Here is a 50,537-nt window from a genome sequence, read left to right as displayed (position 1 = left end):
GAAAAGAGCCACCACTACCGATGGTTTTATAGACTTCCACTTCAGATGATGGCTTGATGCCTTTGTGTCTCCTAGAATTGGGCTGTCAATCTAGAAAGCACTGTCCACCTTCCAAACACTATTTATCTCCATTTATCAGAGGATATTATCAGACACTGTGCTGCTGAGGTAGCAAATTAGGTAGAGCTTTTAGTTCTGCGTCTCTGATAAGGATTTGGGGAAATGTGTTCCGCAAGGGGAGGGCAGGTACACGGTCTCTCTATTCTTCTGGCCTGGTGACAGCTGCCAGCACTCTGCTGAGTGATCAATAACTGGCTGCCAGTCCAGTTACTCCTCCCTGGCTATTTTTAAACTGCCACAGAGACCCACCATGGGCTCATGAAGAAATATCCTGAAACAAGGAAGCCCATTCTTCCACCCTATACCAACTTTGACCTTGGTCGCAGTGTCCAGAGATGTACACAAATCCAAGTGTCCTTTCAGAGGGGTACCACTGAAAGCCATTTACAATGGGGCAGAAGACCAGCCATTCCCACGCACTTAGCCATCGATCATGGTGCTGTTCCACTGGCGCCTGGACTTTTGGCACTGTTGGTGAGAATGTGAGGTTCTAGTTCCTTCTGCCTTCTCGGGATTGTTTTTCATTTTGGTGGCCTCTTTCCCAAATAAAGATAAACGAAATCTCGCAAGAAGTCCAGCCTGTCCCTAAAGCATCTTAGCTAAGACTCTTCACTCTACTTACTTCTTGTTTTACATATGGAATCTCTGAGAAGAAATTAGGATGGGGGAGAGTTTTTGACCTAATAAAAACATTTGTGGACTTTTAAAATTTACTCTGTAATGTCTGATAAAATGGGTACTGTATACGTACTTCCATTCCCTATTCTGTCTTAAAGAAAAGATGTTATAGGGGCGCCTGGGTGGCTCAGTGGGTTAGGCCGCTGCCTTTGGCTCGGGTCATGATCTCAGGGTCCTGGGATCGAGTCCCGCATGGGGCTCTCTGCTCGGCGGGGAGCCTGCTTCCTCCTCTCACTCTCTCTCTGCCTGCCTCTCCAACTACTTGTGATTTCTCTCTGTCAAATAAATAAATAAAATCTTTAAAAAAAAAAAGAAAAAGAAAAGATGTTATAATCTCTCTCTCTCTGTCTTGAAGCCATGGGGCTTGAAATCACGAACCTGAGACCAAGATCAGAACTGAGAACAAGAGTTGGGACGCTTAACCGACTGAGCCTGATTTCTCCTCTCTCTCTGCCTGCCTCTCTGCCTAGGCGCTCCTGTTACAATCTCTTTTGTGGTAATGATGACTATTAAAAAATACTTAATATAGATTTTAGTTAACTTTATTTTTTTAAAAAGTGAGATACTTCAAAAATATGAAAAGATATGGAGAATAAAATTAACCCATATATCTATACCCAGCTGAGAAATAAACCATTATAAATGAAGTTGAACCTCTCCAGTAGTATTTTTTATTCCAAGCTTGACTCCTAGCCCCAAGGGAGGCACTACCCTGCTTTTAGTTTTTCTCATTCCCATGCATGTCTTCGTGCTATATGTTTATAATAACAGATAATAATAATATTTTGTGTGCTTTAAAATATTATATAAATGGCATCAAACCAAATCAGACTTTCTGGGCATGGGTTCACTGAAATCCTCAGTATATTTGTGAGATTTTTTTTCTCATTAGTACATGTAGTTTAAGTTGATTTTTAACACCAAACAATAGATTTTTCCAGGCCTGACTGGAGAGTCAAAAAGAGAAGGAAGGTTTGGGTATCTGGGTGACTCAGTCAGTTAAGCATCTGCCTTCGGCTCGGGTCATGATCTCGGAGTCCTGGGATCGAGTCCTCCCTGGGGCTCTCTGCTCAGCAGGGAGCCTGCTTCTCCTTTTGCCTCCCTCCACCCAGTCATGCTCGAGCGCTCTCCCTCTCTCTCTAATAAATGAATAAAATATTTTTTTTAAAGGGTAGGCTTCTCCAACCCCAACCCAGATCAGATATCCTCGTTAAGGATTCTCACCCCACCCTATAATATTTGATCACAGTGCTTTCAGTAGTCTTTGTTTAACGATGGAGTGATAAAGCACTCTGTATTTGTGTCATGTCTGTCTTCCCTGCTAGAGGGTAAGCTCTCTGAGGTCAGGGACTATGGATGTCTTACTGCTGTACCCATTGCACTTGGTTCCGTGCTGGCCACTGAGCAGGCAGATAAAGGGAGTTTGCTGGACGGCCTCCAGCATAAGACTCCACTTCCTTAGCCATCTAATGCTTTCAGTGATCTGGTTCCCACTCCAGCTTCTGGGTGAATTCCTGCCCTCCTGTGACCTGCACCCTACCTTTGGGCTCCACTAAAACACCTGCGGTCCCTGAACCCTCTTGGGCCTCTTGCTTTGGCACATGCTGTTCCCCTCAGTCTAGAGCATCCACCCACCTTTGTTTGCCTCTCTCACTGCTTTTCGAATCTTAAGACTCATCTGAGATGGCACCTCCTCTGGGAAGCCGTCGGCCACAACTTCAGGCAAGAACACTGAGCTCCTCTGTGTTCCCCCAGCACCATCCAGTTTCTGTATTCGTTTGTTCACTAATGTATTGAAAAGTATGGACCATGTTCCTACTGCAAGCCAGGACTTCTTCTGCATTCTAGAGTTACAGAACACACAAGATACCAGCTCTGTTTCTGACAAGTCAACAGGTTCTATGAAGGCACTGGGTGAGGCGATGAGACAGTCACTGGCAGTCTCCTGTAGGGAGGGCAGAGAGGAAGGCCTGTCTGCGGAGCTGATATTTGAGCTGAGACCTAAGAAGATGAAAACGAGTCAGTCCCTCAAAGGACCGTGGCAGTATTTTCCAGGTTAGGAACTGCCTATGATTTATCTGCTCCCCCAATGCCAGCGAATGACCATCAAAGTATTTAATGAATGAATGAATGAGCCAGATTATGTTGGCTCAGAATAAACCTCAGTTATCAAACTTGCAACAGCTTCACTTCACATGAAATATTCACACCAACCCAAATCAGGCCCTTCTCAGGTGCTAGTAGCTGTGGGAAGAAAGGAATTCCACTGACCGGACCGGGTGATACCCACGGGCAGAGAGAACGAAGTGTCCGTCAATTACGGCTTGCCCTATTTTGGAGTTCACGTGCATGAGTCAAGCTACCCCATGCAGATACTTACCAGCAGGGCCAAAAGCAGCCTTGCTCCATTGTCACTAACTTGTCATTAATATTTCCACAGCATTAGAGATAATTATCCCCTATGGAGTGGTTGGCATGTGCCAGGCATGGTCTCACTTAATCCTCATTTTGTTCCTATTATTATCTCTGAGAAAATGAAGACTCATCAAGGCCTTCCAGCTAGTAAAGGTGAAGTCAGAGCTCATACTGGAGTCAGCCTCACCTGGAAGCCTGTGTTCCTAACCCAGCCAACCCAGGGCTGGTTTGATGGCTCGGCGCTGAGAAGGGCCCTGTGCTTGGTTTAATGTTCTGTTGTTGCCATCTTGAAATTCTCTCTCTTTCTTTTTTTTAAAAAAATATTTATTTATTTATCCTGAGGGATGAGAGGGGTGGAGAGCGAGGGAGCGAGGATCTCAGACTGATTCCCCACCAGGCTTGGAGCCTGATGCAGGCTTGATCCCACGACCCTGATATCACGACCTGAGCTAAAATCAAGAGTTGGCCACTTAACGAACTGAGCCACCCAGGTGCCCCCTCTCATTTGGAAATTGTTAATAATTTTTGAGCAAGGGGATCTACATTTTCATTTTGCACCGGGCCCTACAAACTACATAACTGGTCTGCCTACCTCACACTATGTCCTGAAACAATACACTGGGTGTGGTAAGGCACCCCAATTTTTGGAAAACCCTATGTCAACCGCTATATTCTCTTGAAGTCCCAAACCGAAACTCCTTCCCTCACGATCTGTGTGGTCAAATCTGAGAACACCGGGGTCTTTTTTTTCCTGATTGTAAAAGTAATACAGACAAGTACTAGAAGTAGTAGCCAAGGGAACTACAGTATTATCTGTAGTGGAATAATTTTTTCGAAGGAGAAAGTTAATTAGGCTGGGTATATAAAGCTCTGCCTCCTCTACATAAACTTTTGTATCCTATTTATACATTTTCTTATCCTTAGAATGATTTTTAGACTGACTGTCAAATGGATACCTGAAGAGGAATTCTTTTTTTTTTTTTTTTAAGACTTTATTTATTTATTTGACAGAGAGAGAGGTCACAAGTTGGCAGAGAGATAGGCAGAGAGAGAGGGGGAAGCAGTCACCCGGCTGAGCAGAGAGCCCAATGCGGGGGCTCGATCCCAGGATCCCAGGTCACTGAGATCATGACCTGAGCTAAAGGCAGGGGCTCAACCCACTGAGTCACCCAGGAGCCCCCTGAAGAGGAATTCTAAGAATTTGTAGCACCGAGGGGAATTGTTGTTATATTTGCAGTCTACTATTGCTCAATTATATGCTAGAGAGACATCTTTGACTTTCAACTAAAATGTTGACTAGTATGTGTTGTGAAGTATTCTTAGTCCTGTTGGTAAATATCCCCCTCATTTGGTAAAGGGAACTTAGCTTATATCTTGTCCACTGCTCCAGCTGTCTAAATCGAGCTCTCTTCCCTTTGCCGAAGCTGAAACTAGTCCCACTGGGGCTTACCACTTGATCTCTGGTGCTGGTGATCCTTGGGCCCTTTCTTGCCATGAAAAGACTCATATTGTGGAAGTTGCAGTGTTGCAGGCTGGTCAGGTAACTTCTGTTACTTAGCAACTTTCTCCTGCTTTGTTAAGTTGGGCTGTTCAATCTCCTTAATGAATAAGAGCCTCAAGCCAGGTAATTGATGCCTGGACGTTTAGCTCATGAATAATTGACTGTCTGGGTAATCCTAGATACATTTCCTCGATCAGATTGTACAATGGAACAGTCATGTCATAGCCAGTGTCAAGTTTTGTGTATGGTTTTTTTTTTTTTGTCTTAATTGGCTTTATGATGTCAGAAATCTGCTTTATTGACCCAAAGGCTCAGATGAACAATGGAAGCAGTGATCCTCCCAAAGCTGGGACATGCTTCCTTTTTCCTCCACAAGAACTCAGCCTTTCCCCTTCAGTGTGGGCTTCGAAAAGTTTCAGCTCTTCTTGTATATCTTTTCAGTTATCTTTTCCCACATACATCGGGAAGGCAATGTGGTCTAAAGGGGAGGAGGGAACTGGGAATTGGGTTTCCTGGGCAATGCCAATCACTCACTCCGTAGCTCTTGGCCAACGTTAGTTTGTCTGACTTGTTTATTCATTTATGCATTCATTCAACATGCGTTTCGAGCACCGCCCTGTGTGCCGGGCACTGGAGGTTCCATGAAACGCAAGGTTGGCCAGGTCTGCTTTCATGGAGCTTATGTTCTAGCGAAAGCACGTGGGTCATAAACACATAAACAAGTCAAAGGAGAAGTAATTTTCAGATCGTGCTAAGTGTTAGGTTGAAAAGCAAGAATGGAATAATGGGGTAGAAAGCGACCATTTGGGGGGATGGGGTATATGGAGGTAATTTTTGATTGGGTAGTCAGGGAAGGGCAGGGAAGGCCTCTCTGATGAGGTAGCGTGTGAAGTGAATGACAAGGATGAGTTGGCCAGGGGAAGAAATGGGAGGGTAGGAGTCCAGGTAGAGAAACATGAAGACAAAGACTCTGAGATGGGAATGGGCTTAGCATGATGAGCAGGATCATGGGGAGCAAAGTCTGAGACGAGGTTGATACCCATGTTGGCTACTTACCTTTCATACCTTCCAAGATGACAAAATGACTCTGTGGTCCCCCTGAATGAGGGGACCCAAATAGATGGCTCACCAAGGGCACTGGTAGTGTCCTCGTTTTAAACCAGATGTTGTCAAAACTCAGCTCAGTTAGTTCACTGATTCCATGCAAATTTATTTAGCTCTACGCAGTGTTTGTGACACAAGGTAAGTAGAAATGACTAAAGCCAAGCCCCTGCCTCCATCAAAACTACATTCTATTAGCAAAATAAACAACAAACTAATAAGAACGTCAAATACGACTATGAAGTTTCTAAGATAACGAGTGCTATGGAGACAAAGCAGAGAAGGGCAGAAACAATGTGATAGGGGAGAGATAACTGAAATAGTAAATAGAAGGTTTGGGGAAGGCTTCACTGGGAAGATGACCTTTGAGTTGACATCTGAAGGACACGTGCAAGTGAGCCACATGATGTCTGTGGGAAGAGCATTCCAGAGAGAGGGAACAGCAAGAGTACCACTTTTTTTCTGGAAGACCTCCTTGCTGTGTGCCTGGTAGGTTGTGTTCCCTTTTAGGAGACTGTTATCAAAATGCTTATCACTCCCCTGCTTAAAACTTTCCACTGCTCTTGGAACAAAGCACCAGTTTCTTACCATGGCTCCTAAGGTCCTGGTTAATCCCTCCCCCTCTCCAAACTCATCCCTTTCCTTTCCCTTGTTCACTGGGCCCAGCAGAGCGACCTTCCTCCTGGAACACACAACCTCTTTCCCAGCCTGGGGTGCTGCACTTACTCTGCCTTTGTAAACTCTTGTCAGAGATTGTCACATGGCCAGTTCCTTCTCTTCATTCAGGTCTTAGCAACACAGAGGAAGTTTCCCTGACCTCCCCCTCCCCCTCCGACCTTTCCCTATCACACAGCCACTCCACACACTGATAGCAGTTATCAAACGCGTACGGCTTATTCAAAAAGGATGCTGTCCTGTCCTACTACACTGAAACTGGCTGGTTACGTGCGACACACTCTCTCTGGGAGAAAAGGAGGCTATAAACGTGAAGTGAAATCTGGCAGTACCACCTACCATATTGTGTTGTGTACTGCGCTTTGAATATGATGTTCACTTCCAGATCCTTGTAATTACCACCAGACCTGCTCTTGTTCGAATTCTGAAAGACTGACTTGCAAATTGCATGCAAAATCTTCCCCCTGTTCAGGAAGTAGGATGCTAGAGCCCAAGAAATAGATGAACTGTCATATTCACAGAGAGAAAAACATCTTGAGGAGAGAAGAGCTTCCAGGTTCTCTGTATTTCTTTTTTTTTTTTTAATTTTATTTATTTGATAGAGAGAGAGAAATCACAAGTAGGCAGAGTGGCAGGCAGGAGGGGGAGGGAGAAGCAGGCCCCCCCGCTGAGCAGAGAGCCTGCTGTGGGACTGATCCCAGGACCCAGGACCCTGGGGTCATGACCTGAGCGAAAGGCAAAGGCTTAACCCACTGAGCCACCCAGGCACTCCAAGATTCTCTGTATTTCTAATCTATTAGAACTTGGATTCTGAACCCAGAGATAGAGCCAGATCTTCATTGTCCTTTCTGTTATATTAGGAAAACAATGTTTGAGAAATATAATAAATTATGGTTAAATATACATGGGAAGAAATGGTTTGGGGCAGAGGATATTGATAGTATTTTGTTTGTAACTCGATGAATTTTAGTAAGGAGAAGCAATGATCCATAACACCCTTCTGGAACTGACATATTAAAATGTGTCAATGGCAAGATCATCATATGTCAAAAATAATGTTTCACCCCTGTTCATGCACATGCAGGACACGGGTCTTGGAAGACGGAGTCTCTCCCACCACAACTACACCACCACAAACAACACCAACAAACCCCCTTCCAACTCCCATTAAAGCATGAACCCACTAGATCAAAATATCTTGATGTGCCAGGATGGCAACTCTTTTGTAGTGTTGTTTAGAGCCACAGGACCAGCAGAAAAACACAGACACACATTCATCCTCTAGCTCAAACTTAATGGTGGAGTAAAGAGGTGAGTGGGTAAGTTTCTTTTAAATGCACTTTTGGGGGTACTTAATCAGAGCATAAGAAATTAAAGGACTTTAAAAAGGAAGATGGATGGGGGCACTTGGCTGGCTCAGTTGGAAGAACAGTTACATGGCTCTTGATCTCAGGGTTGTGAGTTCGAGTCCCGCAAGGGGTGTAGAGATTACTTAAATAAAAACCTTCAAAAAATAAAAATAAAATAAAAGGGGAGATGGATAGTTTCTTCTCTTTGAGGAATGCCTGCTCTTAGTCCCCCAAGAAAGCTAAAGGAGGGTGTTTAAATGGGGAGGATTCTTTCTGTGCTATGTCCTGACAGAAAATGGCTCAATATGGCCCAGCTGGGAGGAACCCAATGAAAGAAAAGGGCCAAGGTAGCTGCTATTTACCCCCAGACCATCCACCTTCAGCCCAGTACACAGGCACACCCTCTCCTCACCCAGAATGAGTCCTCACTGTTTCTTTCCAGTTTGGTAGATTTTTATTTTTCACATTCAGGAGGTCCATCAATTATGTAGGCTCAGTGATGATCTCAGGCAGTGACACCTCTGTAGGTCTGAATGGCGTTTCTGAAGGGAAACCATCTGGCCTACCTTAACTTGTTCATCCCTGGGCTTCTCTCCCAGCCTGTAAGGTGTGGCAGCCACAGAGAGAGCCAAAACCATCAATATTTCACAGCCTTAATTAAAGTAAGCCGAGAGCTGTCAGCCTCTCACAACTGGCTTCCTTTTCCAAAACAAAACAAGCACCTGGCATCTTGAGCAGGGGGCACAGAGAGAGAAATGGGACTTGGGCTAAAGTTGGGGTGTGGGAGTGAGGAAGCCCAGGACTTCACCTACCGAAGGCCTCCGGGAGTTACTGGCTGGCCGGAGCACGTAGCCAGCAAATTCCCTGGCGCTGGCTTGGGGGCGGGCAAGAGGGAAGGAGGGCCGCCACTAGAGCTCCCTAGCGACAAACTCGTGAAGGGGACTAGGAGTTGGGCAGCTGGGAACTGCAGCTCAACTTCCACTTTCAAACTGCATCCCCTACTCCGGGGTGAATTAGCTCTGGGGTCCCAGCAAAACCTTTCCCAAGGGCGGGGCTGGGTGGGAGGCGAGGATGGAGCGGGTCTCTCTCCGGCTGCCTCCCCCTTCCGAGGCCCACGTCCCCAAGTGCCAAGGTCCGCGCGCGCCGCCATCCAGCCTTGCCGGGCAGGGGAGCTCGGAGCCCTGCGATTTATACATCTATTAATTACCTCCAGCATGGAAGAACTGCCTATAAATACAGTAGCACTTTAGATAAAACTTTCATGCAGCTATTTAGATCCTTTAAAATATAAATGATTTCCTCTAAATTTTTTATCATAAATCAGGGCATGGAGCTAGGCGACAAGACGCCGATTTCCCCCCTGATGGGAGCAAAGCCTTTGCTTGTTTTCCCTTTTTCTTTTTCTTTGCTATGTTTCTTTCTCCTTCCCATTCTCCTCCTTCTTTTCCTCCTTCTACACCCTCCTCTTCATTCCCCCTACCCCTCCTCCTCACTTTCCTATCCTCCTCCTTTTTAATTTACAGACACTGGTTAATGGCTCTGCTTCTCTTTGTTTTATCCAGGGGACTGAAGCAGAAGTGAACAAGTTACAGGAAGTTTCAGCCCCTTTCCTGAAGGCTGCCTGGGTGACAGTTTAGGGCAGCCGACCTGAGTTCAGATCCTAATCCTGACGCTTATTCCCCCCGGGGCTTCAAGGAACACAATTTCTCTCTGAGCCCTTGGCAGGTCTCTCTGTGAAACAGACGTAGGAACAGTACCTACACCATAGCTAGTGTGGCTGTTAGGATTAACTCACATAATGCACACAGCCAGGACGACAGAGTAAAGATCTCAGGAAATAATGAGCTGTGCATTGGCAGACAAGTTCCTTTACCTCTCTGAGACTCAGTTCCCTCATCCATAAAGAAAAGGTGGAATAATAATTCACTTCTGGGGAGTTACTGTGAGGAATGAATAAGACAACAGCCAGACTCTAAGCTTTTAAAGCGGGGACCATGTAGCCCTTGTTTATCATTGTACCCCCAGCCCTAGCATGTGCCCAGCACAGAGGAAGTGCTTAGCAAGCACCTGATGGATACATGAAACAACAGAACTTCCTGGTTGGTTTGCAGAACACCCTGCAGAACCGTTAGAGCTTGGCTTCCATTTATGGTGATGGATTTGACCTGAGCCACCTTTCCAAGAGCCACACATAGAACTTTGACATCTCCATACTGAAAAGGCCAATCCTGTCTCACCAAGCCTCTTGCAGTCCTGAGTAACCAGAGGCCCGCAGCCCATGAGTGACATGTCCAGGATCTCACAGCAGGTTAGCTACATATCCATGTTTGAATATGTAGACCATCCAGACCTTTTCCCTTGAGGCCTCTTCACAACCAACCTGACTGGATAACAGAAGCAGCCTAATCCTTTGGTCCGGGAAGAGGTGACAACCAGCTTGGTGACCTGGGGGTTGACTTTATGACTTTGAGCTCAAAGAGGGCTATGAACTGGAGAAGAGAAAGGCAAAACCAGTCTTCATGGGCCAGGAGTAGGACTATGTGATTACGGTGTCTAGATTTTTTAGGACAAGCACAGAGCTGGCTGTGCTGCCAAGGACAGCGATATTCTCAAGTCTAGAGCTGGGGAAAAAGCCAAGGGCTAACTGTGAGAACTTATTAGGAAGTGTGTTCTGGGCAGTGGTGTGTTAGATCCAAACTACTGACTGGGTCTCTTTGGAATCATCATAGACTAAACCCAGAAAATTTGGGGCCTCACTCATCCGTTTTGGACCAAGGCAACCCTGTTCCTACACAGCTGCTGGAAGTAGACCTGGAAACCTCTGTCGGCTCTACAGGGGTAGGGGATAATGGGAGGGAGTGGGGGGCTGTCTTGTTTGTAGCTGAATTTCCTACCTGCTAACATCGCGGCTGCAGCACAGTAGATGCTCAATAATTGTGTTCAGTGAAAGAATGCATGATGGCGAAGGGCTCTAGGAGATCCCTGGCTTGGTCCCCTCAGTTTTCAGGTGCGGGAAAAGTGAGGCCCTAAGGAGTCAGGGACCTGCCTGGAGCCCTCCCGTGAGAGGGCCAGAGCTCGGTGGGCGGGTACGCCGGGCAAGGGGAGGGCTGGCGCGCGCGGACCCCTCAAGGGTGCTCGGCCTCGGGCTCCCCAGTCCCTCTGGGCGTCTCGGATCTTCGGAGCCCGTGCAGACAATGCGAGGCGAGCGGCCGACAGGCGAGGCCGGCAGCAGCTGCGCAGGCGGCGGCGGGTACATGTGAGAAGTTTGTGAAAAGAGAAGAGAGAAAGGGAGAGGAAGGCGAGGCGGGCGGCTGCGAACACCTGGCCCGGCAGCCCCGCCAGCTGCCTCCCCGCGATGGCATCTTGAGTTCGGGCGGTCCTATCGGGCCATCTCCCATCCCTCCCCTTCTTCCTCCTTCCCCACCCCCAACCCCGAGGTGGAGCTCCGCCAGGGATGGAGGTGGGACCAGGGAGCTGCTGCTTCTGCAGGTGGCCTCTGCAGGAAGCGTGCCTGGAGCTGGGCCAGCCTCTGTGCCTCGGGGTAGAGGCCGCCTCCCTTCTGGGAGAGAAGTAAACCCGACTAACCATCCCAGGCTCAGCCTCTGTGCTTGGAGGGTGGGGAAACTGGTACCAGCCCAGGACATTAGTTAAAACGCGGGCTCAGAAGTTAGAGAAACCTGGGGGACACCTGGGTGGCTCAGTGGGTTAAGCCTCTGCCTTTGGCTCGGGTCATGGTCTCAATGTCCTGGGATCGAGCCCCGCATCGGGCTCTCTGCTCAGCAGGGAGCCTGCTTCCCTTTCTCTCTCTCTGCCTGCCTCTCCATCTACTTATGATCTCTCTCTGTCAAATAAATAAATAAAATCTTAAAAAAAAAAAAAAGAAGAAGTTAGAGAAACCTGGGTTCTAATGCCTACCCTACCAGGCTTAAATGTCTCCAATGCCTTGGAGAATTCAGTCTCTTTGTGCCTCAGTTTTCTCATCTGCAAAATGGAGAAATAATACCAATCTCGAAGTCCTGATGTGGAGATCCAGCTGTAATTCTTGTCCAAAGCATATAGCCCAGAGCCTGTGTGTCCATAACTGTTTTTTCTTGCTGTCACCATCATCCTACTGCCGGAATCTTGGGAAGGATATTATTCATGCGTTCATTCATTCCATGCAAATTATTATATTAAGCTCCTATATGGTGCCTGGCCTGCTGGAGACACAGGGACAGATAAGACCCATTCCTTAAAGAAGTCCCAGAGTCCTTCAAGGAGTTGAGACAATAAAACATCATGTTCTTGAACAGATAACAGAGGAAGATGCAAAAGAGTCCAAGAAGAGAAACTATCTCTTTGAGTGTTAGCAAATCTTACATAATTAGGTCAGAGAGTAAAAAAAATAAATAATGTCAGGTAACAAGTTTCCAGAGCAAGGTTTTCAAGCTGAGGGTCCCAGGTCACCTGCGTGCAAATCATGAATGCTTATGAGGAAGTACCTTCAGCCTTTGTGGTAAGAATCTCTCTGTGTGGTCCTAGGATGCTGGATAGTAAGGGCTGCAGATGATTCCTGTTCCTGCTGAAGTTGAAAAGCACTGGTCCACAGGAAAATGCCTCTGCCCTAGCATCCCCCCAGGGCTAGTCCTTCAGGGCGACACAGTGCTTTGCCTTTCCATTTTAGAGTTACATGAGGCAATTTTTGGTTCCCACCAGCCGCAGAGCTCTTAAAGCAGGGTGCTCCATGCCTGCAGAAACTATCACAAGACCCAGCTGTCAGTAGGTATTCTGAAATGATTGCAGGGTGAAGAGAGTGCCCCTTTAGTGTCACTTTCATGAAGTTCGTGTGGTCCCTACTTGGACCCTCAGGCAGATTTTGCTATGTGGGGTTGTGCTGGGAGCATGTGCATGTGAATTTTAGTTGTAATGTAATACTGGGGTTGGGGGGAAGGATGGGGCATTTGCTCTCCAGTTTACCTGTGTCCCAGTCTTCCCCTTTACACACCCAACTAGTTTGCTTTCCTGGACTTGCTTTGGACAGAACTGGTTTACAAAGTAGAGAGTGTTCATCATTCTCCTTCTCATTCTTTCCTATGTGGTGTTTACCTCATCTCCTCTCTCTCCAGGGCCTTCTCAGAAAGTCCGGTCCCTAAGGATGGGTGTCGCCTTACTGCTGGTTGTATAGAGCTGTCTGTCAGTAGACCTTCTTGAAGGGAAGGATGAGAAAAACCCAGGGAACACAGGTTACCTGATGCAAGAGTGAGTTTTGATTTGTGATTCTAAAGCCTGGGGATGCCAGAACATGGGCTGGTGAGCTGAAGGTCAGCACTGGAAGCCCGAGGGGGCCAGTTAGTCTTGCTCTGGCTCTGACCCCTGCCTGACCTCGACAGTGGCAAGTCTCCCAGGCCCCTGAGGGGACAAAGCCCCAGAAGGTTGGATGCGGATGGGCTTGTCCTTCTGTTTCTGAGGGTTCAACTTCATAGACAACTAGAATATGATGAAGTGGGTGTGGGTCTTAGGGTACCACAGGGTTAGGCAAGTTACAAATTTTTCTCCCTGGAGGATCCACCATCGCCACCTTCCTTTCTCCTTTTGCCTTCCTGCACTGGGAAGAAAACAAGAATGAGTGATCCTAAATCCTGGTGAAATGATCAAATAATGCCACATTCAGCTTCTGGGAAGTTATGAGTCCTTGGAAAGAAGCTCTTGACGTAATCAACATGCGTTTCATTAAAAAAAAAAAGATTTATTTATTTTAGAGAGAGAGAGAACAGGAGGGGATGGAGGCACAGTGGCAGGGGGAGAGAGAATCCACAAGAGGACTCCTTGCTGAGCACAGATTCCAATGCATTGGGCAGGGCTCCATCCCAGGACCCCGAGATCAGGACCTGAGCCCAAACCAAGAGTCGACAGCTTAACCAACTGAGCCACCCAGGTGCCTCCAAATGTGTTTCATTTAAATTAACCAGAATGGTAGTATTTGGCTGGACCTGGAAGTACTTACCATCCAGTCCAGCCCTCTTCTTGTGGGTAAACTGAGGCCCAGCTATTGTCACGTAAGGCCCAATATTTAAAATGATCTCTAAGCCCTCCTAAGGCCCATAGTTCTGGTGTGCATTCTGTGTTTCAAGAATCCCACCAGCCTTGCTCTGTTTCTTGAATCTACATCACTGTCTCCACCATAGAGCGAGATTGCCGTCCATTTCCTGCAGTACATTTCAGACTGGTGACTCCGTGAGGGCAGGGGTGGAGTCTGATTCACATCTGTGTCCCAGTCCTCTGCACGGAATCTGGAACAAAGCAGGTGCTGAATATAAGAAGGACAAGAGAGAACAAATTTGCTCCTCCAGACTAACCATTCTCCAGGGAGATTACTCAGGCCACTCTGGCTTCCAAATGCTTTATCTATAAGGTCAAAGAGAAAGAGGGGAATGAAGATTTATTTCTGGATTTCAATGCACCAAACACTGTGCTGAATGCTTACCTCAGTGCATTGCTCGCAGCAGTCAGGAGAGAAGAAATGATTTCTCCGTTGAACACATATGGAGACTACAGTACAATAAGTTGAGGTGGCTGGTGGCCTTTTCTGCAAGAGGCAGAGATCATGCTGAATCTGAGGGCAAAACCCGCTCCCCAACGCCTCAGGTTGTGAGGTTTGCGGAGTGCTCAGTGCTTCCTTTCTCCTCTAGTTCACAACACCTTCACCAGAACCCGGAAGGCATACAGTAGCATAGATGCCATTTTACAGTCCAGGGAACCGAGGTTCGGTTTAGAGGGCAGCCCTTGGCCTTTGGCACCCCTGCTGAATCCTCTGCCCCGGTTAGAGGACAGAAGAGGATGGGAACCAAGCAAGGGAGTTGGCTGCGATGCGGAGAAGACGGATTGGCAGGGCCCGAGCGTGTAGGGAGCTCAGACCTAGGCAGGATTTCCTCTTAGGCCAAGGGCTGGCCCCTCCTCGCCCAACCACTACGTTCACGTCTGGGAAACCCGGCCCTCACACGCGGGCGCTCAGGCCTAGCCCGCAGGCTGGTGAGAACTCCGAAACCCAAAAGCCGCTCCTGAGCAGAGGCGGGGTGGGCGTCAGAGGCGAGGTGGGCTCAGCTGGGCGCGCAGGGCTCCGCTCCGAACCCCCGGAGGGCGGCGCTGCCCGGGTACCAAGACTCTCCATCCATTATTCAGGATGTTTACTATCGCGGGGAAAGGAGAGGGAAGGAGTGGGGATCAGAGCAGAGGGGAGGCGGGGGCGGGGCACTAACCCCGGGGGCACTCCGTTCCCTGAAACTTCGTGAGGAAGACAAAGTGCAGAATCGTGAAGAACCTGGGAAGTCAGACGTGGCGCCTCACACACAGTAGGCCATCAGTAAAACTTCGTGGAATGGATAACCGAAGAGTGAGTGAATGGCTCTGCTCCCAACCAGCTCCGTGATCTTGGGCGAATCACTTAACTCCTCTGACCCTCGTTCTCCTCAACCTTAAAACAGAGTCAGTACGAACTCCGTAGGGTGTGAGAATACCACGAGCTAAGTCTCTGAACAACCTAGCACGTAATAGGAGCTCAAAAATGGTAGCTATTGTTTTGGGGGAATGGGTCTCCTAAGCGTTGGCAGTCCAGCAGAAGTGTACTGACTGACATCTAAGGCGGATGGGCAGCCCCGAACTGTTACTAAACAGTACTCAGGAAGCTTCCTTTGACTGACGGGTTGGGGAAAGGGGGGGGGGGCAAGTTATCTTTCTCTAGCGAAGGCAAGAACTGCGAGAATGGGGAGGAAGCCTCAGGCCTCCAGGACCGGGCGGGCAGTTACTTCCCCCATCTCCACCCCGCTGGGCGATTGAGGTCACCTGGGGCTCATTCTGGCAGCCCCTCACCCTCCCTGGAGCCCGTCTGGGTGATTGGAGGCGCCTCTTCGCTGAGCGGCGGGGCCGGACTCTCGTGGACCGCTCGGGCGTGGGGCCAGGAGCGCCCTGGAAATGGGCAGTTTGGCGGCAGCCTGGCCGACAGGGTGTGTGTGTGTGTGTGTGTGTGTGTGTGTGTGTGTGTGTAGTAAGGTCAGCTTCCTGGCCGCGCACAGCCCGGGGCTGCCCTTCGATGGGGCAGTCTGAGTTGGGACAGGACAGAGAGGTTTGAGACTTTGGGGGAAACAAGTCCTCCAAGAAGAAGAAAGAATCCGGAAGGTCCGCCGCGCTGGAGCCAGGCGGGGCGGGGCGGGCCTGGAGAGGCCAGGCTGGGCCGGGGTATAAATGCTGTTGGCGGGGGCGGCCGTGGCGGGCGCACAGAGGCGCGCCTAGAGCTGCTGCCTGGCCTCGCCTCCCGGGCCGCCCCTGCGAGTCCCGGGCGCGTGAGCACGCCTGCGCGCGCCCGGTCCCTTCCTGGCAGGCTGCTTGTAAGATGAGTGAAGAAGCAGGTGGGGGAGAGGGGAGGCAGCGAGCGAGAGGGCTAGGGGAGCGCGGGCGCTGAGCGGCGCTCACTTGGAGCGCGGCGAGCGAGCGAGAAGAGCCTGATCCATGTCCCTCGCTGCCTCCCTGCCAGGCGCGCGAAGATGATGGCCATGAACGCCAAGCAGCCTTTCGGCATGCACCCGGTGCTTCAAGAACCCAAATTCTCCAGCCTGCACTCCGGTTCCGAGGCCATGCGCCGAGTCTGTCTCCCAGCCCCGCAGGTACGTAGTGGAGCATAATTACCGCTCTAAGGCACATTTTTGACAGGCACTAGCTTCATGTTTTTTTCATGTCGCCCAGAACAATCGCCGCTGTCTGAACCTCTCTCCTTGTCTCCCCTGCGCTCTCTCCCGGCGCGCTCCCTCTCTCATTCATGTCTCTCTGATCCACACGTCTGTTCCAGCAGAGCCTCTGTCTCCGTATTAATTTTTATGACCTGGGCTTTGAGGAGAGGCATCTCGGTTGCTTGAAAATGTGTTTTAATCCTGAGTTGACAGTATTCCCCACTGACCGTGCTGTGCGCCTTCTCGCTTGCAGCTGCAGGGTAATATATTTGGAAGCTTTGATGAGAGCCTGCTGGCACGCGCCGAAGCTCTGGCGGCGGTGGATATCGTCTCCCACGGCAAGAACCATCCGTTCAAGCCCGACGCCACCTACCATACCATGAGCAGCGTGCCCTGCACGTCCACTTCGTCCACCGTGCCCATATCCCACCCGGCCGCGCTCACCTCGCACCCGCATCACGCCGTGCACCAGGGCCTCGAGGGCGACCTGCTAGAGCACATCTCTCCCACGCTGAGCGTGAGCGGTTTGGGCGCCCCAGAGCATTCGGTGATGCCGGCGCAGATCCACCCGCACCACCTGGGCGCCATGGGCCACCTGCACCAGGCCATGGGCATGAGTCACCCACATGCCGTGGCGCCTCACAGCGCCATGCCCGCATGCCTCAGCGACGTGGAGTCGGACCCCCGAGAGCTCGAGGCCTTCGCCGAGCGCTTCAAGCAGCGGCGCATCAAGCTGGGGGTGACCCAGGCGGACGTGGGCGCGGCTCTGGCTAACCTCAAGATCCCCGGAGTAGGCTCGCTCAGCCAGAGCACCATTTGCAGGTTCGAGTCTCTCACTCTCTCACACAACAACATGATCGCGCTCAAGCCCGTGCTCCAGGCCTGGCTGGAGGAAGCCGAGGCCGCCTATCGAGAGAAAAACAGCAAGCCAGAGCTCTTCAACGGCAGCGAGCGGAAGCGCAAACGCACGTCCATCGCGGCGCCGGAGAAGCGTTCGCTGGAGGCCTATTTCGCCATCCAGCCGCGGCCCTCATCTGAGAAGATCGCGGCCATCGCCGAGAAACTGGACCTTAAAAAGAACGTGGTGAGGGTCTGGTTTTGCAACCAGAGACAGAAACAGAAACGAATGAAGTACTCGGCTGTCCACTGACTGCTGTGGGGCGCAGCGTCCTGGGCTGGGAGAGCTGAGTGTACACCACCCCCCGCGTGGGGGTTGGGGGGAATGGTTATGGGGGACCCCAAGACGTTTCCTGGCAGGTCAGGCTCTCTCCCCCGAAGCCACAGACTTTCCCCTTTATCCCACCTGGTTGCCTCCCGGCCTTCTCTTTCTCTTCTTTCCTTTCTGTTCCCAGCGGAAAATTATGGCGCTAAGAAAAAAATTTATGAAGGGCAGGCCTGGAGGGATTAGCTCTGTCCCTGGTGCTGAAAATAGCTTTCGCGCGCTGCGCTGCGCGACCTCAGGGCGGGAGCCCAAATGCAGGGATGGTGAATTGCCCTGACAGCACGACTTTGGGGGTGATGGCGCCACTTTGCTAAGCGCGGTTAGACAAAAGCTGAAAGGATGCGCAGGCAGTGATAAATAATAACACAAAGTCTAACTGGGGCACAAACATGTACTGGAGATTTATTTAGAGTATATAAAATACATGTATGTTTCCAAAGGATAGCCTTATACTCCTTTCCCCTCTTAAATTTTGTCCATCTCATCCTTAAGTTCTCTAAGGTAGCATGGACTAGGTTCAGGGAAAGTGTTCATGGAGTTTCGAGATCCCAGCTGCTCTCTGAGGTAAGTTGGGCTCCAGAAAAGATGCGCCCAATTCAGTGACTGAAAATGATATGATCGCATACCTTGTTGCAAACAACAACTGTCAACTGTTCGGGCTCATCCTCCCTGATCTGATGGTGTTTGAGTGGGTAATTTACTGCCTGCTGGAGAGCGAGGGGGATTGGTAGTGCTCTGGACCGATTGAGGACTCTCTGACCTCAGCTCGCTTCTCCAGCCAGATTTCCAGCGCAGTGTAGAGGCAGTTTTTCAAAAGTGTTTGTAACTTCTCTGAATCATATGCAACTCCTTCCAACATGTCTAACCTCGTTGTGATTTTATTATTGTTGTTAGCATTGTTATTTCCTATTATTTATTTAACTCTGCTTCTTTCCACCCCTCTTATTTGGGTGTCTCCCAGTGGAGGTTCACTTTGGATTTGGGTGGAAAAAGGAGCCAGACTGCTGGCCTGGACCCTTCTCACCCATGTCCCTCTGGCCCCATCACATTTTATCTTTCGTTACTTCATGTATTTTGCGTGTTGCTGTGTGACCTTTGGTTTTGTTCTCCAAATAGATACAAATAAAATATTAAGTTTTCTTCTCTCTTTACCCCTTGAATGAACTTCTAAAATAAATGCTTTATTTTTCAACCCGAATCACAGTGCTTTTCTTTCTCAGAGGATAAGAAGTACTAGTCTGGGAAAGGATTTAAAATCGAAAGCCCATACAGGCTGTGTTCTCACTTCCAGTATGCCTGTGTCTGGCCATCTCTCCCTTCTTCCATGCAGTCTCACCTTCTCACTCTGACCTCCTTTAGGGAGATCTGGCAGCTCTTCTCCAGACCTCAGAGTTACAAGGCACTCCCCAGCACCCCACGCTTCCCTGCATGCCCATCTATCAGCCTCTGTTTGCTCATTTTGATTCGGACCCATTACAAACTTTGACACCAGACTGATGGGAACAGGAGCATCCAATACTTCCATTCATTGGCTGAATAACCCTGAAGCCAGTTTCTTACCTTTTCTAAAAGCCTCGATTGCTTGTCTGTAGGATGAAGAGGCGAATATTTAGCTCACAAGTTTATTGTCAAGATTAAGTGAAGTTATTTATTTAAGGCATCTGGTAGTGTTTTGTGTTTGAGATGAAACATTTCAAAAGATTCAAATGTGTGGATAGGAAGTGAGCGGATAGATGCAAAGAGGGAGGAAAGTGTTCTTTGTTGGGACAGAGTCCGCTGGGGCCCCTTTGGGATCATTTTAGAAACTTATTTAAAACTGTCACACAAGAACTTACCCCAAGGTCTTTCTCCTCTTCTCTGTGGGAATCTAAATGATAGGTCTGCTGCAAAGATCCTAGCATGGTGCCTTGAGCACAGTAGGTGCTCAAGAGATGGCAGTTCCCTTCTTTCTCACTCCCTTCAAAAGGAGTAAGAAACCTTTTTATTTGTGAGCCGCAGAAACACCTTCAAGGCTTAAAAATTAATGTTCCAAGTCTAGGAGTGGTCAGCACATTTTCCCTCTGTGTCTTCAAAGAGAAGTGGGTCAACACCTCCGGACTGAAATTCGGAGCAGAGTCGGTCTCCCCTCCGCACGGTGCACCTCCTTTGCTGCACAAGTAAACCTGGGGATCGCCCCCAGCCCCTGGGCCTCAGCCCCTCTCCCCCGCCTAGCGCAACAGACCCAGTGATGCCTCCACCTCCTTCTCCATCGGGTGTCCTTTAATAATAAATGCCCTTATGCCATTACATTATATTGTGGGTTTTGAAAATTTAAAATACGGCTGATGCAATATTAATTGCCTATAGTGGTATAAAACACAGGGCCGGAGCCCAGCCGGGCTGCAGAGGAGGCGGCCGTGAGCGTCCCGCGCCGAAGTGAAGCGCTCCAGACAGACGCGCCTTTGCGGGCTGCAAGGTTTCCTGCAGGTAAGAGCCTTCAGCTTTTCTGGCCCGGGAAACATACCCGATATCCGCCTCCGTCTCCTTTCTGAAAAGTTCCCTGCTGTTATATATATAAATATAAATAAATAAATATATATACATTTAAATTAATAGCCTCAGAAGTTTGGAAGACTTTTTTTTTTTTTTTTTTCTCTCTAATGGCGAGGGAGAGATGAGCCGCCTGAAAGTTAAGATCTCTCCATAACTGGACTGGTTGGGTTATGAGTTGACCCGCGCCTCTGCGACTGGTTGGCTTCAGATGCCTGGGCTGCCTTAGCGCACTGGTATTTTGACCAGCTTCTACCTGCGGGGCGGGAGCTGCTGCTCAGTCCACGACGCGCCCCACCCTCTCCCACCCACTGAGTGCGACGGCTCGGCGCCGCTGCCTCTCTCCTTGGGCTCTCTCAGGAAGCCTCGGGAGCTGCGGTTTCTCCGGAATTGTGCAGTCGCCTCTGCGAGGCGGAGGCATAGACCTCTCAAGAGCGGAGGGTGGGTAGGTTCCAACCGGTTTGGGGTTCACATAGGCCTCTTTTGCATCCTGGTGGGCCATTTCCTAACCGTGTGACCTTGGGCAAGTCACATCACTTCTGTAAGCTTCTCTTGATGACTGAAAAACCTCACAAGAATAATTTTGAAGAGCAACTGGAAAACACTTCGGAGCAGATTTTCCGTTCCAAAATACCACCAACTTGAAACATTCACTGTCCGGGCCCAGCTGGGAGTTTCTTTAAAAGTCCAGAAGAGAAAGGGGGCTGGGAAGGGGCAGTGTTCAGGGCTGTTTGTATGGAAAGCTGCACTGGGCCTTTCAAGGTGGGATTTTGAGAATACTCTGTGGAGTAGGGAGAGGATTCTAGGCACTTGGCTGTCTGGAATTAGGGTCTGACCCGGAATGAGCCGTGCCATGCAGAGCCCCGCATGGCTGAAGTCATGGGTTCCTCTTGAATCCTGGGCTCCTGGACTCCTCTGCAGATCTCTGGCCAGGAGTTTACTGTCTATCTCTCTGTGCTTAAGATAGTATGTTTTGTTCACTTTTTTTTTTTTTAAAGATTGTATTTACTTATTTGACAGAGAGAAATCACAAGTAGACGGAGAGGCAGGCAGAGAGAGAGAGAGAGGGACGCAGGCTCCCTGCCGAGCAGAGAGCCTGATGCGGAACTCGATCCCAGGACCCTGAGATCATGACCTGAGCCAAAGGCAGCAGCTTAACCCACTGAGCCACCCAGGCGCCCCTGTTCACTGTTTTATAGCCAGTGCCCAACTCAGGGTCTGGACCAGAGTGGCAGACAATGGGTATCTGTGAAATGAATGAAGGAATGAAGGAATGAGGTTTTTGTTTTGTAAAATGAAAGGACCCTTTCCAGCCCTATCCTTCCTAGATTCTGGGCACCTTAGCGAAGAAGAGACACTATGGGTGTGGGGGCAGGGTCAAGGTGATGATCTGAAGCCCCAGCTTCCATTCAGAAGCAGCCAGTTTCCTTCCTGTTTAAATTAGAAGAAGCCTTGCCTCCCTCCGTGGTTATCATGGGTACAGAGGGGATGCTCTGTGATATGGGCCCTCAGAACTTAAAGGAGGAATCCGGGGAGAGGATCAAGGGGTGACCTCTGCCCTGCTGCATGTTCCTGAAACTCTCTTGGCCTTTGAGCCTGGGTTATTTTACTTTCTTACCGAGAAGGAAACAACTCTGGCACCAGAGTAGACAGCCCTGGGTGGAAAACCTACTCCATCTTTTAGATGAAGTGCCTTTAACTCTCTGAGCCTCGGTGGTCTCATATGTAAAGTAGGAAGAAAGACAATCTTTCAGGATTGCTGTGATGAGTATCGCACAGGCTAGGGCCTGACCCGTAATAGGCATTAGTGGATACTTAATCATTTAAAAACATTGCTTATGCTCAGAGAAGTGAGAGTTAGTGTCGCAAAATCAGGGCTTGGCCTCCGCTAGGATCAACATTTTCCCCTCTGGGAGCCACAGTGTTCATCTATAAAATGAGAGCAGCGGCACTGACTACCAGCTCTCCATGCGGTTGTCAGCGGTAAATCAGAAAGCGTACAAGTAATCTCTGTGCACACCGTGTGGCTCAGGAACCGAAGCGACCTTGTAATTCGCTCTCCTGGAGTCCACGGTGTGAATAAGTTCCCGCTGAGAAGCTGGACCCCAATGGCGGCTCCTCGAACTCACGCCTTCCTTCTTTGCGGAATCCCGGCAAGCAGCAACGTTATGATTGTTGGAAGACTCAGCGCAGCTCTCTTTCCCAAGGAGTGGTCTCCAGTGAGCAGAGGAAGCGGGGATGGAGTCTCTGATTCGGTCTCCCGGGTTCAGCTCCGCCTTTGGACTTGGTGTCCCCAAGCGTCAGCCTAGGTTGACACTCGCTGTCGAAAGCCCCTCTTCGACTGAAGGAGAGACTGAGGCCCGGAGAGGGGCGGAGGGTCTTAGGAGGCTCCTTCTACCCTAGATTCCTCTCTTCTCCAGTCCTGCTATCTTACTACCCTGTTGTATTTCTTTCTTAGTCCTAATCATTCCCTGACCGCACTCTGCTTATTTATTTAGCAGTAAATGTGCTCAGGGCCAGTACCGGTCGGCACAGTACCGGTCGGCACAGTACCGGGTCGGCACAGTACCCTTCCCCCACCCCCCTCCAGGAACCCAGCGCAGAGCCTCCTACAGAGGGGCGCTTCACAAACGTTTGTTGGATAAGCGAATAATAAAATCTAACATGTGTCAAGGGCTTCCTGGATGTCAGGTACTGTTCCAAGCTCTTTATATGCATTATTAATCCTTGAATAACACGAGTCGGTCCCATTTTAAACCCCATTTTACAGATGAGAACGTGGAGGCACAGAGTGTTTATGTAACTTGCCGGGGACAAGGTGTGACACAGCAATTTGGGGGAGATCTGGCAAAACACCCACTTCTTCGTCTCACCGGTCCCCAAGCGAGACCCAGCTCTGTCGGGGCAGGCGAGGGGCGGCCGCCCGGACTGCGGGCGGAGCAGACGTGTCGGATTTGGCTGAAGGTGCCGCGCAAGCGAAGGAAGTGGTGTAAACCGACGCCCCGTGTCCTCGCAGAGTTTCGGGGCCCTCCACTGGCGCTGCGGGTCTCTCCCTCGTGGTTTCGTGCCGCCTCCCCAGTCTCGGTCACTATCGGCGTGGGTGCGTTCGCTCGTCTCCCACCCAACCCGCCCTCAGCTCCCCTCCAACCTCGCAGGCGCAAAACTTGACCCCAGAGCGCAGGAGCGAGACGGGCCGCGAGCTCTGCGCGCGCAGAAAGCCCCCTTCCCCTTTTCCCTCTCTTCCGCCGAGCGGTGGGAGCCCCCTGCGGTCACCCCGCCCCGGCGAGAGGACGGAGGCAGCGAGGACCCCGGCCGACGAATTAGCCGCCCCTTCGATCGCTCGGTGCGGATCAGGTCAGGTTTCCCTCCGCCCCTGGACGGCGCTTCCGCAGTCGCCGGACTCCCAGGGCTCCCCCGCCGGGTCAGGGTTCGCCCGGCTCCTCCCCGTGCCTCCGGAGGGGGCTTCCTCTGTGCGCTGTTCTGGCTTGGGGAGCCCCCTGGACTGCGGGAGGTGGCGTTGCGAAGAGAGGGTTGCGCGGCCAGGCCCGGGCTTCTCCCGGGGTGTCCTCCCCATCCGTTGCTTTCCGTGTCCAGCGCGTGGAGGACTTGTCTCCAGAAAGCGTCAGTTCTCTCTGCCCTTTGCCTCAGCCCAGCACTGCCCAGCCTGGCGCTGGAGGCATACTGGAACCGAAGCAGCACTCTCTCTTGAGTTTTAGGATTCACACACAAAATCCTATTGTTCATCTTAAGAAAATCAAAATTTTGTTGGACTTCTTATACATATTTTGGATTGATGTTTTTACTTAGAATTACATAGGGAGGGACATCACCCTAATTTCAAAAAGTCTCTGGATGAATCCTACCCCCAACACCGTATCTTTTTTCTTTCACCCATCCCACGCGCGCACGCGCGCGCGCACACACACGCATAGGCACACGCATACCAGCCCAGCTCCAAAAACCCCTGCGTTTCCTCCTGCGACAGAGCCTCCCTATGCCTGGGGCTTTGCTAGGCAGCTCACCTCTTGGCAGATATAGTTAATGTCCAGCCCTCGTAAATCAAGACCATAAAAAGCTTACTTTCATATGCACTCAATTTCTACCAAACCTAAACTAATTGCATAAATTCCTTTAGGCCACTCAGGGCTGCTCTCTGGGTTGGGATCTGATCAATTAGTCATTAGGCACTCCATTAGCTGGGGTTTAAGCTGCCTCATATAAATGTCTCCTGTCAATTTGCTTGTAATTGAATGAATAAAAAAAGGGTACAATTATTAGCACAGAGGATCAGAATGAGGAGAGGTCAATTTTATTAAAATATTCTAAAAATGTCTTAATCTAATAATAATAACAATAACAACAACAGAAACAACAACAATAATTGGAAGGCATTTAGACATCAGCCACTCCAAGAATCTCTCCATGTTAGAGAAAGGTCTGGCGTGAAACACAGCAAAACTGAGTATGTGTCTATGCTCTGCCACCTTGGGAAACTAGTCTGTTCTACCCTTAGGGCTTTAGTATTTTTACCTGTAGGTTGGAGGTGATTTTTTTTTTAAAACTACTTTTATATTTTGTCAGAGTTAATTCACGCATATAGTTAAAAATTGAACACAGAAAGACAATTTGATGAATCCCCACCCTCAGCCACTTTTAGCTGTTTCTTTTGGAAGTTAATTGTAAATCTAAATAATATGGGTTTTGTACTATTTTTCTCCTTCTAAAGTTGAGAGTTTGTGTCTTCATATTTTGATTAAATAATACATGATTCAAATTCAAAAGAACTACAAGATTTGCAGTGAAAAGCCTTTCTTCCACCCTTGACCCCAAGTTAGCCAGTTCCCACTGTTGAATGCAAGTAACATTATCCATTTTTTGTGTATACTCCAGAGAGATTTTATTGGCTGTCATTTTTTTTGATTTGTCATTTTTAGTCATTGTGCACTAATTTCTTGCTATGGTATCAGAGAACTAATAATAATAATAATCTTGAATAATCTTCCATACCAAGAAACCTCGGAAGTTTTATACAAAATCAATAATGAAAAAATATGAACTGGATGGGCAGTTGAAAATTCTGATTCCTTTTTTTTTTTTTTTGAAGATGCAGATTCCATGATGTATAAAAACTGCCTACTCACAAACATAAAGAGTGTTTATGGACTGATTTGCATTCTATCCCATCTCCTTCCAAATAGAATGTAAAGCAGCATATCTGTAAGTACTACGGGATCAGTGAGCCCGTTTTTTGCCTTAAGAAGAGTTTTTCTTAAAACCGAATGTATAATAGCAGTGTATATTAGCAGTGTATAATAGCAGTGATGGGACTGGAGAGAACATCAGTGACATCATTTAATAATCTGCCTAGGGCTGAGGATTGAGCACGAGGCTGCAGAAATTCCAGCCAAGCTCCTGTGTGTGAAGGAATTACTAGTGTCAGAGCGTAAATTCTATCTCTGACAGCAGTTCAAGGTGGTGATCCGGATTGACTAATGGGCGATGTACAGGGAGCCATTGTTTCAGAGGCAGGATTGATTTGTACTGAGCCTTGCATACTCTCTCAAGGAATTCTTCTTGTAGTGAAAAGCGTGGATTGAAAGAGTTAATTAGGAGAATCCTGGTCATCTCTGGTCACCATATAGGCTACAGGGTGCAGTGGGAAGGAATCTGAAATGTGCACAGAAAGGTCTGAGTTGAGGCACGTTGTTCTATGTGTTCTTGGCAACTCAGCTCACTTCTCAGTGCCTCAGTTTCCACAACTCTAAGGTAGGGAACTGAATTCGGTAGTAGTTCAGTTTTGGTGAGGATTCATAGACTCCTTTGAGAATCTGAAGAAAACTATTTCCCTAACCAAGAAAAATGTAGCTCTGTACAGTCAGGTTTTTTGCTAACTTCTTGAAGGTTAACCGTGTATCTGCTAGATTCATCCCATGAATTTATAAGTCCCAGATTAAGACCCTCCTGGAACAGGTCCTGTAACGGCTACTCTTCATCCGGCTATCTGAGTAGGTGGTCAAATACCCATAAGCACGGAAACCAGTTTAGCAAACTGGGAAGAACTTTACTGAAGGTGAAAATAAAGTGTCAGTTAGAGTATGAGCCAATTGTCAATAAAGAATCCAAATAGCTTTGACAAAATTATTCTTCAGATCTATAGTCTCCCAAGAGACAGTGTGGTGGAGTGAAAAAAGCCTAAATTAGGGGTCAGAATCTAGTGTTTTTGTTTTTGTTTTAACCAGTCTGCCAACAGCTAGAACTGAGATTTTGAGCTGGTGGCTTCCCTGCTCTGACCCTCTCTTTTCTTTTCTTTCTTTCTTTTTTTTTTTTTTAAAGATTTTATTTGTTTATTTGACAGAGAGATCACAAGTGGGGGGGGGCAGGTTCCCTGCTGAGCAGAGAGCCTGATGTGGGGCTCCATCCCAGGACCCTGAGATCATGACCTGAGCCGAAGGCAGAGGCTTTAACCCACTGAGCCACCCAGGTGCCCCTGACCTCTTTTCTTATGGGTAAAATGAGAAGAGGTGGGATGACTTGCAAAGCTGCCAGTTATGACATTGGTGAGCTTGTGTGTGTAGGCACTGGCATGTCTTACATTTAATATTTGTTTCAGCTTATTTTATTTTTCTATTTTGCTTTCAAAAGGAGAGCTGTGGGGCGCCTGGGTGGCTCAGTTGGTTAAGCAACTGCCTTCGGCTCAGGTCACGGTCCCGGAGTCCCGGGATCGAGTCCCAAATCAGGCTCCCAACTCCATGGGGAGTCTGTTTCTCTCTCTGACGTTCTCGCCTCTCATGCTCTCTCTCACTGTCTCTCTCTCAAATAAATAAATAAATTCTTAAAAAAAAAAAAAAAAAAAAGGAGAGCTGTACAATCAAAGTAGAATTGGAAGGAGAGGCTACCAAGTGTGGTGTCTGCTGGATTCCCAGCATTGAGGTTCTAAAACCATGAGACGGAAACATAACCCCACGTCCTAATGAAAAAATAAAAACACCAACAGTTTGTAAGTTTAAAAATTAAAGGCGGGGGTGGGGTAAAGGAGACAGGATGAAATTAAAACATTTTGTTAGACTAAATAGTCTTGGCTCAGACAAGCCGGTTCATCAGCAGGCCTGAGGAGCCCCAGTGAGGAGTAGAGGGACTAGGAGGGGGGTGGTTGTAGGCTGGGCAGGGTAGTGTGTGCCCACCCCCCCATGCCCATTCCAGCTTTGGCTGGAATCCACAGATAAGAGAATGCTGACCAGGGCTCCAGAGCTTCATTTTTTTCCCCCTCTCTGACTGGGGACAATGCTTGCAACCGCTAGCTCACTTAGCATATGAGGGGCTGTATGGTCACGTGGTTCGTGTAACATGATAAGAACATTGGCCACCTTCAATTCTTCCGGTTTCAACTTCCTGAAGTTTCTCTGGTCCTATAGACTTTTCCCCCAGTTTTATTGAGAGATGATCGACAAATAACATTGTGTAAGTTTAAGGTGTACAACATAGTGCTATGGAGCTACTGAAAATAATCACCACAATAAGACTAGTTCACACCCATCATTTCACATAGTTACAATTTTTTTACTTATGGTGAGAACTTTTACAATCTCCCCAGAGCGAATTTTAATATATAATATAGTTCTGCTAGCTATAGTCATCGTGTTGTACATTACACCCTAAGAGCTTATTTTATAACTGGAAGTTTGCACCATTTGACAACCTTCACCGAATTCCTGTGTTCTATAGTTTTTACTTCTCGAGTTTTTCTCCCATAGTATCTTTTTTTTTTTTTTTAAAGATTTTATTTATTTATTTGACAGCGAGAGACACAACGAGAGAGGGAATACAAGCAGGAGTGGGAGAGGGAGAAGCAGGCTTCCCGCCGAGCAGGGAGCCCTCTATGGGGCTGGATCCCAGGACTTGGGCAGAGGCTTAACCCACTGAGACACCCAGGCGCCCCTCTCCTGTAGTATCTTGATAATTGCTTATGGCTTTGGGTTGGACGGCCCTATGACTTCTAGTGTGATTAGGTCTTTGAGAGGAAGATCTGTATCTCTTGTCACAGTAGGGTTTTTCCATCACAAGAAGAGTTTTAATACTATTTCCTCAAATGCTTTACATTGTCATTGTTAGGCACATGAAATCCTAGAATATGAAGGGAGAAGAATTCATGGAGATTTTCTGGCTGGTGGACATGATGTTCTGTTTGTAGGTGTCCAGGAATCTATGTTTTTCACAATCTGTCCAGCTGACTCTGCTTACATGCCTGGATTTAGGAAGATGTTTCGTCTACTTTTTTCCCCCCACCAAAGTGCCCCACACTAAAGTTTAGGTATATAGCCAGAAACCCAAAATTACTTCCAATGCTTGTTGCATTTAAGGTGGGATAAAATTTGCCTCTTATTTCACAAGGTATCGGTGACTCTTTCTGCCCTCCCCACCATTGCCTTGTTAGTTTACTTAAGGAATTAATTGGGGCAGCACCCAGAACCTTTGGTGTAACCACACCCTGCACAATGATCTGTGGCTCATAAGAACCAGGAGCTTAGATTGCCAGCAGATTCTAGTGCAGCCTCTTTATTTTAGGGCAAAAAATGAGACCTAAAAACAATTTAGCAGGTGGATCACAAATAGCAGTAAAACAAGCAACAAGTCTGAAGACTACTTTAGCAAGTACTTAACAAATTTTGAAATTAAATCTATGAACGAGCTATTCTTGCTTATAACCCTCCCATCCATATCTCTCCCCGCAAAGGTGAAGGGAGGAAAGGAGGAAATTTTAGGGTACGGAGTGTTCCTAGCTTAAAAATACTGCTCCTTCTAAGATGCTCTGCAGACCTAGGTGAAGTACTTACAATAAAACCCATATTTTATTTTTTTTAATTTTATTTATTTATTTTTCAGAGAGAGAGGGAGGGATAGAGCGAGCATAAGCAGATGGAACAGCATACAGAGGGAGAAGGAGGCTCCCCGCTGAGCAGAGAGCCCGATGTGGGACTCGATCCCAGGACCCTGAGATCATGACCTGAGCCAAAGGCAGAGGCTTAACCCACTGAGCCACCCAGGTGTTCCTAACTTATATTTTAAAAATGAGGTATCATGGGGCACCTGGGTGGCTCAGTGGGTTAAAGCCTCTGCTTTCAGCTCGGGTCATGATCCCAGGGTCTTGGGATCGAGCCCCGCATCGGGCTCTCTGCTTGGCAGGGAGCCTGCTTCCTCCTCTCTCTCTGCCTGCCTCTCTGCCTGCTTGTGGTCTCTATCTGTCAAATAAATAAATAAAATCTTTTTAAAAAAAAAAAAATAAAAATAAAAATGAGGTATCAGAACGATTAAACAACTTGGTCAAGGTCACACAACTATAAATTATAGAACTTAGGAGTTAAACCCAGAGTAATCTACGTCTAGAGCTGGACTTGCCACTATGCCATGCTTGCTCCTGTAGAATAAATTGGACTTAAATTTTTAGGGGCGAAATCAGAAGGATTTTATGTGAAAGAAGCTTAGTCTTGTTCAATGGGGCAAGAAGGGGGTATAATTAGATAAGAAATGAAGTCACAGAAGGAAAAATTTCTTTTCATATGAGGAAGAGGCTCTGGCAGTCAACATGGTCCAAGGAGTGAGCTGTGCTGTGAGCCCCTGTGTGGATTCAAGGCAAGATTTCAGAGAGTGACTGGGGGGTGGGGTGGAGGGTGGGTTTCAGCATCACGTGTTTGGTTGAATGAGATCACAGTTCATTCTGGTCCAAAAGCTACTGTTGCTCTGGATGTTTGTTCATTCTTAGATACCTCCAGTGAAAAATATAAAGGGACTATCTCCTCCAAAAAATGTACAACTTCCTTAAAGGAGCATAGAAAAGAAATGTTATTTTAGTAGGTATATCACAAAGCAACAAGTCTGAAGACTACTTTGGCAAGTACTTAACAAATTTATTTATTATTATTTATTATATATAATAATGTTATATTAATATTTTAATGTTATTTATGTATATTATGTTATTTCAATATTTTTATTAAAATGTTATTTTAATACTTTTAAATATTATTTTAATATTTTTATTATTTTAATATGTTATTAAATGTTATTTTAATATTTTATTCTTGCATTTGCCTTTTGGAATGTTGATACATGTACTTGAAGCCAATAACATTAAAAACAGGCTCAGCTCCTTTACCAGCTTACCATGTTAGAAGAACTCAGGGTCACTCAGCCTCCGTCTCTAGTGTTATCACTGAGAGTCACTAGAGACTTCGAGGGAATGGGAGCGGTCATTGGAGGTTTGTTATTTAAAAATGGTTTTGGGGATGCCTGGGTGGCTCGGTTAGTTGGATGACTGCTTTTGGCTCAGGTCATGATCCCAGAGTCCCGGGGATCGAGTCCCACATTGGGCTCCCAACTCCACGGGGAGTCTGCTTCTCCCTCTGACCTTCTCCTCGCTCATGCTCTCTCTCACTGCCTCTCTTTCAAATAAATAAATAAAATCTTTAAAAAAAAATAAAAATTGTTTTGTATGGGGCGCCTGGGTGGCTCAGTGGATTAAAGCCTCTGCCTTCGGCTCAGGTCGTGATCCCGGGGTCCTGGGATCGAGCCCCGCGTCAGGCTCTCTGCTCAGCGGGGAGCCTGCTTTTCCCTCTCTCTCTGCCTGCCTCTCTGTCTACTTGTGATCTCTCTGTCAAATAAATAAATAAAATCTCTTTAAAAAAAATTGAAAGAAAGGAAGAAATAGCCGAGGTCTAGATATATAATGAATTAAGGTAACAAATAGGTCTTATGTTATTACTCTGTGACAGGTCTTGCTTAAGGTGCTGGGGACTCAGCAGAGAACTTGAGGTTCACTGCCTGTCCTCATGGAGCTTACACTCCTACCAAAGACTAGTGATGTCTCATGCCTGGGACTCCAGAGCCATTTGTTTGTTAGGTGTTAACCAAGTTAATCCGACCTTTACCTGTCTGTGGTTCTGGGGAGCCAGTCCCAATCTTCCTGACTATCTCTGTTAGCATAGTATGTAGTGTATGAATATTTTCCTCCTCCTTCCTCAGCCCTCTGCAGAGCGAAAAGTCATGGAAGTTGAGAAGAAGACACCAACAATAACCCACAAACACTTGGGACCTAGCTGAACATCAGTTGGCACCAAGTTGATGGTGCTACACTGTTGATTTTTTTTTTCAAAAACCAAGATAAGAGGAAGTAACAGCTGGAGAGAGCATGGTATGTGCTCCTGGCAGTCACAGTTGGCCACTCTACCAACGAAGCCACTTCCTCTAGCTCCCGTTTTGGGAGGCAGATTGCGTGATCCAGATTTCATGGGGCCCCCCTCTGTGTACATGACGTGTCGAGGTGGACACATCTTCTCTAGAACAAACCAGCTACTGACCGGTGTGCAGCTGGACTCTGCAGAGCTTAAGCCCAGTTAAAATGATTTCAGAGGGTGGGAGGGAGGATGAGAAGAGCCGCTGAGGTTTGATGCCAACGAGGCAACAAAGTGTATGTCTAGGAGAGTTAGTGAGAAACTACGTTAGTTAGGCATCAGGTGATGCTCATGTTCCTCCCGGGAGTCACAGGAAGATTTCTTTCTTTCAAATTTATTTTTTTTTAATGTTTAAAAAGGATTTTATTTATTTATTTGACAGACAAAGATCACAAGTAGGCAGAGAGGCACGCAGAGAGAGAGAGAGGAGGAAGCAGGCTCCCCTCTGAGCAGAGACCCCCCAACTCAGGGCTCGATCCCAGGACCCTGGGATCATGACCTGAGCCGAAGGCAGAGGCTTTAACCCACTGAGCCACCCAGGTGCCCCTCAAATTTATTTTTAAAGTAAAAGTTATATGTGTCTATAATTTCAAAGTTCAAATAATTTAGCAAGGCTTGGCACAATTTTTAAAGTAAAAGTTATATGTGTCTATAATTTCAAAGTTCAAATAGTTTAGCAAGACTTGGCACAATTATACATATCCTGCAGACCACCTCCCCGCCTCCTCCAGTTCTCAGGGGGATCACTTTCACTCCCTTCGGCTGGTCCTCTTGCTGTTGACCTCACTGGCTCTAAATACCATGTTCCCATGGCCACCTCTTGTGTGTTCAGTGTCCAGGAATGAGGTGAAGATTTAGCTATCTCTTGTTCCCTACCCTAATTTCTGCCCCCTTGCCATTCCAAAATAGATCTTAATTTTGGTTAGCTCAGTATTCGGTGTTCATATGTTTTACTCTCAAACAAGTTTTACTGCTGAGCCACGTAAGACGGTATAGTTCCTTTTCCCTTTCCACACCATATTTTATTTTTCTTGGCATTAGTAATTATTGCTGTTTTCTGTTTTGTTTTCTCTTTTATTTAGGAACCCCAAACTCTCCCCATGGACGTAAATCTTGTCTCAAGACTTTTGAACACACCAAGTGTTCCATCAGTTTACTCTCCTTGAAGGAGACATTTAAGTCTTAGAGCTTTCTGACTTGTCCAGGATGAAACAGTGGCTCTCTACACAAGCTGAAAGCTGTCATCCTAGGGCCCCCCTTTGCCATCAGCCTATAGATTGTCTTTTGGGCTGAATCCTGTGTTTTCCAGAATCAGTATCTTTTCTTGGGTTTGTGCCTCATTTAGGTGGCACACATGCTCCCTGAGAAAGACTGTGACGGAAATAGCTTTTTTGGAAAATCGTCAGGTCTAAGAACGTCTTTATTCTATTCTAACACATAAATGGCTATTTGACTGCTATAGAATTCTAGGTTGGAATTAATTTTCCCTAAGCCTTTTGAAGAGTTTGCTCCATTGCTTTCTAGCATTTGGTATTGAAAATGCTAAAAGTTGAAAAGTTCAAGGCCATTCTCATTCTCGATTTGTGTAGGAAACTTATGTTCTCGCTCTAGAAGCTTGTACAGTATATTTTTAAAATTTATTCTGCTGGGGTGCCTGGGTGGCTCAGTGGGTTAAAGCCTCTTCCTTCGGCTCGGGTCATGATCTCACGGTTCCTGGGATGGAGCCCCGCATATATCGGGCTCTCTGCTCAGCGGGGAGCCTGCTTCCCCCTCTCTCTGCCTGCCTCTCTGCCTACTTGTGATCTCTCTCTGTCAAATAAGATCTTTTTTTTTTTTAAAGATTTTATTTATTTATTTGACAGAGAAAGATCACAAGTAGGCAGAGAGGCAGGCAGAGAGAGAGAGGAGGAAGCAGGCTCCCTGCTGAGCAGAGAGCCCGATGCGGGACTCGATCCCAGGACCCTGAGATCATGACCTGAGCCGAAGGCAGCGGCTTAACCCACTGAGCCACCCAGGCACCCTGTCAAATAAAATCTTAAAAAATAAAATAAAATTTATTCTGCTGGGGCACCTGGGTGGCTCAGTTGGTTGGGCGACTGCCTTCAGCTCAGGTCATGATCCTGGAGTCCCAGGATCGAGTCCCGCATCAGGCTCCCAGCTCTGCGGAGAGTCTGCTTCTCCCCTCAGACCTTCTCCTCGATCATGCTCTCTCTCATTGTCTCTCTCTCCCAAATAAATAAATAAAATCTTTGAAAAAATTTGTTCTGCTAAGCAATTTCCATCTTGAAATTCACAACTTTCATTCTTAGAAATTTCCTTGCATTATTTCTTGGAAACTTTTTTTTTCCCCCTTCATATTTCTCAAATGCCTGTTGTTTTGATACTGAGCCATCTGGATTGGCTCTCTGATTTATCATTTCTGTGTTATTTTTGTCTTTTTGTTTTCTCTTTTAATTTCTCCTACTGTTTTTCTGTTTAAAAAATTCTTTTTTAGAAAAGAGTTTATGTATTTATTTGTCAGAGAGAGAGAGAAACTGAGCAAGCACAGAGAGCGGCAAACAGAGGGAGAAGCAGGCTCTGCTGATCAAGGAGCCCGATGTGGGACTCGATCCTATGACCCTGGGATCATGACCTGAGCGGAAGGCAGATGCTTAACTGATTGAGCCACCCAGGCATCTCATGTTTAAAAAATTCTAACAGATATTTTTGCTTTTTAGTTTTTTCTTGTTTCATGGATGCGATCTTTTTAGTGATAGTAGCTCTGATTTATATTCAATTACATATCTAATATTACTAATCATTTCTAAATTTCTTCTTTCCTCGGTGTCTTTTTCCTCCAAAGGGTTTTTATTTTCGATATTACTATTATGGTCTCTGTGCCTTGATATTGTTTAATTAGGTAAAAAGTTTACTGGAAACTCTGCACACATAAATTGGCTTTGTTTACTTGGGTTTTTTATTTAGAGTGACCTGGTTGGGCTGCTTCCTTGAAGAGTCTCCAATGCTAGTTTTTTTGTTTGTTTTTCTTCTTTGGATGGGTTAATTCCCAGAGAGGGGGAATTGAGAATCTCTTGGTATCCCCTTTGAAGCGTCTGTGTCTGGCTGTTCATGTTCAGGGTGCTGAGTAAGAGAAAAGGGAAATGATTTTCAACATTTAGAATGTAAAATTTTATTTAATTCCATTGCTTTCAATATAGTTTCCCACCCTTAACTGTGGCTGGTGTTCCAAATACAGTCACTTAAAAAAAAAGAACCGCACATTTTTCTAGTGCGCAAATCACCAGCATTCTGTGGGGTTTGGATGAGGCCGTTCCCCAGCTGGGCCAAGTTGTTGCGGTAGCTCTAACTGCCCATCTGGAGGTCTAAACGCTTTTTAAACAAGCTCTCTGCCAAGTCACTGGTTTGCAGCCTCATCTTAAGTCCCACTTCCAGAGATATGAGGTCCTGTCACTTTGCAAGTCTTTTAGGGAATTTGCTGGGCATTTTGGGTTCGTTCTAAGCTCTCCCCCTGTCCCCCCCCCCCCAAACTTAGGATTCAGCTTTCTTGACTCTGTTATCACTTATCTCTTGCTTGCTCTCCAGTTTCTAAAAAAAAACTTTTTTTTTTTTTTTGTATTTGTCTTTGTTTCTGTTCTCTTTGTCCATGTAGGCTTATGCTTTAAATATCCTTTAATCATGATTTTAAGGCCAGGTTCTGGGAGAGAGGGAGCTGAAATACATGCTAAGTCTCCTATTTTAACTGGAAATCTCCAGAGCAGAGATTCTGGACAAAGGTCCGAGGATTCCTGGTAGAGTCACAGATGTGTTTTGAAGGGCATCTTTGTATCCCTTGAAACTGTATGCAGAATTGTGTGTCTTTATGTGTATATCTCCACCCTTACTAAGTCTGGAGCTTTTATCAAATTTTCAAAGCGATCTGTCCTCAAAGTCTAGGTACCGTTTCTCCAGAGGCCAAGTATATATTACACTGGGAAGAAGGTGGCATAAGCTTGAAGATACTCAAATTTAGGGAAATATCAGACCAGCCTCCAACTTTTCAACCCTGCTAACAGTTGAAGGTTCAGTCACTAGGGCAGAACAATCCTTGAAGACCAATTCATTCCCACTCATAGTTGTTGTTTGGGTCCTAAGAACCATGCATTATTCCTGAGACATGTTAAAAAAATCACAGGCAGAAAGTAACTGATGAAACCTTTGAGATGATTCTTTCAGAGTAACAGACCCAAATGCCAGAAAGTCAAGTAAATGAGAAAATGAGCCACCCATAGGGTGGCAGAGAGTGGTGCAGATGGTGGTGAACTGGCGGGCACATGTCTGGCCTGAAAGGGGCAGAAGGTACCCAACATCAGCCCATGACTGCTGTGTGGGAAAATGAGCCCCAAGTAAGCAAATCTGTTTTTCAAGAGAAGCTGGAACTCTAGGTTTCTACAACGTGATACGATACCTACTTGTCTCTTCTTCCTTAAAATAAAATTAAAAAAAAAAAATCAGGTAGAGACCCACCTCAACATATATTCAGGCCAGATTTAACTACCAGACCACCAATTCATGGTATCTCCTCTGCTCTAATCCTCTTTGGCACACTGGGAGCCCAGAAGAAGGATGCTTCCATGTCATTGTTGCCCAAGATAAGGATCTAGATTGGTTCTTGGATTTCAGAGGGGAGCTGTGGGTCCTTCCTATATAAAAGGTGGACACTGGTAGCATGGGTGTGTGTCTGTGTGTGTGTGTGTGTATGTGTATGGAAAAGAGAGACAGAAAGAGGGAGAGACAGAAAGGGAGGCCGAGTGTAGGAGGAAGGAAGGCAAGACTCTCGTGAAGAGATAAGATGAAGAGACAGAGTTGGTTTTGGCCCCAGTAGCTCTACTTCTCAGACTTTGATAGAAAGAGTTATACAAAATGGGGGGATAGGATGGGTGGAGACTGGGTGGGCAACACTGCTGAGTAGTTTTAAGATATTTTAGGGAAGTCCAGTGCTCTCTAATAAAATTTCTCTAATTATGAAAATGTTTTCTGTATCTGCACTGTCCAGTATGGTAGCCAGTAGCCACATGTGGCTACTAAACACTTGAGATGAGACTAATACAACCAAAGAAGGGAATTTTTAGCTTAATTAAAATTTGAAAACCTCCTGTGGCTACTGGCTACCGCACTGGGAAGGGCAGGATGGACCACCTATCCCAACATGCATTATGTCTTCCTTCGTGGGTGGCATGTGGATAATTATGATGGAGAAACGTGTCTATTTCTGTAGCTACATCCATCCCCTATACACACACAAGCGCGCGCACACACACACACACACACACACACCCTGAGCCCATGATTTCACGGCTACTGTTGCCTGGCTGGGATCAAGTTTAAAAAGGCAGTACATTTAAGAAAAATGTTTAGAAAACATTTTTAGTAAACATATTTAATAAATAGTATTTAGGAGATATATACATAGGCAGTTATCATAGAGGTCATGCAAATGACTGAAGTTTGGGAATCAAGGATCTTTATAGATATTTACCAAACTGGGGTCCACATAACACTGATCACTCATGTGGTTTCGCAGCAAGAAGTATCCCGCTGACAAGTTAAATCAGTTTAGACAGTTTTCAAACAACTCTGTTGTTGTTGCTGTTTAACTGCGGAACTTTTCAGAGTCTTTCATAAGTCGGAATGAATGTGAATCTCCAGGAGAGGGGTGTAGAATACAGCATTTCTCACACCTATTGTAAGAAGGAAGGACTCCTGTCCTGTTTTTTTTTTCTCCAGGGCATCCACTGTTTTGAGGGATGTTGCTTAGAACCTAGTTGGGAAACAACATGGCCTAGTTTTTCCCTATGGGTCAGAAAGCAAGTATTTTAGGCTCTGCGGCCATACAGTCTCTGCTGCAGCCACTTAACTCTGCCATCCCTGTACAGAGGCAGACATACACCAGCAAATGGCCATGGCTGCATGCTTAGAACACTTTGTTTACAAAAACAGGCAGCAGGCCAGATAGAGGAGGCAGCACCACAGCAGATAACCTTGCCACAGTTCTGCCAGCCGGTAACCTGAATTTGACCTCATGACCTTGAAAGTGGAGAGAGTGGGAAAGGCATAGGCTTTGGAGTCAGGAAGATAGGCTTGAACACCAGCTGTGCTATAGTAGTTATGTGACCTTGGGCAGGTCCCGTGGCTTAGCCCTTCTGCCTCTATCTGGAAAACAGTAACTAACACGATTGAATATCCGCTAGGTGCCATGCCGGCACTCTACCAGGCTCTGGGCAGACCGGCGAGATGTCGGTCCTCATGGAGGCAGAAAAGTAAGACAGACAGTAACTGCCAGGGTTGGAGTAACCCTTTACTTGGAGTAAAATGTAGAAATAATACTTCAGCCGAAGACATTTTCATTTGTTGGATCCTTACCACGAGCCAGTCACCTACTCTTCCTAAATGTGTGATGTCATTTGAGATAAACACGTTATCCCCATTTTAGAAGTAAGAAAACTGTGGCACAGAGAGGCTAAGTATCTTACCTAAAGGCACACAGCTAAGAAGGGGCCATTAGGGACTTTAGGACGTTCTGACACCAAATCCCCTGCTCCTTCCTTTACACCCTACTTATCTCACCAGGTAGGCTGAAGCTCAAGTAAGAACATAAGTGAAATATGCTCAGACATCTAGCAGGTGCTTATCAGTGTCAGTCCTTCCCTTGGAATCCCCCCTCCTCTGAGTGGAATCCTTCAGGATGACTTTCCTGGAATCTGAGAGTTAAGCTGCTAGAGAGCGGGCCCCCAAGCCTTTATCCTGGAGAGTCCTGTGGATTTCTACATTGAAATAAATGTAAGTGAAATGGAAGAATCTACCCCTTTCTTGACTGCAGGCCAGCAAATGGGTAAGAAATAGAGACACAGAGATCAGATCAGGGCAGGAAGACATTAATCCCTCCTTGGATTTCCAGGTGAGCTCAACACAGCATGTTCTTCCAGGGGCCAAAAACGACTGATGGGCTAGGTCTTTAAGACAGGTGTCTGAACCCTGCATTTCTCCTCAGCTCCCTTTCCTATGCGGGTGTGCTCCCTGATATCCTGCTCGGCATCTCCTGAGAACCAGTGCCTTAGAGATGAAAGCCAAGAAAATGCAACAAGCCATCGGCGGCGCTCACTCAATTGATTTTTACACAAAATTTGCCTTCATGCACGAAGGATGGAAAAATGATCCCATAAATAATGGATAACAAAAACAAATGCAGGGAGGAAATCAATAGTCACACACTTGATACCGCAGGGAGATGGGAGAGGAAAATATGGAGGCTCTTCCAGCCAAACGGCCCCCCGGGGAACCCCTTCCAAGCACTTCCTGCTAGGGAGGGAGAGGCACATCTTGCCCTAGCCAGTCTGCTGAATCCCTGGGGAGAGCACCAGGAGTGGGGTGTCTTATGGAGCTTTTGGCTTCCCTGGGTCTTAGTGAGGTTTGGGCTTCTTCCAAAGTTTCAGAGTCAGCCTCGGGGCATTGGAACCATCTGCCCCTCCAAGATCAGCCCGGTTTCCATGTACCCAACCTGGGTACATGCCCTGGTTCTTTTCCTAAGCTCTTCTTGGCCTCAGGAGCTCCAGAGGGCTTTCGGAGATGTCAAAAAGGCGGCCATGCCCTGTCTGAGATTCCTCCCTTGTTCTGTTCACAGCAAGTTGCTCCCAGAGCTGGTCACTCAGTCCGGTGGGACAAAAGCCCCCAGAATGGCATGGGGGGAGGGCTTTGCATCCTGGTTCTCCCTTGTGCTCTCCCTGTACGGTTCTTGGCAAGTCATCCCATCGCCCTGAGCTCTCGTTTCCTCATCTGTAAAATGGGCCAGGCAAAATCTCTAAAGCTGGTAGGAGAGGATACACTACTCTATGTGTATACAGAGCCCAACATACAGTAAGTGCTTAGAATAAGGTAGGCAGGGGCGCCTGGGTGGCTCAGTGGGTTAAAGCCTCTGCCTTCGGCTCGGGTCATGATCCCAGGGTCCTGGGATCAAGTCCCACATTGGGCTCTCTGCTCAGCAGGGAACCTGCTTCCTTCTCTCTCTCTGCCTGCCTCTCTGCCTGCTTGTGATCTCTGTCTGTCAAATAAAATCTTAAAAAAAAAAAAAGAATAAGGTAGGCAGAGTCACCCTCCGATGACAGCTGAAATCTGTGCATATGCTCACTTCCGCTGCCTTCAGGGCTTCGCTGAAGTCTTGTGACTGGCCAGGGCCGTAGCTCCTAATTAGTCTCCCGGCCTCTGACCTCTTCTCTTTGGTCCTTGCTCCACACAGTTGTCCCCTCTCTGAAAGGCATGTTTGATGATGTCAGACCTTTTTCTGGTGGTTGTCATCAGTTTTCCTGGTATTCAGTTTTTTTGACGAGGTGGTACGTTCACATGGCTCAGGTCGAAGACGTGAGCATTCCTCCTTTGCTTTCTCTTCCCATCCGTCCAGCACAGGATCACTTTCTTTTATATATTTCCAGGGAAGGTTTATCAATTATAAGCTTATATATGTGCTTGTAAATATATATTTATGTATATATATTTCCATGGGTTCTTTTTTTCTCAAGATGGTAGCAGACTATGCATACAGGTCTACACTTCTCATATTATACTCAATATATCCTTGTGCTTATTCAGTAGATAAGGGGTTTGTCAGGAGATAAGGAGTTTGCTTTTTTTAACAGCTGCCCGCTGTATTCCATTCTAGGGATGTACCATCATTTATTTGACCCATCACTGTGAGTGGAATTGGGTTTTTTCTCTCCCAGACTTTTGCTTTTACAAGCGCAGTGGTGCTGAGTGATGAGATACATGTGTAATTTCCCAATACATCTCTAGAATCAGTTACTGATGTGTAATTGCTGGGTCGAAGGGGATGTGCACTTTTACTTTTGCTAGATATTGCCAATTTGCTCTCTTCAAACGCAGCCAGCGGTAGTATGAGAGAGTGCCTCTTTCCCTCACTTTGGCCCACCCTCTCAGGGCATCTTCATGGATACTCTGTCCCAAACATTCAGAAGTACCAGTGTTTCCCATCATGTCATCCAGTTTCCCAGAGCCATAACTTTCACCTGCTCCCCCTCTGCCTGGGAAATGCCATCATCCTTCAAATCCTCGTTTTATGCTACTTCTGTGTTGCTTCCTGTGCTCCTGTGTGGACTCCGTCAGTCGCGCCTTCCTGTGTTCTTCCACACCACACCCCATTTATACAGCGCCTACCACACAGGTCGGATCTGGTTCTGTGCTTATTGTCAGGGCGTACTCATCTGTGTACCCTCAGTGAGAACTGGGAGCTCTGAGTTACTATTTACTGGATGGACATGCAAGATACTACGCTAAACTCGGTCAGGGAAAGGATGAGGGAAAAAAGGTAGGATCCCTACTCTCAAGGAACTTGCAGAATTTATTAGAATTCTCTGATTCTGGAAAAATGGGCACTTGGTCATTTTAATAATTTCTGTTGCTGTCCCAGAATTCACATGGCCCTTGCAGTGAACAGAGCTGAGGGAATGTGTGTGTGCCCTTGAGAGAAGACAGCACACGCACACAAGCCCATCCCCATCTTGAATGGTCTCCTCCCTCCCTCCCTCCCCCGACCCCCGCGTCTTTCCGTCCCCCTCCCTTCTTTCCTTCCTTCTTTCCATCATCCTTCCTTCCTTCTTTCCCTCCTTTCTTCTAGGAGCAACTGAGGAAACACTGGCTTTGCCAAAGTGAATGGGAAGCTTTGAAATACCAGGTACATGATAAAGACACACTGTCGTGCTCTCTGCTTCCAAGAAGACATGTTCTACTCTAAGGCCGGATCAGAGAGCTCTGAAGAAGAAGAAAGCAAGTGCCGTTTACAGACCAAACCATCACAGTAAGGTAAAGGAAAAGTTACAGGAAGGAGAAAAAAAAGTGGACAGGAGAAGGAAGCGAGTGCCGCAGAGTTAAGCAGGGCTATGCCACGACCAGACACTTAACTAGAAGAGAATTTTGTGCTGCTCATTCTCTTGACTCCCCGATTTGAAACCCCAAATCTATCAGAGGAGCTTGATCCTTAATGTGGATTATTATTTTATAAATTATTAAGAAGAGCAATATCTTTCCATTTACTGAATGTCATAACAAAAGAGATAGGAGGAAAACCAAGACATTGCCTACCCAAAGAGCCTAGCATTTGGACAGTGTAAAGTCACTAAATAATTCAGCAGCTATTTGAAAGTATAGTGTTTTGTAATTTCGACAAAACCATCTTAGTCTGGCTCTCTGTAGCACAGAATTTTAAAAAGGTGTTCGCCTCCATGACGATCTATTTCTGGGAGAAATGGGAGTCGGGTGGAAACGCTGGTCAGGAGAGAGAGGACAGTCTAATTAGAGAGCCTTGTGTTTACTCTGATTTTAAACTTTCATGAGACTGCTGAGGGTGAGTCCTGACCAGCTTCTAGTACTGTCTCTGATTTCTTTCTCTGCGCCCACACGCTGGTGCTCTAACTAGATGCATCTGTGCCCCGTAAGCCCATGGAGAGGACCCGCCACTGCCCATGTGGCAACTGTCACATATTGCCGGAAAGATGAATCGAGGAGCAAGCCAGGGTAGCCTCCTTAGCTCTCCTAGTAAGGTTGGTGTGCCTGGTCCGGCTGGTTTGGAGCAGCCAGAAACACAAGCTCAACAGCACCTGGAAGATGCTGCACCAGGAAAAGACAGGGATGGGGTGAGGCAAGGGGCCCGAGGGCTGATCCCACACGAAGGAACTAATTCATCGCTCTGGGCGTGGTTTTATGTAGAGGTGACCTTACTACAGGGAAGATTTCAGGCAGTTTGCTGGGGTCCATAAAATTAAACAAAGCATTCAAAGCATCACAGAAGGCAGGATAGCATTATAGATAAGAGAGCACTTGGGTTAGTCTTTAAGACCTGCCCCTCCCTGACGGGACTGCGGGCAAGTGCATCATCTCTGTGTGCCTCAGTTTCCTGCCCTTGAAGGCACAGATAATTATGATGCTTACCTCCCACGGTGGTTGTTAGAATTTCAGTGGAAAATAATGTGGTGTAGCAGAACAATGCCTGGCTCAGGGTAAGCACTCAGTATGTATCAACTTCTCTTACTCCTTTCGCCCTTAGTTCCCTTGACCCCCGAGAACTGGGGTAGGCACAGTAGCTAGTTACAGAGAACAGAGCTCTGTGTTTAATGTGGCTATTGAGTGAGGGCCTCTGCAAGTACTTATTGGCAAGACAGACTCCTGTGGATGAGTTATGTAAGTGGCATCCCAGAGGTCCCGGCATGGATGCAAACCAATTAAGTTAAGCACTTACCGCAATCACAACTGCAGCTTATAGGTTTAAAAGTGGGAAGAGAGTCTACGTGAACTTGGCTTTGCAGTACTTCGCTTTGTCAGGTCTATTAGAAATACAGTCCGTGATTTCCTCACTCTTGTTCTAAATTCTGGAGTACTTTTTGTCTAATGAAGTGTATAGAATTCTGGATCTATTTTTTTACTAGCTGTGCAGTCTTGTACATCTATTTATATTCTCTTAAGAGAGTATACTTTTTCTTATCCATTCAATTTCCTTATCCGTTAAAAATGTTTTAGTACAAACTAAAATCACCCTAGCAATTTTGAAGCACAGGATTTCGTATTGGGAATTAAGTACTTTTAGAATTATTGTAAGGACTGTGGTTGAGCATGGAGGAATGACTCCCAAGGTATTATGGAAGCTATGGCCTTTGTCATAATCGGGTAGCTCACCTCTGGAAGAAGTGAAGTCTAGAACATACCATCTTGGCTGCTATCCACAGATCCGGAAGGTCTCCACTGCCAATGTAGTGTCCAGTCCGAACACTGGACCACTAAGACCACTGCCGTTACCCCTACTTCTGGAAGCTGGCGATGAGACATTAGCATCTCTATACTTTTTCTTGACCATTTGAAAACAGCAACCATAGCAGAAGATTACCTTTCACTTCATTTCTGCCTTCCAAATCTTGCTTGAGTGCATCTACTTTATGAAATCTCTCTCACATCTAGAACCCTAGCTGCAAGGGAGTCTGGAAATGACCTATTAGCTTTCTAGCCTCTTAAAAGCTTAAGGGTACTGCAAAGAAGATGGAGATTGACGTTGAGTACTGACTTACCATATCCAGTCCAGAAAATAAGAGTAGTAATGATGTTATAGAGTTATTGTGGGGATTAAATAAGGTAATAAAATGATTTTAAGGCTATGTAACAAAAAAGTAGGCAATCAAAAAAGTAATGATTTCCAACACTGCTACTATAGTAGGATTCATTGCTACATCTTTTAAAAAGACCCAAAGGGAATCATTGTTTCTTCAGATGTCAGGCTGAATTTCCTGTGAGGATGGGAGAATTCTCTACCACACTGGCTCCCTCCCAATGACCTTAGGTCATAGCTCAAGTGTCTACAGAAGCCCTCCTTGCCCACCTGTCAGTGCTACAGGGTAACTTTCCAGGCCATTCCTCCTGTTTCCCATTCAACAACCTCCCCACCACCCCCACAATTCTGGATTCTACAGTTCCCACCCTGCTCCTTCAGGCCAAATTTCAAGTTCTTTGATTGCCAGTCTCACGGTAAGACCTGAATAGAATAATTTGCTTGGCTTGGTCTCAGTAACATCTCTGACTAATACTGTACCCACTTTACACTCAGCCCAGGCTTAGAACCTTGTACTAAGGATGGAGCCTAAGACCGCACTTGTCATCAAAGGAATTATCAGGCAGAAGCTGGAAGACAGCACTGGGAATTCCAAGATAAAGCTCCAACCAGACAGCTTGTTCTTTTTGTTTTTGTTTGTTTGTTTTTTAAAGAATTTATTTATTTGTTTGACAGAGAGAAGTCACAAGTAGGCAAAGAGGCAGGCAGAGAGAGAGGAGGAAGCAGGCTCCCTGCTGAGCAGAGAGCCCAACTCTGGGCTTGATCCTAGGACCCTGGGATCATGACCTGAGCTGAAGGCAGAGGCTTTAACCCACTGAGCCACCCAGGCGCCCCCAAACAGGTTGTTCTGAGGCAAATACGAGAGAAAATTTATCTTCAATGTCTTCCAACCCACATTTTGTTGTTGCCAAGTTTTTCTCCACTTAAATATTGAACTCACCCGTTGCTCTTTTACTTGGGATCATAACAGACATTCTCTACAAACCTTGCTTGTTCTACATCTCATTTTTTTTCAGGGTCTTGTAAAACAACTAACTAGCTCAGGGATTCTCAAGCCTGTTCGGGCCTCCGCTCAGCTCACATGAATCTGAATCTCAGGGGCTCTGGGTGAGGTCTTGGCAGCTGTAGTTTTTAAAGGTCTCCAGAAACAGTAACTATAATGTGCAGCCAGGGTTGAGAACCATAGCATAGTCTAACTTGAGTTGCTATGTCAGTGAGTACAACTGTCTTAATATACTATCCCAAATAGGGCAGTCCTATTTTTCTTTAATTAGGACTACTTGCAGGCAATGCCATAACTCAAAAAGAAAATTCATAGCTGCATCTTAGGGCCCCGTGGCAGGATAAAGTGATAGATAAAGTTTTGGGGTCAGGACACCATTTTAATAGGCCCCAGGCTATACCAGTCAAGCAGGTGACTTTTCCACCCGTGCATAAAACCAGTTGTAGCAGTTTAATGTTTCATTCTTGATAAAAAAAAAATTTATTCTATGAAATGGAATTATATTTTATCTCTATTCTTCTGTGCAATCTTGGGCAAACTACTTAACCTCTCTGAATACCCATTTCTTCCTTGAGTCAATAGGGATAATAGTAGTACCCACCTGAGAGGATTGTTCTGTGACTATTATATGTGGTGGATGACACGTGTAAAGTATCTGGTACATTAGAGGTGAAAAATAAATTCAGCCTGTTACTATTATTGAATTATATTTTATTCATTGGTGTAGTGTTTAGAAGCTGTTTGAAAAGTAGGTGATGGCAGCAGGTAAATAAATTGGACATGCTCAGGTCTGTGACCAGTGGAAGGAATTAAAATGTGCCTCTCCCTTGGAGTACTACTTAGCATGGAATAACCTTAATGGAAATTTCCAATAAGGATGGTTAAGTTTAGTGTTACCTGCCTGGCTTGTTTCTCTACATTGAACTCTTGCTTGTAAGCTGCAGGACCATTGAAATAGGTAACATTTGCTTCACAACTTTTCATCTGAAAAGGATTGCCAGAGTTTGTTATAGGAATAAGGCCACCATGGATGCGGGGAGAGAAGGGGTGATGGAAAATCCAAGATGTTCTAAATACCATATGTTCACAATCTCATGAACAACAGTCTTGGAAATCTGAAAATGATTCACATGCAGCCATACAAAAATGCCAAAGTAGTCTATAGTGTGTCGTCTCATCAGTTTAATGAGCCTTAATGAACGCTTAACATGAGCCAGGCACTGAGCCAATGCTCTGAAGAAGAAGATAAGCAAGACATAGACCCAGTCCGTCAGAGGTCAGAAACCCCTGGGGAGACTGACAGCTAGAGATCACTATTAAATAGGACTATTGAAAGTAATGGCTTTAGTACTATTTGGTAAAATTGAAAAAATAAAGAGATATGAAGTTGAAAGTGTAAGATACAAAGTGGCAAATAGAGTATAATTCTCTTAATGTTAAAATATGCCCAAAAAAGGTCTGAGAAGAAATACAGTATATAAAAATGACAGCTATAATTTTATGAAGATGGGGTAGTATGGCTAGATTTTTACCCTTCTGTTCTCTAGTTCCCAAAGTTTCTCTATTTTTTAATTTAAAAATTTTTTTTAAAGATTTATTTATCTGAGAAAGAGAACACACCTGCACTCATAAGCAGGGAATGGGCAGAGAGAGAGACAATGAGGGAGAGAGAGAATCTCAAATAGGTTCCCTGCTGAGCATGGAGCCCAATGCGGGGCTTGATCTCACAACCCTGAGATCAGGACTTGAGCTGAAATCAAGAGTCAGACGCTTAACCGACTGAGCCACCCAGATGCCCCTCTGTTTTTTTGATACATTATTTTCTTAATGAAAAATTTAAACATAGGGCGCCTGGGTGGCTCAGTGGGTTAAGCCGCTGCCTTCGGCTCAGGTCATGATCTCGGGGTCCTGGGATCGAGTCCCGCATCGGGCTCTCTGCTCAGCAGGGAGCCTGCTTCCCTCTCTCTCTCTCTGCCTGCCTCTCTGTCTACTTGTGATCTCTCTCTGTCAAATAAATAAATAAAATCTTAAAAAAAAATTTAAACATAAAACACCTTAAAATGTATCCCGAAGTACAACAGGAATGACCCATCTTCTATCTCTTTGCTATCTCAAGCTCCAATATCTGTCTCAGTTCAGGCTTCCCGAAAGCAACAACCATGACACGAGCTTGGGTGCAGGTTTTTTTCTTTGGGAGGAGACCCTAGGAATGCCGGCTGAAAGAATGAGGAAGACGAGATGCCGGGAAGAAAAGCTGATGCAGCTGGGCTGCCCTTGTGAGCTACTCACCACCGGAGCGACTGGAGCACAGCCTCACTGGGCAGCCTCTGCAGAACCACGTGATCTGTGTCTCTGCTGAGCTGTCCCTCTGTAAGACGGGAGGCCAGTTGGCCCCTTAGCCACTGGCTCCTATCCCCAGTAATTGAGGATTGCTCTTAGAAGTGTGGACTCTCCCCAGCATCCCGGCCGGGCTGTGCCTGGGTTAAGTGGCCATCCTCGGCCTTGGAGAAGGTCTGGAGGCACAACAGCAGAGAGATGGCATAGGGGTCGCTAGACGCTTCTTGTGAGCGTGAAGCGATCCAGCACTGCATTGATAACAGGGGTGCAGAAGGCACGGGCTGGGCACGCAAGGCCGCTGAGGTTTTCAAACATGTCTCAACCTCCCTGCTTCCGTTCAGAGTGTACCAACAACTCAGAAACCTGGAAGGCCGGTCTCTCACCATTGAGAACAACGTGGAATTGGGAACTGAGGACAAATGCAATGAGTACTAAGTTCTTACAGATCTCAAGAGGTTGGAATGACAGATCACATTTAAAGATGGAATTTAAATAATGAGAAATGAAAGTTAAAAATGTATACATTGCTCCAAACAAACAAAGGCAAAGGCAAATGACTGGAATCCGTCACTTAACCAGAGAAAATTTCATGTGATAGAATACACTTGGGTTAACCCTAAACCTGAAATATGAACCAATGGAAATTTTATTCCATCTTGCACTGCAATGTGTGCACCGAAGAAGCAGGATAAAAGGCCCACGTACTCTGAACTAGCCAGCAGGGGTGCTGGGCTAGGTTGTGGGCACCCCCTCCAAGTGAGACATAGACCAGGTGGAACGTGGGTGCAGGAGAACCACCAGGGCTGGCCCCAGTGGGGAGGAGGCAGAAATCACGGACTTTGGGCTAGAGGGACCAGAGGGTGTTTAGCCAAGAAGGAGGCAGGGCGTAGGGGGAACATGAGTGCTTACTTCAAATGTCTCAAAGGCTCTTGAGGGGAAGCAGTGGGAGGCGGTGTGGCATGTGGTGGAGAGGAGATGGTATAGAGAGAGTCAGACACACCTGCCTTGGTTGGACTCCCCTTCTGATGTCAGCTTGCTGCATAGGCTCAGTCAGGTTATCTGTAAAATGAAAATGCTAATGATCCTTACATCACACGGTTGTGTGTATAGCAAACGAGATGTGTACGTCAGTTGCTTAACACGGTACCCACCCGCATATAAGAGCTCAAATTATGATGATAATTAGAAAGTTACAGAAAAGAGGAGTTAAATTTGGTCTCTGTGGCTGCAAATTACTGAGCTAAGGCCACTAGTTCAGTACTAGTTTGATCCTAGTCTGTGTCAGATGTCTGTTACCATCAGAATGCCCCCCCAAATTGTAGAGGCTGCCTTTGGAATCGTGAGGTCCCTGACCTGGGGTGTGTATAGTCAGCCAGATGGTTTCTGACCAAACCCTTGGAGGAGATTCAAGAGCTTTGTAAGTCCTCGATGTCTGGGGTGTTCGCTGGGCCTTCGCTGGCCCCTATGTGGGGCTGGGAGTCACCAGTGGTGAGGGTTTCCATGGAAACCACGAGGGGCTCAGAATTCTGTGTCTGTGCACTGCATCCCAGAGGAAGGAGACAAGCAGTGAAGCAGTAATAGTGTGCACTTTTTAAAACTGTCTAATTAAATATTAACCCCAGAGACAGAGCATTAACGGGTCTCTTATGTAAACTTTGTGCATCTCATAACCATCCGGGAAAGGGGCTTGGGTAGAGTGCTCCAAGGAAATTAAATCTATACGCCTGTCTCCTTCCTCCCTGCCATCACTGACAAATGGTACAGAGGGCTGCCCTGTGGCCACCGCCCTCTCAGTAAGGCCCTTCCTCAGCCACTGGCCAGGGAGGATGGGGCAGGGCCCAGGGCCAAACCTGACACCATCTTTGACCCTTTCCTCCTTACCTCCTACTGTTTCTTCAGTCTCTGGAATCCCCAAGTATTGGTTCCTCAGGAGTGGGTACAGACAAGAGGCAGAAGAAGTAGTGGGGTGCTTAAGGAGCGAACAGAGGTGGATGAGAGGCAGGAACATGTAGCAAAGCCACTAGGGCTCAGAAGCATGGGTTTGTGCCTTTAGTTCTGTGATCGTGGGCAAATCCATTGATCTTTCTGGTTCTGGGGGGGAAAATGAGGATTTGTACTAGAGCTCACGGACCTCTCCAGCAACCATTTTTGTGTAGCCCATGTGTGTGATGCTGTGAGAGAAGAGGTCCAGTTCCTGCCTGGGAGGAGTTCACGGAGCCCAGAGGGTCTTCGCCTGGGATCCATGTGTCCCTTCAAGGTCAAGGAGCAGAGCACCTAAAAAAACCCTTGCCTTTGCACTTAACGTTGTGAGGCTGTGTATGTATTTGAGTGGTGTGAGCCCTTGGCTTTCACCAAGTTCATACAGGGATCCGTGGTCCTCCAGCCAACCAAGAATCCCTCCGCGCCCTCTTGCTTCTCTTCCCAGACCTCAGTCACTTGTATGCCCTTTGTCCTGTTTGCCATATCTGCATTTCACCTGTGCACAATTCTTCTCTAAAATAAAACTGGATGTAAGAGGATACATACGTCAGCAACAGTCTCCATGAATTGTGAGTGTGGGTTGGAGGAGCTAGATTCTCTCTAGCTTATGTCTCTACTTATCTATCTACTTAAACAACAACAACAACAACAACAACAACAAACCAAACCCAAAGCCGTTAAATAAAACGTTCTGCCTCGCATACCACCCCACATACTCTCTACTACCACGCTACACATCTCCCCTGCGGCGTCTCTGGGAAAACACTGGTCCAGTGGTTTCCCCCCCAAAACCCTTCCAGCTGTGCATTCCTTAGGAGCCTGTCACCCACCTTCCCTCACCTGCTCCGCAACCTCTTCCGTAGCCAGTCAAGGGGCAGACACGAAGGCCCCTCCTCTCCACATTGTTTGCCTTTGTGATCAGAGATGGTCCGAGGCTGCTGCCAACCCCCGGAGATATCCCCAGACCCAGGTGGCCGTTGGGGGGCGGGGGTGCGAGCTTCCCGCCCCCTCCCCAACCCCGAGCGTTCCCTCTCCCCAGCCCGGACGCGCGCGCGCCGCTGGCCTTGCGGGACCCCTGGCTGACTTTGCGGTGAGTGACAGGGGCTGGCGGCGGGCTGGCAGTGAGTGGAAGCGGTCCTGACACCCGAGCTGTGTGCGGCGCGCTAATTACACTGATGTGGGGTCTGGGCCGCGCGGTCCTTTGCTCAGAGGAAGGATGCGAGGCAGGCGCAGGGAGCGAGCGGCACTACAGAGGAAACGGGGGACCAGCAGCACCTAGGCGCATCCATAATTTATAAAATGCCAGCAGCAACAAAGGCAAAGAGGGACCAGAACCAGGAGAACAGAATAGCATAAAGCTTTTTAATGGTCTTTTTCTATTAATGTCAGATGGGCGACCGTTTTTCAAGTGGGTGGAAGGGTTCCAAGGCCCCCACAGTTCAGTCACAAAAGCTAAATGCTGCCATTTACCCCTCCTCTCCCAGCTTTATGGAGGAGCTGAGCTGTCCTGCCAGCCAAGTGCGCTGTTTGAGGTTCAAGTGGGCATCTCATCCTTCCCGAGAAGCCG

The 50,537-nt window shown here is 47.0% G+C and overlaps 1 protein-coding gene and 1 long non-coding RNA gene across 2 annotated transcripts; one reads left to right on the top strand and one right to left on the bottom strand.

Annotated features, from left to right (window-relative positions):
* The first annotated feature begins 16,279 nt into the window (after window positions 1-16,279).
* On the top strand, window positions 16,280-17,688 carry POU4F3 (POU class 4 homeobox 3). The gene is made up of 2 exons (XM_032334953.1): window positions 16,280-16,475; window positions 16,792-17,688. Exons 1-2 carry the CDS (start codon window positions 16,356-16,358, stop codon window positions 17,686-17,688), a joined length of 1,017 nt encoding a protein of 338 aa, XP_032190844.1. The 5' UTR covers window positions 16,280-16,355.
* A 16,753-nt stretch (window positions 17,689-34,441) lies between these two features.
* Window positions 34,442-49,939, bottom strand: LOC116585611. Its single transcript, XR_004283722.1, has 4 exons — window positions 49,811-49,939; window positions 48,872-48,959; window positions 47,991-48,049; window positions 34,442-34,634 (listed from the first exon to the last, which is right to left on the bottom strand). It is a non-coding gene; the product is annotated as an uncharacterized LOC116585611 (long non-coding RNA).
* Window positions 49,940-50,537: the final 598 nt, after the last annotated feature.

Source organism: Mustela erminea, chromosome 3, assembly GCF_009829155.1.
Source record: "Mustela erminea isolate mMusErm1 chromosome 3, mMusErm1.Pri, whole genome shotgun sequence".
Lineage (NCBI taxonomy): Eukaryota > Metazoa > Chordata > Mammalia > Carnivora > Mustelidae > Mustela > Mustela erminea.
The sequence above is the reverse complement of the archived record's forward strand: the minus strand, read 5'-3'. Positions and strand labels throughout refer to the sequence as shown.

Bases quoted from the DNA above. Each gene is read 5' to 3' on its own strand.
- POU4F3 (XM_032334953.1), top strand. From the start codon at position 16,356: ATGATGGCCATGAACGCCAAGCAGCCTTTCGGCATGCACCCGGTGCTT. The intron at 16,476-16,791 runs GTACGTAGTGGA...TCTCGCTTGCAG, and splicing joins TCTGTCTCCCAGCCCCGCAG to CTGCAGGGTAATATATTTGG.